Here is a 72,089-nt window from a genome sequence, read left to right as displayed (position 1 = left end):
TAATTCAGAAAATTTTCACTTTATAAATGCTAAGATATCTAGTAAACTCAGGAGAAAGTTTATTAAATAGAGGATATTCTCCATTCTAAATTTTTACTAAAATATATAAATATTTCAGCCAAAAATTTTTACAGCTACTCATTTCACTTTCTTTCAGTGGTATTCAACAATTACTTTCAATAGCCAAAACTTATCAAACGAATTGTCTCTACGTATTTTTTGAGTGTTTAATCAAATACAGATTTTGCATTATTAAAGGTTGTCTCAATTCTATTCTAAAAACAAAGAAAAATAAGGAAACATATATGTACAATGTGAGTTAGGTTTTGGCGTTCAATATATCAGCTTTATTACAAAAATGTTGTAGCATGGTTATCCAAATTTTGTAACATGGACAACTACAGCTTTAGGTTTTAGAACACTACAACTTCCCCAGACACAATTATACATTACATCTGCATGAAATTCAATCGTTAAGTACATTTGTTCTTAAAATATTTCTTAATTTGTATACATTTTATTATTATCAAACCGAAATACTTTCTGATTATTGAACTTTAAACAGAATTTAATGTGTATTGTCAACTCAAAACTAATTTAACCAACTGTTAACTTTTTAACTAAATTACAAAAGCATTCAAAAAACTGTTAGATGTTTGTCTTTAACAAAACATATTTCAAAAAAATTAATTCCATGAAGAGAATTTTAAAATTGAAACTTTATTTAAACCAATTTTCTACTTAAATTACCTCAGATAGGGACATAAACTTGACATGTTTAACTGTTTGCACATTTCTGATATTAATTCAACACATTAACAAATATTACTTCATTTTCTTGTGCATTCACAAGAAAACTTGAAATGAAAAAATAAGACAAATTAAGTTAGAAGGACAGTTACTTTATCTAAATAAACTGTCATGCTTCACAGAAGGGTATGCAAATGCAATTTCTGTAGCTGTACGTGTTAAATAATTTGTGCACAGACTCCTTTAAACAACATATCGGTTATCTATTCTGCATAATAAATTACCCCCAAATTTAAGTAAAACAGCTCAGTTTTTTTCTGCATAACAGATGACCCCGGATTTAAGAAAAATTATTCCGTTTCTGAAGGTTAGAAACCCAAGAATACATTAGCAGAGTAGTTCTGGCTGAGTCTCTCACAAGGTTGCAATCAAGCTGATGGCAGGGATTAAAGTTATTTCAAGTCACGCCTAGGGAGGGCTGGAAAATTTGCTTCTAAGCTCACTTCTAGAAAGGCCTCGGTTCCTTATCTGTCTGTGGGCCAGAGGCTTTAATCTCTCTCTATGTGGGTTTCTCTCATAACAACAATTTTTTCCCTAGAGCAAGCAAAGAGAAAGAAAGAGAGACAGAGAGAGAGAGACAGAGATAGAGGGAGAGAGAGAGAGACAGAGAGAGAGAGAGAGTGCTCACGTATGTGCAGGAGCTCAAGATAGAAACCACAATACCTAATGTTGAATACCATGACTTCTGCTATTAGCCACACTGACCAACCTTTCTATGAAAGGACCATACAAGGTTGGTAATACCAGTCAGAAATTCCTGAGGGACTTCTCAGAGGTTGCCTCCTACAACTACTAACTTCTGAAGTAGATGAAAAGGTGAATGTTCTAGATTTCAAGTGGTAATGAATAATACCACAACCCTCATGGAATGTGGGAAAGGTTGACTGGCATTTGTACAAAATACAAATGCCAAAATACAAACTTTCTAGAGAAGCAGAAACTCAGTGCCTAAATTTTTCTCAGTTATTTGTGTTTTTCCAAATGCATTACTATCAGAGTTTCTTAAAAAATAAAATATGTTACCACGCAATGAAATAAATAGCAATAGATGATGCCATGTAAAAAATGACAACACACACACACCTCTGTAGCAGCAGTATTCAGACAACTTCCTATGTTCCTCAGCTGAACAGATCAGCCCATATTTCTACATGGATCTCAGGGAAACCAAACCTATAACTGTCCATATATACCACTGAACCACCAGGTGGAGACCAGGCAAACTTATGCATGCCGCAGTCTGTAACGTGGACAAGGACATAACTGGCTGGCACAAGTGACCAGCCAAGGTGAAGACGTCTCCCTTATGACACCAGAAGAGTTCACTTTTTCTAGCTGCTGGTTTCTGATAGCACTAGTTCTTTTATTCAAGTGTTAATGTAAAAACTGTAACCTAAAAGGAGTTGTTAGTACTTTGTATGGAGAAAGGACAGAAACAAGAGAGTTGCATTATTACTAATCATCTTTTCCATTTAATTATCTGTTAGTGAGAACTCGAGTACATTTGATTTTCAAATGTTATTAATGGAGACTTTGTAAGAAATTGGAAGTAATACAAAACCCATCCTTATTTATTTTAGTGTGATAATGATGACAGTAACATAGTAAAAATGATGTATTTAAAATATAGAATAATTCCAGAAAAAATTATTACACAGAAGAATATCCCTGGCTGATAGAAATCAACCAAGATGGGCCTGGCAAACTCAGCATATAATCCTACATCACCTTAAAAAGAAGCTTATATTTAGACTAAAGAGTCAATAGAAATATAGGGTAACATAAACACTGTAGGCCTAACATTTTCAAACGTTTCATGGTAGTAGTGAGAAGTCTGTCACCAGTATTTTCCTTGGTAAATGCATTGTCACAAATTCAAAGTTATGAAAAGGCTGGCAAAGACTTTGGGTTTTCCAAGTCCGATTTGTAATATCAGTTACTTCTGAAAATACAAGCTAATTATCCCTATTATACACTGTTGGTCTCAGAAATAGAAATATTTTTATACAATGAGAGGGTACTGTTTGTAAGAGTGTAAATAATGGATAAACTGGCAGATGGTAAAACGATTTGAACAAACATCAAGTAATAAATGGCTATTTTGGCAAATGTTAATGACATACCTGTATCTCACACTTTTAAAGAGTGTTCAATGAGCCTGGAGTTGTTTTGAATGGTTTCCAACAGCATCTTGGTGCTTCTCCAGAGAGGAATTAGGGTTCAGGGCATAGGATTTCTAGTGGAAGTGCTCTCCAGTCAGGAGACCTTAGACAGTTTCTTCCTCTGCTGCCACAACTTATTCAGTCAAGAGATTACTGCATTTCCTCAATGTGATGGCTCATGAATTAAAAAAAAACTCATTGTATAGGATATCATTTTAAGACCAGCAGAGGCAGCATCTGGAGCAGTGGCAGCCTGCGCCCTCTCTCGCCCGCCCTCCGCGGTCCTTCACTCGCCCCGGGGTCTCTTTCCCCCTTCTCCCTCCTCCTCTTCCACCCAGCCCTTCCTCCTCTGCCCGCTCGCGGGGATCCCCTCGCCTCGCCTTCCCGCCCGCCCCTATTGTTCCGCCTCCGGCCTCCCGCCCTTAAGAAAATTATACAAAATAAATAAATAAAATAAAACATTGTAGAAAATCTTAACCATAGAGAAAACTTAGGTACCTGCTACCCAGATTTAGCAAATAAAGAAATTTTGTTCCCTATCGCATACATTCGTCCATTGAAATTGATGGATTAGCAAGTCTTTCTAATATTACAAGATATTAAAGGGTAGCCTCTATTATAGCAGGTTGGTGCAAAAGTAATTGTGGTCTTCGCCATTCGTTTTCATGGCAAAAACAGTAATTACAATTACTTTTGCACTAACTTAATATGTTATACCAATATATTTTTACTTGCTTTTTCTGGAATATTTTATTTTTCTACGAATTTATTTAGTTTAGTTTTGTATTAGTATGAATTTCCCTGATGTTAAAAAAGTTGATATATCTTTATCCAGCTAACGGCCTGCAGGATTTTCATTTCTATGCCTTGCCTGTTTACATCCTTTACTTTTTAAATTTACGTATTCATCTTTTTTCTTCATGTGTAGGAATTTTTATATGTTTTGTGTCATAATTCTTTGAACGCTAATACATTTTAAATCTCCTTTCTATGTGAATGGTTTGTTTATAATGCTGGGTATAATATTTATTGTTGTAAATAACTTGGCAATTTAATGCAGTTCCATATGTCACCGCTTTGTTATATAGTTTATGCTTTACGTTTTTTATTTGTGAAGTCCTCCCCTCTATCTTGGGATAATCAGTATATTCTCATATATTCTCCTCTATTATTTCTAGAAAATTTGAAATTTTACTTTTCAGATTCATAGCCTTAATTATTTACTTAAATGACATAAGTAATAATTGACATTTTATCTTATGGATAAACAATTTCCTATATGCCATTCAATGATCACCTACCTTTTTCTTAGCACTTATAAGCTACCTACTCATACACCAATATTTGATATAAGCATGTTTCTATCCCTGGATTCTCTATATTGTCTCTTCTCTTTCAATTCTATGTCTATCTTAAACTAATATCATGTTTTAAGTATTACACATTATAATGCACTGGTAGAATAAATGCTGCATCCGTATCTTTCTCTATGTTCTTTGGTCGCCTTAGCTTTTTATCGTTTTACTTGGATTTTAGAATCAGCTCAAGTAAAATAACAAAGCTCCATTGAAATTGTAATTAGATTAGTATGTCAATTCAAGGAAAACTGTTATGTTTATAATAGTGATTATTTTCATTCAAAAACAATGATTTTCATTGATTTCCTTATATTAAATTATCATATTTTCAGACACATTTCTTTTGTTGAATTTATTGTCGATTTGCATATATTTTCTCATTGTGAAAAGAGCCTATCTTAAATCGTATTTTCTGATTTGTTTTTATTAAGTTTGTTTTAACATACTGATCTTGTAACCAACAACATTGCCCTACTATTTTATTAGTCATCATATTTTGTATATAGACATTCATGGATTTTCAATGTTAACGATCTTCTACTAAAAAGAGCAAGGCTGTTTCTTCCTGTTTAATCCTAACGTTGCTTACATTTTTTTTTCTTTCTTACTTCACTGCCTAGAACTTCAAGTGTAAAGTTCATTTTTTAATTGATTTTTTCTGATTCTAATGAAAATAGTTCTAATACTTTATCAGTAATATTATGTCTGCCATATTGTCTTGCTAGATACTCTATCCTGTTAAAATATTTCCTTGTATTGAAATTTTAAAAACTCTAAATGCATTTTGAATTGTATTGAATGCTTTCATAAATTGGTAGCACTGGGTTTCTAATCATCCAATGTTTTATTAACATTATTTAATTTTGTTTACTATTGATTAGCATTTTAGGATTTTCATACAGTCCTTTTGACATATTGATATCAAGATAATGCTAACCTCACAGATATTTGAGGAGTTTCTTCTCTTTCAATTATCTCGAAGAATTTTTGTAAAAGAAAAGGATTAGCTAATCCTTAAACATTTGTTCTTGCAAGTCTTAGTTGCCTTATTAGCTCTCTGATCTATTCAACTAGGTATTTTTACATAGCTGAATAAATATATTAGTTGAATCGGTAGTAATGCTTTTCTGAATTATCTAATGTACTGTTCCCTAGGAATGATAGTTGCCATTGTTACTTGCATCCTACTCTTATTCTTTGTTGAGTTTACAAATGACTTTGTGGACTTCTTTCAACAAAATTCTCTGAGTCATAAACTCAGTTTTTATATGTATGCAAATTAAGTTAATTTTACTTTTGTTCTAAAATAATATACTAGCTGAGTAATTCTAGGCGGATATGATTAAATTTTGTTATTATCACAGATGCGGGGTCAACCATTCTTCCAATAATTGTTTCTATGAAGATATTTTTAAATTTCCTTATATTTGCTTTATTGAGTATTTTTTCAGCATTTAAACAATATTATTCTATTGTCTTCTGCCTGCCATTCTTTGTAAGCATTAAGGCAGTGAATATTTGCATTACTTTTTCTTTCTAATTTGTCAATTTGCATTTCTAATTCTGAGGTAACATTTTTATTAAAGCACGCACTTTTAAAACGATGAAATTTGGGGGTCTTTGGGTTGCAGCTAAGATCTCTGTCTTCAATAGTTCAACTGTAGGCCAGTATTTCTTGAACTGCTTCCTACTCCTCTAAGACAAGTTGATTTTTCTCTTTCTCAAATTTTGAACGCTTTTGATCAGATGCTAATTTCAATCACATCTCAATTTAGTATTTTCTTTCTTTCCTTTTCTTTTTATCACATTTTATGTGTATTTTTCACATTTAGCTTATAATTTACTCCAGGGTTGAGTCCATATATATACATATATAGACTTATTTCTTTAAAGAATTCTGCACAATGCTTTCTGTGCATACATACTCCAAAACTACTGTTTTGTGTGGATATTTAATGAATACTTGCTCTAGAAATACAGCATTTTTTTTTTTCAGCATGAAAATCTGTATCTACCTCCTCTATTGTCTACTAAGGACTGATGTGCCCTATCTGTATGCAGGTGGAAGGTCTTCTGCTAGAACAAATGTTCCCAACCTTTTTGGCATTGGGAACTGGTTTTGTGGAAGAACATTTTTTCCGCAGACAGAAGTGGCAGAGCTGGAGGTGGGTGGTTTGGGAATGAAACTGTTCCACTTCAGATCATCAGGCATTAGCTAGATCCTTACTGGGAGTGCACAACCTAGATCCCTCAGGTGTACAGTTCACAACAGGGTTTGTGCTCCAATGAGAGACTAATGCCTCTGCTGATCTGACAGGAGGCAGAGCTCAAGTGGTAAATACTTGCTCCCCTGACACACACCCCCTGCTGTGTGGCTGGGTTCCTAACAGACCATGGACTGCTATCAGTCCCTGGCCTGGGGGTTGGGGACCTCTGTGCTAGAAAACATGACTCAGCAGGCTAGAAAGGAGGTGAGACCTGGGGCTTTGGAAGATGCTCTTTTTCCAAATGAAATTAAAATGTATAAACAAGGCTTTCATGTTTACTGCAATCAAATGGAGAATTTCATTTACATTTGGAAGACATTTAAATTTTTTTACTCACATATTATTAGAGGAGATAGATAAAGAAGTCTGAGAAATTTGAGGTGAAATTACTAGATTTAAACCAGAATGATATTACGCTAAGTTCACATTTTGGTAAAGCTAAAACTTGATTTGTTTCTTCTGCATTTTGTCTTTTCATTATGATTGCCAGCGTTACAAGATAGATTTGCTGCTAGATGGTTAGGACATATTTATTTGAAATCTGTCACGATTATAATAAATTTTCTGCCTCTGTCAATATGAAATCTAACTTTTTGTGACTGTTGAATTTGCTCTTTCTTTAAATACAAAGAAAGAAATGTGTGGAAACAAATATATTCATTTTCATTTCTCATCCCACCCTTTCAATATCACTGGCCTCACCAGCCTGGAAGGTAATAATCAAACAGATGCCCATAACACTGAAAAATGTAATACAGACTCTCTGTCTGTGACCCCAACCTTCACCAGCTCCCCGCCGCCCCAGTCTCCTGCTTGCCCTTTCTGCCAATGCTCATCTAATTTTGGTAAGATCAAACAACGATTCGCATGTTCTTAGAGTCATTCCATTTGCTCTCTAGGCAACGGCTCTGCTCTCTCTGGGGGCGTTCACTCTTGCTGCACTGTTTTTAGCCTTGATGATGTGAGCTGGACTTTGGGTTATCTCATTTGTCTCTCAGTCATGATTATTGGCTTGTCAATACTTTATTGCTTCCTGTATACACGTTCTTACTCTTAGTCTTCCATCATTTTATTCCTGCTCCTAGTGTGGCTGTTCTGAGGTGAGAAATAAAATTCTTACAATGCCCCTTCTACTACAAGGCTTTAGTTGGATGTATATTTTTATACCTTCACAGCTAGCCTCCCACTTTTGCCTTCTCATCCTTCCAAATTTGTCTCCAGGATGAGCTACAAAATTAATTATTTAGTTAAATGTAATTAGTGGAAGTAATAATAAAAATTTGGTTTGGAAAATAATATAAATTTGGAAGTAATAATATAAAGTACCAACTGGGCATCATCCACATTTTATTAGCAGAAAACTTCATAAAACCTGTTTTCACAAAATACCCTCAGTGACAGTGGGACAAACTCTGTTAGAGAAACTCAAGGTATGGGGACTCAAAAAGTTGTTTGAGGACACTAGAAGACAGACAATTATAGCTTCCCCAGATCACTACGGGAGAAGAAATAATTGATCTGAAAAATGAGTGTAGGAGGTAGTATCACAGTTTAGTGAGTGGTTTTATGGAGAAAAGTAGAGAGAGGGAGAAATCAAGCTGTTTATCATTCATTCAAGTTTCTAGTGTCAGTGACATGGTAGGTGGTGGATTCGCCAAGTAAGTCAAGAGAAGGAAGACCTTTAGCTTGAAAAATTATAGCTCTGTACGCTCAAAAATACTATACTTTTTGATTGCATGATCCTTATGACCTCCAGAGAGATAACCAGCAGTCATTACAATTATAAAACAGCAGTAGGAGAATTATAGGTTAGAGTTACAAATTTTGGAATCACTCTCATGTAGGTGAAAGAAAAGACTTGAAATTTACTTCAAAGCTTATATATAGAGAGAGACAAAAAGCTCAAGGATTCTTGATATTTCTCTAGAAAGAATGCTTTTATATAATATTGTTTCATTATCAAACAACTAAGTATATTATTTACTCTATTTCATACTAATTCTTTTAAGTTATTTTTTAAAAATATATATCAGATTCTATTTGTTTTCTGGGGCTATCAGAATAATTTTCTCTCTGTCAACATTAAAGAAAAGCAAGGGCAGGCCATCTAATAATTATAACAAAACAAAGCCCCACAGCTACAAATTTTTTTAAAAGCACCACATGCTTTTTAATTCTTAATTTTTTTTTGTTCTTAGTGTCATAACATGCAGCAGCAAAAACCACCAACTAGAGAAAGAGGGAGGAAAAACATGTCCACAAAATAATTTGACCCAACCATTTTATTTGACTGTTTCTAAATTAGATACTAGCAGAAGAACCTAATCTCTTGGAAATTTGTAGAACTAAGTAACAAACACCACGCTGCATTTTTAAACTACTAATTGATTACCTATATATACTACAGCCAGATTCCTTAAGAAGAAGTCAGGCTTTGACCTGCTTATGGAATAAACCCAGTGTAAGGACCTAATACTCTATCTTCACACACACCCCAGGGCCTTCTGCTGGAGAACATGGACCAGTAGGCTGGAGTAGAGTTACGGCTCAGGACAATAATCTCAGACAGTACTAGGTGCAAAGGTTGCCTGCCTTCTTACTTCCACTCTTCATTTTTTTATTTCAAGTGTTTGTGCAGTCTGACTTTATCAAAATGTTTAAAATATGTTGTCTGAATGAATGAATGAATCAATGAATTTTACTTTACCAGGAATGACTTCTTCGCCATCATTTCCGAAATCTAAAATGTCAGTTTTCTCCAATGATATGTCCTTATCACTCTGTTTTTCTTATTTTCTCGAACATCCCTTGTGGCTTATGTGACTTCTTTATAGAACTCTCTAAAAATTTCAAAAACAGGGCCTGAAACTTTTGTACACTCTAAATTAACATTTCTTAATGGATAAATAAGTGGATATATTCTACTATTCTGAATAGCACCACTAAACACCCAGTCCCTAGATACAGAAACAATTTTATTGCTATTATTTTGATACCACTACTATTACTACTATTATTACCAACTTCTGAAAGGAAGTTGATATCATCCTTTCAGAAGTTGGTAATAATAGTAACAGTAATGCTATCAAAGAAAAATCTGTTTTGATAGATTATTCCATATTCATTAAACATGTAGTTATCTTAGTTTCTCTTCTCTAAGCCAGTATTTAAAAATATTTATTAATAAGCCAAAATATAGCCATGCTATGTTATGTTTAGATAGATTCAGTTAATCCCTATAGAACTTTATGTAGTGGATATCGTAGTTGTCTTCATTTTATGTATGAGGAAACCAAATCTCAGATAAATTAAGTAAAATAGCCAGTATTACAGACAAGATTTAAATTAATATCTGAGAGTTTGTAACTGGATCTTTAATAGTGTCATATTCTGGAGGAGCCTATCGTATATGAGAGTAACATCATCAATACTCTGACTTCACAATTCCCTGAACTTCTCTATGCCTATGTCCTAGTTCAGAGCTTGGCATTATTTCTTAGAATTGCTTCGTATCTGGAATCTAATATGCATCTTTTTTTTCTTTTCTTTTATTTTTTTTGAGACGGAGTCTCGCTCTGTCGCCCAGGCTGGAGTGCAGTCGCACAATCTCGGCTCACTGCAACCTCCGCCTCCTGGGTTCACGCCATTCTCCTGCCTCAGCCTCCCGAGTAGCTGGGACTACAGGCGCCCGCCACCACGCCCAGATAAGTTTTTGTATTTTTAATAGAGTCGGGGTTTCACCGTGTTAGCCAGGATGGTCTCAATCTCCTGACCTGGTGATCCACCCGCCTTGGCCTCCCAAAGTGCTGGGATTATAGGCGTGAGCCACTGTGCCCAGCCTCTAATGTGCATCTGTTACACAGTCTCTTTTCATTCCAACATTATCACAGCTTTACCGTCACCTCACCTGCTCTTAGCTTCTGTAGACATTACTCATCCCTTTTTCTTATTATTCGTCATCCCCTTCTTGGCCTTTTATATTTTACTACATACCATAGGAAATGAGTTGTGACAGTTTTAGTTGTAAGAACAGGGCCCTAACTCAAATTATTCAAGCAAAAATTAATTTATTGTCTCCAAACCACTGTGTCCAGAAATTTTTTGACTCCAATGACCCAGTCTAGGAGCCCAACTGATTCTGAGCACAGCTCTCAATTCAAGGGCCCAAATATCTCATTAGGACACTGTCTTTTTGATCTTTCAGTACAACATCCTGCCTTTTGTAGGTATATAAATCCCTGGGTATAACAAACAAACAAAAAGAAAACATTCTAAATTTGTGGTCTCCAGACTCCATAGTCACTTCAGCATCTTTTGAATCTCCTGTTACTTGAACACATGCTACTCTTTCCTATTTCCAATACAAAGAATCACCAGTCTCCTCTAATTTTCTGCCCTTCTTGTTATTTGTTGTTAATGTTTTGGTTTGGTTTTTGAGACAGGGTCTCTCTCTGTCACCAAGGCTGGAGTGCAACGATGCAATCATAGCTCAATGCAGCCTCCACTTCCTGGGCTCAAGCAATCCTCCCACTTCAGCCTCCTGAATAGCTGGGACCACAGGAGCACATCACCACACCTGGGTACATTTTTTTTTTTTTTTTTTTTTTTTTTGGTAGAGATGGGGTTTTGCTATGTTCCCAAGGCTGGTCTTCAACTCCTGGGCACAAGCAATCCACCGGCCTCAGCTTCCAAAGTGCTAGGATTACAGGCATGAGCCACCATGTCTGGACTCCTACCTGTGTTTAATCTTCCTTATTCTCAGAGAATGTCTTCAACCAACTTAGATTAATTTAAGGTCATGTAAGTGTGTGCTCTTTTAATTTCTGACCACCCTCAGGTTTCAAGCTTTCTAAATGCAGCTTTCCTTTTCAGAGGTTGAGATGTGTTTCCAGTCATTATTCCCTTACGCTTAGTAGTTATTCATCACATCTTGTTGCTTTTTCTAAGTTTCCTGTTTTAGGCTTGCTAATGACTTCTTTCCTCTGCCTTACATATGTTCTCAAACCTGAAGAGCAGTCACAACAGATGTTGTGACTCCTGTTACTGTACTGCTGTGGCATCACCCTCCCTTACTACTCAGATGGGCTTTTAGAAGTTAAGGCTCCAGTAACATCCCTGATTCTTGGTTTCTCATATGCTCTTTAGCTCATTGCATTATTGCTTTTGCCTCTTCTCTATTGAAATTATCTTGGCAGTTATTGCCAATAATGTCCTTATTGCCAAATTCAATTCACAAATTTCAGCCATTATCTTCTTACTGGAGACATGAGTTGGTTCTCTTGCCTCTTTTTTTTTTTTTTTTAACTTGGCCATCATGAAAGCTCTCTTACTTTTCTGACTACTCTTTTCTGACTTTCTTTACAAAATTCTTAAAAGTAAGTCTTTTCCATGGCTCTGTCATGGATCCATTTTTGTTTTACTCCAAATATGCTGCTTGGGAGAGAATATCTACAAGCTAAGCACTGATCATACCCTTGAATTCTGGGTTTTCATCCATTTGTTGCTTGGCCTCCTTCACGTATGCTCCACAAATACTTCAGATTCAACATATCTAAGTGCTTCATTCATTTCTCCACCTGATCTCACCAGCGTGGATGCTCACCTTCACACCACGTAAAGATTAACTACCGTCATCATTCCTGTTATCATGGTTATCAGCATCTTCACATGATATTACTTATATTTCTGAAATCCCTTAGAATACAGGCATACCACAACAACTTTTATAACAGTACACCAGGTTAATGTATTTATTTCCATCTCTTAAGCAAACCTTATATAATCCTCTAAGGTTAGTATCATTATTCTAATCCCCTTCCAAAACGAGACTGTACATGGTTTGATGGAAGGACTATCACTAACATATTATTATATCTCCGTTTCTTTGCAGTGCCTGCATTTAGTGAGTTTACTAAATGTTACTAATTAAAACAAGTAAAGCTATAACTGCAACAAGCTTCAGATTTTAGCCTAATTGGGAAAAAAGCCTTCTGTTTTGTTTCTTATTGTTCTTATTTCCTTCTTTATCATCCCTTCCTCACTTGGTTATTTCATCCTTCCCCATGGCTGTAAATACATCTAGCACACACTACTCCCAATTTTTTTATCTCTTGGCTGGGTCAATGTCCTGAAATCCAGTTTTGGCAACCCTGCCCCGCCTTTTCTTCAGGAGAAATTTTCTCAACTCCTCTGTTTCTCTCTCCTCTTCTATTCAGTTCACTAATAAACAGTGGCCTTCCTCCAGAATGTACGCAGATTCTGACCAGCAGTTCCCATTTTTCCCTCCCCAAGCACTGTACTCCAGTCAACCAGCTGCCATCCTCTGTATTGTTGTAAATGCCTTCCATCTCCCCCTGGCTTGAACTTCTAGCTGTGTTCTACCCGTAGCCCCCAGTAGACTTTCCTTAACACAACAGCTGGAGTAATGATCCCTTTAAAAATGAGTTCAGATTACATTACTCCTTACTTCAAAGTTTCCAGTAGCTTTCCGTCTATCCCAGGGTAAAACTCAATGGTAAAATGGTTTGGAGGTCCCCAGATGATTGCCACCCCATTACCTCTTTGACTTACTCTTCTATGACTGTGTTATTTGATCCCATTCCTCTTGCCACAATACTTCTTTGTTTCTCTGCTACCACATCAGGTATGTTTCTACCTTCAGGACATTTCCCCTGTAGCTCTCTCTACCCTGGAATACCACTCTCCACGGTATCTTCACCATTTGTGTTTTCACCTTCTTCAGACCTTTACTTTTTAGTGAGGTCATCAATGATTTAAAATCACAGACAATCCTGACGTTATAGACTGAATTTTGACCCCACCTCAACTTTATACATTGAAACCTAATTCTCAATTTGATGTTACTTGGAGAGGGGATGTTTTTGAGGTAATTAGTGTCCTTATAAAAGAGACCCAAGAGAGTTTTCCTTTCTACTCCTGTAATGTGAGAACACAGCAAAAAGCCTCCTCTAAATTAGGAAGCAGACCCTCACAAGATACTGAATCTGCTGGCACCTTGATCTTGTACTTCCAGGCTCTAGAACAGTAATAAGTAAATTTATGTTGCTTATAAACCACCTGGTCTATAGTATTCTGTTACAGCAGTGCAAACAAACTAAGAAACCCTTTTTATCGAGGGTTTGATCTCGGCTCACTGCAACCTCCACCTTCCGGGTTTAAGTGATTCTGGTGCCTCAGCCTCCTGAGTAGCTGGGACTAAAGGCATGCATCACTACACCTGGCTAATTTTTGTATTTTTAGTAGAAATGGGGTTTTACCATGTTGGTCAATCTGGTCTCAAACTCCTGACCTCAAGTGATCCATCAGCCTTGGCCTCCCAAAGTGCTGGGATTACAGGTGTGAACCACCGCACTTAGCTCCTATTGTTATTATACATTTACTTTATGTTGTATTTGCCCCCATCTCATCCACACATACTCCCACTAGAATACAAGTTCTATAGAGGAAGTGATTTTTTATCTGATTTTTTTTCACTGTTATATGATCAGTACCCAAGTACCCAGTACAAGGCAGGCAACCATAAGCATTTATTGAATGATGACATCTGTATACATTTCTATTATTTACAATATTTTAACTGTCTGCAATGTGGAATGGCTTTTTGAATGATATGGCTGATAACTTGAATGAAAATTAATGAAAGAAGGAGGAAAAAAAAACAAACTTTTCTATTGAGAAATACCCGAAGAGCCATCGGTTATTGTAGCAATCCAACTTTGTTCTGCTCTTCCAGAATTTTGGTTTGTTTTTTTGTATTGTTTTGCATGTGTTTTATCTTTGTTTGCCTTTGTTCTTTATTAGAAGCAGCAGCTAGTGTTCTTTGCAATTAATAGCTCTACTTTGGGTCAGAGAAAGAAAGCACTCAAATCCTTAAACCTTCCCTAGACATGCTAGCGTTGAGAAGTAAACAAATGTGCTTATTAGCTACACCTATCACAAATAACTGGCTTTCTGAAAACAAGAAAATACAGAAAAGTTAAGAGTAAGTGAGTTAATATATTCATGTATATATTTTTTCTAATCTGGACGAAAATTTAAGGTTGAATTCATAGCCAACAGTAATAAAAATATGTTAATTCCTGAGATTTGAGTATTGTTATGGGTGATATTCTAAGACGTTATTGTTTTCTGTAGGCTATACTTTCATTTTTGCAAATGTTTATGCAGATGGATTGTTTCTGAGATCTGGTTCCAAAGCTTACGTTAAATATTTTGTAAATATTATGTGTAAATGATGATGTTAGTAACATCTGATTAAGAATAAGCCAAATACAGTGACGTTTCCTATTTTGCGGAAAGATTAAATTATGATTACTCAAAGAAAAGTGAACTTTAACTAGTTTCTCCATGGATTGTCAACTTTGAAGCCTAATTATGAGTATTTATGTGTCATCACCTATGTTTTGTGACTCAACCAGTGCAATCTAGTTTAACTAGTCTTGATATCTCCGTCATGTTTTTACTTATTGGAAGATAAGCTTGTAAGTACTAGAGCTAAAGTTTGTGAAAGAGATGAACAAGGTGAGTCCTCAGGTCATCTTTCTGTGGCAAATAGGATATATTAAAAATATAAATTCCAGTCCATGAATCCAGGTATCCAACACATTGAACAATACTTCCCGGTCTTGAGTGAGTTTGATGTTTTACTGTGAGTTCTCAATCTGCCCTGGGGCCATAAAATATAATCTCATTTTTCCCTAAAATCTCTTTGCATCCCAGGATAGTGCAAATTCTCAGTGGCCTAAAATAGCACAAAGGCACCTTCAGCCCTTGGCTATTTGTCTGCCTCAATTACCACAAAGCCTCCTGTCCCTGTGTTCCCTGGGGTCTGCTAGCTTTTCTGCTTCTGTGTCCCACATAGAGTCCAAGAATCATTGACAAGCTTAGATCTAAGTAATATTTCTCTTGATGTTATTCCCTCCCAGGGCAAAATCAGGGAAGTGGGACAGAAAGTAACAGACCTTTCTTGATTAGGAAACTCCTTACTTCTCTTAAGAATGTTTCTGCTTCTCCGGTCCTGATAGGACATTCAGCATAATCTCCTCAGTGCCTCGAGGTTTTGAAAAAAAATTAGTTGCCTTACAGAGAATTTTCTTTTTCTCTTCTTTCTTTTTTTTTTTTTTTTTTTTCGGAGACGGAGTCTTACTCTCTGTTGCTCAGGCTGGAGTTCAGTGGCATAATCTCGGCTCACTGCAACCTCCGCCTCCTGGATTCAAACAATTCTCCTGCCTTAGCCTCCCAAGTAGCTGAAACCACAGGTGCATGCCACCACGCCCAGCTCATTTTTTGTATTTTAGTAGAGACAGGGTTTCACCACTTTGCCCAGGCTGGTCTCAAACTCCTGAGCTCAGGCAGTCCGTCCCCCTCGCCCTCCCGAAGTGCTAGTATTATAGGCATGAACCACCACGCCCAGCCGAGAATTTTCTTATGGGCAATTTCTGCTTTTTTCCTTGTTACAAGCCTCCTCTTGGCAAGAAAACCCACAAAAATAGTTTCCCCTGCTTGGATGAGACATGTATAGGAAAATAAAGAGAGAAAATATATATGTAAACACCTTTAAAAAGTTACTGCACCAGATTTAATTATATTTGGGGTTTAGATTACCTTAACAATGAAAAAAGCACTACTGAATGAAGTAAATGTTTTAGATTTTTATCAAAAATAATTGAAGATACTAAAGCTAGTTATACTTATTTTATTTTAGATACAGGGTCGCCCTCTGTCACCCAGGCTGGAGTACAGTGGCACAATTACTGCTGACTGCAGCCCTGACTTCCTGGGCTCAAAAGATCCTCCAACCTCAGCTCCCTTCCCACCCCAAGTAGCTAGGACTACAAGCATGTGCCACCATTTCTGACGAATTTTTTTTTTTCTAGAGATGGGATTTTGCTATGTTGTCCAGGCTGGTCTCAAATTAGATATTATCAAGAAGAGGAAATCATTTGTATTAGGGTTCTCCAGGGAAACAGAATAGGAGACATACATAGATATAGAGATCTAGATGTTGCAAATTGGTGGATTTATTTTAAGGTATAGTGTCAAGAGGCTGAGAATCTCCAGGACCTGCAGTTGGCAAACTAAATACATAGGGAAGCTAACGGTATACTTCCAGTACAAAACCTGGCAGGCTTGAGAAGAGCCAATGTTTCATTTAGTGTGAATGCAAGAAACGACTGTCATCCCAGCTGAAAGCAGAAAGGCAGGAACAGTTCACTCTTACTCATGGGAGGGTCAACATTTTTGTTCTATTCAGGCCTTCAACTGATTGGATGTGGCCCACCCACATTAGGAGTAAAGATAGTGCATGTATTATTTTCTTCAGTCTGCCTCTCTCACTGCTACTTAATAAATGTTTATATGTTCCCCTAAACTTCTATATTTTAAGATTTAAAGTACTGTGTTCAGGTTATGGTGTCAATGAGCATTAAAATCTATGGCACATACTGTTAAGTGAGGAAGAAAGAAATTAATCATAGTGGCTTAACGTACAATAGCAATGGTGACAAAAGCTATAAGGAAAAATGTGTTGTGCTTTGAATGGAGTTGTGATAAAAGGCTAAAATACATTCTCAGACAGTTAGGTTTGGTGTCAGATGTGTCAGGCAGTTGGAATCGAAGACATAGGTAAAGTCCATGAGCTGAGGTGGGAAGCTTCCAACATTAGAACCTGAAAGTGAGTCAGTGAAGACAGAAGGCAATGGAGGGAGGAGAGAAGAGCTCAACAAAAGTAAAGAGGCTCAAACTATCTAGAGATCTGAAGAACAATAATTGTCAATCTACTCTAAGATGAATAACACAGCAATATTGTTTTATTCAGTGCCATAGCGTTGAGATTTACTCAGATTTGTAAAATGTCCATATTGGACTTCATAGGATATTTTCAGTGTGGAGATAATACTTGAAAGTGTTCCAAAGGACCATACTAATGTCAGCTGTTCTTAACAATTATAATGTTCTAAAGTATAAATCAATGCATTTTACAGTAGACTATTGCCATACTTGTATATATTTAAATAAAAACTAAATGATCATCCATTTGGAATGTCTTTTGGGTTGTTTTGCTTGGGAGAGAGTTTAAAACTCTAAGAACATTTTCAGTGTTGGACTCTCTCATTCTTCTTAGAGACATCCTGAGAAGAATCTCGCCAAAAAGAATCTGGCAGGGATGCAGAGACAAATTTAGATTATTGAGGACTGAAATTCTGGTAAAAAGGAAGAGAAATCTGAGCTGAAGATTTTGACAGAATTTTCCTGCAAGACGTTTTTCTACATTGAAATCTTCAGAGGTCAAAGTTAAAAAGCACATGAAAAATCTTTTAAAAATAAAAGTTTCACAGTATTAATATTCTGAGGAGACAATGATTAGTGTTCAGGACATGCCAGTGTCAGCAGCCTCTGTGAATAATACCATAGGTTCTCACCTACAATTCTGTAAGCAAGGAGACTTAGAGTTGAAAGAACATTGCTAAATCTACAACCCAGCCTCAATTCAGTTTAGCTCCTGATTGAATTAAAACAACTAGCTCCACTGTACTTTCCTGGTAAAAGAAAGAAGAGTAGACCACAAAACAACCAGAAAACAAATAAAAAAAATGTCAGGAGTGAGTATTTACCATCAATAATGTTATTGTATGTAAATGAACTAACCTTTCCAATCAAAAGACATAGAATAGCAGAATAGATAAAGAACAAGACCTAACAACAATGTATTGCCTACAAAAAACACATTTCATCTATTAAGACACATGTAGATTGATAATAAAGGGATGGAAAAAGATATTCTATGCAAATGGAAACTAAAAAAGATGAAAGGTGACTATACTTATTTCAGACCAAATAGAATTCAAGGCACAAATTTTAACAAGAGACAAATAAGGTAATTATATAATGATAAAGAGGTCAGTTTACCAGGAGAGTATATTAATACCAGCTTTAAATATACATGCCTCCAACATCGGAGCACTCAGATATATAAAAAATATTATTAGAGGTAAAGAGAGAGCTAGACTCCAACACAATAATAATAGGTGGAGACTTCAATACCCTGCTTTTAGCATTGGACAGATCATCCAGGCAGAAAATCAAGAAAAAAACATCGGACTTAATCTGCACTGCAGAATAAATGGACCTAATAGATATTTACAGAAAATTTTATCCGATGGCTACAGGATGTATATTCATCTCCTTAGCACATGGATCATTCTCAAGGATAGACCATATGCTAGGTCACAAAACAAGTCTTAAAAAATCCACCTCCCAAAATTAAAATTATATCAAATGTCTTCTCTGACCACAATAGAATAAAACTAGAAATCAATCAAAACAGGAATTTTGAGAACTATATAAACACATGGAAATTAAACAATTTGCTCCTTAATGACCAGTGACTCAATGAAGACATTAAGAAGGAAATTGAAAAATTTCTTAAAACAAATGAAAACAGAAACGCATTCCAAAACCCATGGGATACAATGAAAGAAGTAATGAGAGGAAAGTTTATAGCAGTAAGAAGAGTGAAAAAAATTTTTTCTATGTCAGAAAAGTGAAAAAACTTCAAATAAACAATCTAAGGACCTAGAAAAGCAAGCACAAACCAAATCCAAGATTTTTAGAAGGAAATAATAAAGGTTAGGGCAGAAATAAATGAAATTAAAATAGGAAAAGTCATATAAAAGATTAACAAAATAAAAAATTGATTTTTTGAAAAGTTAAAGAAAATTGACAAGCGTTTAGCCAGACTAAGAAACAAAGAGAGAAGACCCCGATAAATAAAATCAGAGATGAAAAAGGAGATATTACAACTGCTACCACAGGAATTGAAAAGACTATTTGAGGCTACTATGAGCAATTATATGTCAATAAATTGGAAAAACCTAGAAAAAACAACAGATAAATTTCTAGGCACGTATAACCCTTCAAGATTGAATTGTGAAGAAACCCAAAACCTGAACAGACAGATAACAAGTAGCACAATTGAAGCTGTAATAAAAGCTCTCCTAGCAAAGAAAAGTTCAGGACCTGATGGTTTCTCTGTTGAATATCAAACAGGTAAATAAATAATAGCAAACCTACTCAAACTACTCCAAAAAATGGAGAAAAAGGGAATACATCCAAAATAATTATATTAGACCACTATTACCTTGATACCAAAATCAGAAAAAAAACACATCACAAAAAAAACAAGAAAAGAAAACTACAGGTCAATATCCCTGATGAACATTAATGCAAACATTCTTAATACAATACTAGCAAACTGAATTCAGCCGCACATTAAAAAGATGATTCATTACAACCAAGTAGGATTTATCCCAGGCATGCAAGGATGGTTTAACATATGCAAATCAATTAATGTGATGCATCATATCAACATAATGAAAGATAAAAACTATATGATCATTTCAATCGATGCTGAAAAAGCATCTGATAAAATTCAACATTTCTTCATGATAAAAATCCTCAAGTAACTGAATATAGAAGGAACATAGCTCAACACAATAAAACTGATATACAACAGACCCACAGCTAGTATTATACTGAATGAGGAAAAACTGAAAGTCTTTCCTCTAGGATCTGGAAGAAGACAAGGATGTCTACTGTCACCACTGTTATTCAACATAGTACTGCAAGTCCTAGCTAGATCAATCAGGCAAGAGGAAAACAAAGGGCACCCAAAATGGAAAGAAAGAAGTTAAATTATCATTTATTTGCAGATGTTATCTTATATTTGGAAAAACCTAAAGGCTACATCAACAAAGTATTAGAATTGGTAAACCAGTAAAGTTTCAGATACAAAATCGACATACAAAAATTAGTAGCATTTCTATATGCCAGCAACAAAGAATCTTAAAAAGAAATCAAGAAAGTAATTTCATTTATAACAATTACAAATACAATTAAATATCTAGGAATTAACTAAAGAAATATCTCTACAATGAAAACTATAAAATATTAATGCAAGAAATTGAAGAGGACATAAAATGGAAAAATATTCCATCTTTGTGGATTAGAAGAATAAATGTTGTCAATATGTCTATATTACTCAAAGCAATCTATAGATTTAATATAATCCCTATTAAAACACCAATGACATTCTTCACAGAAATAGAAAAAAAGTCCTAAAATTTATGTAGAACTACAAAAGACCCAGAATAGCCAAAACTACCCTAAGCAAAAGGTATAAAATTGGAAGGATCACACTACCTGACTTCAAATTACACTACAGAGCTACAGTAACCAAAACAACATGGTACTGGCATAAAAGGAGACAACAAAACAGAATAGAAAATCTAGAAACAATCCATACATCTACAGTGAATTCATTTTTGAAAAAGTTTCCAAGAACATGCACTGGGGAAAGCATAATGTCTTCAATACACGGTGCTGGGAAAACTGGACATCCATATGCAGATGAATGAAACCGTATGCAGCAATCAAATCAAAATGGATTAAAGACTTAAATCTGAGACCTCAAACTATGAAATTCCTATGAGAAAACATTGGGACATCCTTCAGGACATTGGTCTTTGCAAATATTTCTTGAGTAATACCTTATAAGCACAGGCAACCAAAACAAATATGGACAAACAAGATCACATCAAGTTAAAAAGCTGCACAGCGAAGAAAAAATATCAGAAAAGTGAAGATACAATCCACAGAATGAAAGAATATATTTTCAAACTATCTATCTGATAAGTAATTAATAACCAGAATATATAAGGAGCTCAAACAACTTAGTAGGAAAAAAATCTAATAACGTGATTAAAAATGGGCAAAAGATCTGAATAGACATTTATCAAAGGAAGACATACAAATGGCAAACGGGTATATAAAAAAGTTCTCAATGTGATTGATCATTAGGGAAATGCAAATCAAAACTACAATGAGAAATCACCTCACCCCAGTTAAAATGACTTTTGTCCAAAGACATGCAATAAAAAATGCTGGCAAGGATGTGGAGAAAACGAACCCCTCCATCCCCATACACACTGTTGGTTGAAATGTAAATTAGTACAACCACTATGGAGAACAGTTTGTAGGTTCTTCAAAAAAATTAAAAATAGAGCTGCCATACAATCTAGCAACCCCACTTCTAGATATATACCCAAAGGAAAGGAAATTGGTATATCAAAGAGATATCTGCACTTCTTCTCATGTTTGCACCACTATTCAAATAGCTAATATTTGGAAGGAACCTAAGTATCCATAAACAGACCAATGGATAGAGAAAATGTATTACATGTACACAATGGAATGATATTATTCAACCATATAAAAGAATTAGATCCTGTCATTCATAGCAACATGATGGAACTGGTGGTCATTATGTGAAGTGACATAAGCAAGACATCAAGACAAATTACATATGTTATCACTTATTTCTGGGAGCTAAAAATTAAAACAATTGAACTCATGGAAATAGAGAGTAGAATAATGGTTACCAGAGACTGAAAAAGTAGTGGGGCGAGGGTGGTGAGGGAAATGAGAATGGTTAATGGATACAAAAGTATAGTTGAATAGAATGAATAAGATCTGGTATTTGATAGCCCAATGGGTGACTACAGTAAACAATAATTTATTGTACATTTACAAATCACTAAAGGAATATAATTGGATTGTTTGTAATACAGAGAAAGGATAAATGCTTGAGGTGATAGGTACCCCATTTACCCTGATATGATTATTATGTATTGTATGCCTATATCAAAAATGTCGTGTGCCCCATAAATATATGCATGTATTATGTACATATAACTGGTAATTTGCATCGTCTCTCTTTTTTCTTTGTCATTCGTGCTAGATGTTTGGCAATTTAATTGATGTTTTAAAGGAACTGGCTTATTGATTTGTTTATATTCTTTAGTGATTTTTAAAGTTTTGTTTTAGATTTCATTGATTCCTTCTCATGGATTTTTGTTCCTTTTCTGCTGCTTGCTTTGGTTCTGTTTTGCCCTTATTTTTCTATGTTCTTAAGAGCTTAGATTGTTAATTTACTGCTAGAAATTTTCCTCAACACTACTTTAGCTTTTTCTCATATATTTTGACACATTGCATTTATATTTTCATTAAGCTCTTTCTACTTTTTAAATTACTATTTTCTTTGAGTCTTTCTCTTTGACCCATTGATTAGTTTCCAAGTGTTTAAATATTTTCCTGTTATCTTGCTGTAATTATTTTCAGTTTGCTGTTGCTGAATTCTTCTATGTCTTTGATTTATAGTTTGAAATTGTATTTTATTATTTTAAAGATTTTACTTTTTCTTTCTGTTTTTTTAATTTCTTTTTTAAATTTTATTATTATTATACTTTAAGTTTTAGGGTACATGTGCACAATGTGCAGGTTTGTTACATATGTATCCATGTGCCATGTTGGTGTGCTGCACCCATTAACTCATCATTTAGCATTAGGTATATCTCCTAATGCTATCCCTCCCCCGTCCCCCCACCCCACAACAGTCCCCAGAGTGTGATGTTCCCCTTCCTGTGTCCATGTGTTCTCACTGTTCAATTCCCACCTATGACTGAGAACATGCGGTGTTTGGTTTTTTGTCCTTGTGATACTTTGCTGAGAATGATGGTTTCCATTTTCATCCATGTCCCTACAAAGGACATGAACTCATCATTTTTATGGCTGCATAGTATTCTGTGGTGTGTATGTGCCACATTTTCTTAATCCAGTCTATCGTGGTTGGACATTTGGGTTGGTTCATTATTTCTATTAGAAATTCAGTCATCATAATTCTAATTCCAGGAAGATGGATAAGATATAGTTTTCCCTATTTCTCCTGCAATTAACACAAAAAACCTTGACATTGTATGTAAAATAAACATAAGATTCTGAAATTTGAACAGAGGACAGCAAGATGGCTAGGCACTGAGGAACCCATGGAACAAGGAATAACAGGACGGTGAGTTTTCTGGAGTTTCATTTATCCTATATATCCTTGACTTGGATCAAAAGAATTTGACAATATGAAAATGCCAATGGGTACAGATTTTTTAAAACCTCAAAAAGCATGCTTTCCCTAGACAAGTAACAGGAAAAAAAAAAAAGATTTCTAGCAAGACAGAAAACTTATAGATAAAAGCCACCATACTACAGCCATGCACTACACAAAAATCTGTGGCTCACCTTCATTCATGCCAACAAAAGCTGAGTGGGGAGCCTAGACTTCTATCCTTGCAGTCTGTAAAAAGATTTCCAGTACCACCATTGGGGTGAGGACAAAGAAGTCAGGTGGGGAGCCAACACTTTTGCCTCTGCCCAGTGGTAATGAGGTAAAGTTTTTTTTCTGTCTTGTTACCGTATAAATGGTTGGCAGAAGGGTGTTGAAATCTCCAGCTGTGACTGTAGAGTTGTCTATTTCCCCCTTCGGTTCTATTCTACTCTGTTCTGCACGGTTTGCATCTCTGTTGTTTGGCACATGCTCATTTAGGATTGCTGTTTTCTCAGTGGATTTAACATTTTTTTTGGCATTATATAATGCTCATCTTTGTGTCTGATAACTTTTTTGTTCTGAAATTTAACTTGTTAAATATTACTGTGGTCACTCCTGCTGTATTGTATTACTGCCTATATCATTGTGTTTGAAATGAGTTTCTTATAAACAGCATATAGTTGATTCACATTTGTTAATACACCTTGCCAAGTTTCATTTTTTAGTTGCTGGCTTTGGGTCATTTAAGGAAATTACTGTTATGTTCTTAAATTTACTATTGTCTTTTTTATGTGCAGAAACCTTTATTTTTGTTGGTACACAGTACCCACATATATATAGGGCACATGTGATGCTTCAGTACAAACATACAATGAATAATAATTCACATTGTGGAAAACGGAGTAGCTATTCCCTCAAGCTAAGGATCTCATTTTAATTTGATTACTTCTATAAAGACCGTATCTCCAAATAATGTCACATTTTGAGGTACTGAGGATTATAACTCCACATACACTTTCTGGGAACACAATTCAATCTACAGTACTTCATATAGTTTTTTTAGTGGTTGCTGTAATTATTACATTATACATATGCAACTCATCATGGTCTATGGATGTCATTATTTTTACAGTTCATGTAAATTATAGATATCTCACTTTACATCCCTTTACTACCTGACTCAATTTATAGTATAATTGTTTTCACTATTTCCTCTACAAAAATGTAGAAATGTATCAGACAGTGTTAAACATTTTGTGTCAAACCTCAAGCATAATTTAGAAAAATAAAGAGGAGGAGGAAAGTCTATTTTATTTACCCATAGTTTTTTGCTTACATTTTTTTTTTCTTTCTGGATATTCCAAATTTCTTTTATTATTTCCTTTGTGTTTAGAGAACTTCCTATAGTCATTCTTTGTGAGAAAGTCTGCTGGTGACAAATTCTCTTAGCGTTTCTTCTTTTATGAATGCCATGTATTGCCCTTTATACCTGAAGGACATTCTCACAGGACATAAGATCATGGATTGACAAAGCCCTTTCGGTCCTTTAAAAAAGCTCTGCCACTACTTTCTGGCCTATAAGGCTTCTGATGAAAAATCAATGCTTTTTAAAATCACTCTTCTCTTACAAGTGAAGTGTCATTGTTCTTTTTCTGGTTTCAAAGTAATTTTTTGCCTTTAGTTTTTAGATATTTGACTATGATCTTGATAGATCTTTTGGTGGATTACCCTGTCGGTGATTTGCTTAGCTTCCTAACTCTGTAGGTTTATGTCTTTTGCCAAATCTGGGATGTTTTCAGTCATTATTTCTTTGAGTACCTTTTTACCCCCACAGTATTTGTCCTCTTCTCCTGGATATCTGATGTCTCAAATGTTAGATGTTTTGTAATAGTCTTACAGGTACCCGAGTCTCTGTTTATTCTATTTTATCAAAGTATTTTCTTCCTGTTGCTCAGATTGAGCAATTTCTATCATTTTCTCTTCAAGTTCACAGTTACAGAGCTTTTTATTTAAAAAAAATCAATTTATTTGGTTCTTTTTTGTATCTTCTACTTCTTTGCCAATAATTTCTATTTCGTCATCTGTTTAAACAATATTTATAACTGCTCATTGCGGCATGTTTATGATGGTTGCCTTAAAATCTTTGTCAGATAGTTTTAATACCTCTGTAATCGCAGTGTCCAAAAATATGAATTATCTTTTTTGCTTCCAGTCTGAGATCTTCCTTGTTCTTTATCTTAGAAGGGGTTTTTAATAAAAACACTTTTGGTATTATATTGTGTGACTTTGGATCATATTAAGCCTTAGGTTATAGCTGGATTTTTCTGATACTACACTGGCAGAGAAAGAGGGGGCACCACCTTTTTACTCCTATGTACAGATAGAAATTTAGGTTCTTCACTCAGCCTCTGTTGGCACTTGGCAGTGGTGAAACTTCTTGTATCCACTGGTTGAGAATAGAATTCATGGCTTCCCCTCGGTCCCACGGATATCTCCCTGGCTGTGGTGGTTCAGGATGCTTTGTCACTTCCTCCCACATGGTCCACTTGATACTCCAATAGAAGTGAGGAGGTGTTTGACCTCATTACCACTGGGCAGAGGCAAAAGTGTTGGCTCCCCACCTGGCTTCTTTGTCCTCACCCTAATGGTGGTATTGGAAATCTTTTTACAGACTGCAGGGATAGAAGTCTAGGCTCCCCACTCAGCTTTGGCTAGCATGAGTGAAGGTGAGCCACAGATTTTTGTGTAGTGCATGGCTGTGGTAGAGTGGTTATTTTCTATAAGTTTTCTGTCTTGCTAGAATTCTTTTTTGTTGTTACTTGTCTAGGGAAAGCATGCTTTTTGACATTTAAAAAAATCTGTACCCATTGGCATTTTCATATTGTCAAATTCTTTTGATCCAAGTCAAGGATATATAGGATAAATGAAACTCCAGAAAACTCACCATCCTGTTATTTCTTGTTTCGTGCATTCCTCGGTGCCTAGCCATCTTGCTGTCCTCTGTTCAAATTTCAGAATCTTATGTTTATTTTACATATAATGTCAAGGTTTTTTGTGTTAATTGCAGGAGAAATAAGGGAAATTATATTTTATCCATCTTCCTGGAATTAGAATTATGATGGCTGAATTTCTTTTTCTTTTTTTTTTGAGACGGAGTCTGGCTCTGTGGCCCAGGCTGGAGTGCAGTGGCGCCATCTCGGCTCACTGCAAGCTCTGCCTCCCCGGTTCACGCCATTCTCCTGCCTCAGCCTCCTGAGTAGCTGGGAACACAGGCGTCCGCCACAACGCCTGGCTAATTTTTTGTATTTTTTGGTAGAGACGGGGTTTCACCATGTTAGCCAGGATGGTCTTGATCTCCTGACCTCGTGATCCACCCTCCTCGGCCTCCCAAAGTGCTGGGATTACAGGCATGAGCCACCATGCCCGGCCCGATGGCTGAATTTCTAATAGAAATAATGAAAAACAGAAAGGAAAAGCGAAATCTTTAAAATAATAAAATACAATTTCAAGCTATAAGTCTATATTCAAAGAAAATACACTTTAAATAAACAGGTGAAATAAAACTATTTACAGATAAACAACACTATAGTATTTACCATCTATAATCCTATGATAAAATAATAATAATAATAGGAGTTCTTAAGATTTCAAGATAATAATTATAGGCAGGAAATATAAGTTGATGGCAATGTTCTGCTTCAGGGTTGCTGGTTCCATAACATATTTAATAAAAACTATTTGAAGGGACAACATATTCTTAAAGAAATAAGTAACTATAGCAAGATTGTAGGCTACAAAAGTAATTCACAAGGGTCAATCATGTATTCACATGTCTGAAATAAAAAAACTAGAATTTGACACTAAAAACACAATGCCATTAATATTAGCACCTTTCAAAATGAAATACTTATGTATAAGTCCATCAAAATATGTACAAAAACTACATAAAGACAACTACAAAGCTCTCATAAAATAAATCAAAGAACTAAACTAATTGAGAAATAATCCATGTTTATTGGTATAGAGACTAAAAATTGTCAAAGAAATGATAAATGTTGGAAGTGATGGATAGTCTAATTAACCTGATTTGCTCATTACATGTTTTATGCATATATCAAGATATCTCATGTGTCCCATAAACATGTACAATTATTATGTATCAGTTAAAATATTTATTACACATTAAATTAAAAGCAATTAAAATCTCATTAAGACAACAAACATTCCTTAAAAATTTATTGTTGTTTCAATAGTTTTGAGGGTACAGGTAGTTATAGATAACTTCTTTAGTGGTGATTTTTGATATTTTGGCAAACCCGTCATCTGAGCAGTGTACACTGTACCCAATATTTAGCCTTTTATCCCTTACTCTCCTCTCACCTTTCCCCTTTGAATCCCCAAAGTCTGTTTTATCATTCTTATGCCTTTGAATCCTCATGCCTTAACTCCCACTTATAAGTGAGAAAACACAATATTTGGTTTTTCATTCCTGTGTTACTTCACTTAGAATAATGGCCTCCAGCTTCATCTAAATTGCTGGAGAAGACATTATTTTATTTCTTTTTATGGCTTAGTACTAATCCATGTTATATATATATATACTACATTCTCTATATCCACTGGTTGGTTGATGGGTACTTAGGTTAGTTCCATATTTTTGCATTTGCAAATTGTGCTGTTATAAACATGTGAGTGCATGTGTCTTTTTCATATAATGACTTACTTTTCTTTTAGTAGATATCCAGTAGTGAGATTGTTGAATCTAATGGTAATTCTACTTTTGGTTCTTTAATGAATCTCCACACTGTTTTCCATAGTGATTATGCTAGTTTACAATCCCACCAGCAGTGTAAAAGTGTTCCCTTTTCACCACATCCACCCCAACATCTATTATTTTTTAACTTTTTAATTCTGGCCATTCTTGCAGGAGTAAGGTGGTATCTCATTGTGGTTATAATTTACATCTCTCTGATATTTAGTGATATTGAGCATTTTTACATGTTAAACAAATATATTTTAAGTGAGCAAATGATCTGGGTAGACACCTTACCAAAATATAAGTGATGATATACAGATATCAACCACGCCTATGCCCAACATCACGTGTTAGGGAATTGCAAATTCAAACAACTGTGAAAATTGCAACATATTTACTAGAATAGCTAAAATACAAAAAAAAACAATAAAAATCTAATTATAATCAATGCTGTCAAGGATGAAGAGCAACAGGTACCTCATTCATTGCTGGTGAGAATGCAAAATGGTACAACCACTTTGGAAGAGATAGTTTGGCAGTTTTTTACAAAGCTAAGCATAGTCTTACCATATGATCCAAGAATCACACCCCTAGGTATTTACCCAATTGAGTTGAAAACTATTGTCTACACACAAAAAATTTCATTTGAATGTGTATTTATTATCACCAAACACTGGAAGAAACAAAGGTGTCCTTCACTAGATAAAGGATAACAAGCTGTGGCACAATCATACTAGGGAATGCTATTCAGTGATAAAAAGAAATGAGTTATCGAGTCAGAAAAAGATAAGGAGGAAGCTTACATGCATATAGCTAAATGAGAGCTATCAATCTGAAAGGGCTACATATTGTATGATTCTAATTATAAGACATTCTAGAAATCGTAAAACTATAGACAGAAAAAAAATCAGTGGTTGCTAGGGGTCAGTGGAGGGTAGTCCAGAATTTTTAAGGATGTGAAACCCAGAATGAATAGGTGAAGCCCAGAATTTTTAGGGATGTGAAACTACTATGTATAATATTGTAATGGTGTATACATGTCACACATTTGTCAAAACTCATAAAGTATACAACAGAGTGAACCCCTAATGTAAACTGTAGATTTTAGTTAATAAAATGCATCCATATTATGTTCATTAATTATAAAAAAATGTACCATACTAATGCAAGAAGTTAGTAATAGGGAAAACACGAGGGGTGAGTATATGGAACTTTATGTACCATCTTTTCAATTATTAGTGTATATATATACTAAAAAATAAAACCTGTTGATTATTTACAAAAATTATGTCAGTTATTCCCTCCTTTTATAGACTCAACACAGTCACAATAAAAAAAGACTTCAACATATTGAGTCAGAAACATCCACTTTTCTGTGGATGTTGACAAACTGATTCTAAAGTTTAAATGGAGAGGCAAAAGACTCAGACTAGTCAACAAAATATTAAAAGATAAAAACGAAGTAAGAGAAATGACACTAACTTCAAGAGTTACTATAAAGCTATAGTAACCAAGACAGTGTTCTATTGGTAAAATAATAAAAAGATATATTAATGAAATATAATAGAGATTCTAGAAATACACCTACATATAGTCAAATAACCTTTGACAAAAGAGTAAAGGCAATATAATAGAACACAACTAGCGTCTTCAACTAATAGTTCTGTAACAACTGACATCCACATGCAAAAAAAAAAAATAAATAAATCTAGACATACATAGACTCAATACTTTTCACAAAGATAACTCAAAATGGATCAGAGACCAAAATGTAAAATGCAAAACTATAAAATTCCTAGAAGATATCAGGAGGAAATCTAGGTAATCTTGAGCATAATAATGACATTTTAGATACAACATCAAAGGTACAATTCATGAAAGAAAGAAAGAATAATCTGAACTTTATTAAAATTAAAAAGCTTCTGCTTCATGAAAAATACGGTCAAGATAATTAAAAGATAATAAGCATCAAATAACATTTAAAAGAAAGCCCCAGAATGAGACAAAATATTTGCAAAAGATACATTTGATAAGACACTGTTATTAAAATATACAAAGAACCTTTAAAAGTCAACACTGGGAAAACAAACAACTTGATTAAAATATGGACACAGATTGGAACAGACACCTCACTGAAGAAGACATGCAAATGCTAAATAAGCGTATTTTTATATGCTTATCATAATACATCATTTGGAGAATTGCAAATTAAAACAAAAATATGATACCACTACACATCATTATAATGGTCAAAATCTGAAACACTGACAAGCAAATGCTGGTGAGGATGTGGAGCAACAGAAACTCTCATTCATTGTTGATGGGAATATAAAATGATATAGTCATTTTGGAAGGTGGTTTGGCGGTTTCTTATAAAACCAAACATGCTTACCATACAATTCACACAAAAACTTACACACAGATGTTTATAGCAGCTTTATTCATAATTGCCAAAACTTGGAGTCAACTAAAATGACTTTCAATAGATGAATGGATAATTAAACTGGTAAATCCAGAGAGTGAAATATTAAATACTAAAAAGAAATGAGCTATAAACCCATGAAAAGACACAGAACTTAAATGCATGTTACTAACTGAAAGAAGCCAATTTGAAATGGCTAAATTCTCTATTATTCCAACTACATGACACTCTGGAAAAGCCAAAACTATGAAGACAATAAAAAAAATCAATGATTGCCAGGGGTTAGGAGAAGGGGACATGAGTTGGTGGAGCACAGATAATTTCTCCAGCAGTGAAACTATTCCGTATAATATTATAATAGTGGATACATGCCATCATGCATTTATCAAAACCCATAGACTGCATAACAAGGGTGAACCCCATTGTAAACTATGGACATTTTGTGATAATGATGAATCAATGTAAGTTTTTCTATTATAACAAATACACCAGTTTATTGCAAGCTATTGATAGTCGGGGACGCTATGCATGTGTGGAGGTAAGGAGTGTTTAGGAATTCTCTGTACACTCTGCTCAGTTTTGCTGTGAACATGTAACTGCTCTAAAATAATTACAATTCTTTAACTGCATATTTTATGCAATTATCTGTATGTGTAATTATCATGCTTGGTTAACAAAACATAAAAGTGGACCAAAAAATTGAACAAGGACTTCCTCAATGAACATGTTCAAAAGGACAGTAAATACATGTAAAGATAATCAAGTTTATTAGTTATGAGTCAAGAGTAAATCAAACAAGATAGAAACACTACTGTACATCCTCCAGTACAACGAAAATGATCTACAGACACTGTCAAATATTGGTGAAGTGCAGGTCAACTCCAACTTTTTTATGTTGCTGGTGAAAGTAAAATTTAGTAAACTTCTTTGGAATACCATTTGGCACCATCTACTAAAGTTGAATATGTGCATATCCTAATCCACACCAATTCCACGTGTATGTGTATATGAGTTAATTTATGTATCCATGATTACCAGATACATGTGCTCAAAGGGTCATAACAGCACTTTTATGATATTCACAAACTGGAAAGCACTCAAATGTCCATTAGCAATTGAATGGTTAAATTAATCATGGTATGGTCTTACAATGGAATACTGTAAAGCAATGAGAATGAACAAACTATGCACATAAATATGCATAAATATCATAGAATAATGTGAGCCGAAGAAGCCAGTTACAAAACTGTACACATTGTCAAGTTCAAAAAGAGTTAAAACTAATCCATTATGTCAGAAGTAAAGATAAGGGGCCTAGCAGAGACTTCCAGAGTATGGCAACGTTGTCTTTTGTGATCTGAGGGCTGCCTTCATAGGGATGTTCACTTTAAGAAAATGTTTCAAGCTGTGCACTTAAATTTGTACTTTCTTATGCAGGCATATTATGTATTCATTAGAATAAGGTAAAATAAAATTCATAAGAGAATGTACTTGTATGCCATTGGGAAATTGTGATATTATAAGAGAAAATGCCTTTTGGGGAAGAAAAATGTGGAAGTAGAGATATTTTCTTGACTAAAACTATGAAAGTTTTTTTTCCTGTTGTTTGTTTGATGTTATTGTTGTCTTAATATAATAATTTCTAGGTAAAAGTTACTAGCAAATACATTAGGAATGTATATATTTCAATACAGTGGGCAAAAAATCATGTTCTGATGACTTCTAATGATTTTCTGATAAAGAACTGGTGCATCACATTGTGGAAATTCAGTGGTCAGAAAGAGGTCAAAATGTCTGAAATACTTTAGTGATGGATTTTGATTCATTTTAAATAAAAGAGATCACTAAAATTTTTAGTCATAGAACATTAGTAGAATTCATTGGCACTTTGAAGATAGCCATAATGCTGTCATTGAAACCCCCATTAGTAGCTTCAAGGATACTGAGGTGACATGGTGATCCAGGTGACATTTGAAAGTTGCTTTTTCCTTCCCTGCAGGAAGATAAGGGACTAGTGCTCAGGGAGTATAGTATGGTTTGAATTAAGAAGTCTAAATGCTGAGAAGAGAATCCAAATCTGAAATTTCCAAATGACAGCTTAGATACTAAGTGCCAAATTTTATCCCTCTTATGCTGTGCTACTGAAAGCCAAGAAAAACTAGATCTCAACAAAGGGACTTTTCAGGCTATCTCTAGTGATTCAAATCAAGAAATCTATTCAGACTGGGGGCCATTAAACCAAATGCTGCAGGCTAGGCCATGAATTGGTTAATGCCAGAACCATTTGTACACATATCAGAACAACTGGTTGTGCCTCACCACTCTGGATTTGGAGAAATGGGCTAGAAGAAAGTGCTAGCTTGACTTGCTATATTTATGGGATCATAATATTTTCATTAACTATGTGAGTGTAATTCAGTGAATGTGTTAACACTTGGAAACATCTGAATCACATTAAGGGATAAAGTGCAGGCTCAGCATAGACTAAGATTGCCAATTGCCAACATATCCAGATTACTTTGAAAAAAAAAATCAATACCATGGCTGAATACCTCCAAACATCTGGATATTCATAAATAGATGTAGGCACAACCTGATGTTTTGACATCATATACAATTTGATGACACTGATGAATTAATCCTGATCATTATTCCTTGGGAACATTGACTAAGAAACATTATGATTTCATCATGGTAACATGGATTTTTATTGTGTTTTTTTTATTTTTCAGACTATTATCATATGCACTATTTTAAATGCTGTGTGTGAAACCTTTTTTAATTAAGCAGAGATTTGTCTGTTTGTCTTACAAGGAGGTGAAAGAATAAGGGTAATTGACTCCATTAAGATCATAGTTGGTTACGTACAGATGATAATCATTTTAATAAATATTCACGTTTATTTCCTGAAACTATAACACTTTGGAATTGAATATAATGTATAGGAGTTGTAGAATCATATATTTATTGAAACAACAAACACAATAGTACATTTGAATGTGTTCTGACTTCTAAGATATTATTACCATGATACTCTCTGAGATTACACTGTAAGGAATACTCCATCCACAAACTTAGAGAACATTTCTATAGAATTAAAATAAGGGAGTTTTTAAACAAGAAAACCCTGCTATTCATTTCTTAATTAATGATGACAGAAAAGCTCAAAAAAGCTTTGTAACCTGCTTGAAGCCACTTGATAACTTGGAACCAGTATTAGAACTAGTTTAGTAATTTGGGTTAGCCATCATTCCCAGAGAGTGCACACTGACTTCTTTGTCTAAAGACAAAAGAGAAAAGAAATCCTACATAAAAAGAATGAGATGCTTCTTAAAAAATATTAATGACTGTATTTGTGCTGACATTTTGCCAAGATTATTAGAATTTTAGTCACATTTGGCATTTTGAAAAAGTTTTGATAGTTTCTTTGCTTCTGTCCATCTGAACAGCAACCTTGCAATAATAACACTATTTTGTCTTTTCAAGCAGGAGGCAGGGCCAGAAGCACCTTAATCTAGAGGGAGCATTTGTTGTAATAATTTAGAGATAAAATTTATTTTTTCTCTATAAATCTTAACTGAATTGCTTCAGTTTCAATCATCCCTCATGATGCTAATTTTGTAAACTTTGTAACTTTTCCATTTATATAAACATCTTTACTTAAAATTCCTCCATGAGATATGAATTTTATTTTAGTGCATACACAAGTAATGTGTAAAAAAATATTTAAACCTCAGGGACAAGTTAATGTGAAGAGCGAAATTATAAGAAATGAAAAAAGTTCCTGATTGCTTGCAAAGTAAAGCAGTATCTGTACCTTGGAGTGCTTAACAAAACTCTACTTGTTATAAATCAATACTGTATTTTTCAATACATAATTACCCTGCATATATAAATATGTAATATATATATTAATCTTTGTAATCCTTTCCTACTCAGTTTAATTAGTTGCTCTGGTATTTATGGGTGAATAGTATCAATCCAATACTAGTAATTGTATAATCTATAAAATAATATGACATGTTTTTAGGCCCATAAAATTAATTGATGTAAAATGAAAATATTTGTGTGGTTTAGCATGTGTTTATTAATCAAAGTGCAGCCAATCAACTTCGGATTCTTCTTACCTCTTTTCCAAGTGTATTCATTTATTTTTCCCCATGAATATTAGCACAAGGGTATCCCCACGCTGATTCTCTCTTTATTAACACAATGAACGGGTTTTTCCTACTGATTACCCATAAGACTAGTTCAAATAAGGTGACACTTTTTACTTTCTCAAACATTCTCATTTTAATAAAATTAAACATATGTTGCTATTTTGATATTTTTAACGTATATGAAGACCTTTTTATAGCTGTTTTTGAAACGTTTAGCTTCAACTTTACTTAATTTCTTAAGTGAGTTGATTTCTCATTGGAATCACAATTGGAAAACCACAGTATCTTTTGTTGATTTTTGTCTGTGTACATATATATGCCCGTGAGTGTATATCTGCATTCATATTACTTTTTGACTTTTTTTAGTTACAGAGTCTTGCTCTGTTGCCCAGGCTGGAGTGCAGTAGTGCCATCATAACTGACTGCAACCTCAAACTCATGGGCTTAAGCAGTCCTCTCAACTCAGCCTCCTGAGTAGCTGGGACTACAGCTATAGGTGCTTACCACTAGACTTGGCTATTATTAGTTTTTTATTTTATTTTATTTTTTACTTTTAGTAGATGCAGGTCTCACTAGATTGCCCAGGCTGGTCTTGCACTCCTGGCCTCAAGTAATCCCCCTGCCTTAACCATCTGAAGCCCTGGGATTACTCTGCCTCTATTACATTAAAAAAAATACACATGAGGTGCTGCTGTTTTTGTAGAGGTACAGGTATATAAACTCTTGTGATTTTACATGCTACCAGGCTTGATAACTAGATTACTTGCCTTACTCCTGTCAGCAATTACAATTTCTGGCTATAGACTTTAATGTCTCTGAATTTCATGTGGCCTTTTTTTTCTACATTATGATCTTGACTTCATTCTCATTTTTTAAAAAACTTACATTTATTTACTAACTTTTGCCATGATTCAGAGTAAATGTATTATTATGCACATTTTAATTTTAAAAACCATGCATACACAAGTGTTTCACATTGATAATAAAAAGGGAGGGACCCAGAAAGCCTGCCCTTTCAGGCAGGACTTACTCTGTCTCAGAACATGATATAATTTGTAACATTGCATCTGATATGATTCTGACAAAATATAGATCGTAGACTTTCTAAGTGACTTTGGCTGTTCTCAATGCTTCCTTTCACAAGGAATAGTTACTAATGTCTAATTATCAGTAAATCAATAGGTGTTTGCATCTTATTAACTCCTACACAAAGCAATTATTTAGGTATGTGAATCTCTCTCGCCTGGGTCCATCTCTCTGCTAGTGAGCTTATTTTTTAGAAGAGGTAAACCTGTGCAGTATTCTTGTGGCTATCAGCTTAAACACCACTTAATTAATTTTCGTCAGAAAGTAGATTAACTGTAGGGTTAGAAAAGTGATTATTTGATTACCATGAATCAACATGTTTTGGCACTGTTACTCCTTGTCAAGAATAAGAAGTTGACTGATTTGAGACAGTTTAGATTTTGCTTCTTAGGGCCAAAATAAGCAAAAAAAAGTCAATGAAAATGTGATGGAATTATCTGGGTTCTGTAGATTTTTAAATATTAGCTACTTACAAATGTTTTGTATGCTTGTTTAATCACTTTTTTATACTCTGAATTTATAAGTAATCACTTTAGCATGTTAAAACTTGTAACGTTAAAGCTGAAAATGTCTGCTACTATTTTTTTCATGTATATGTATTTATTTACTTTGGAGATATCTGGGGATATTTACTCGTAGGATACCCACTGGCCTCCTATAAAGTGCAAAGAATCAGTAAACACTGAAACAATTACTGTGTGAGTGTTGGACCAAATATGCTAAAATATTGATTACTCTGGTGGTTTTTATAACAGAGGATTCAATATGGCCATTTTGAATATATTAAAATTTAATAAGTACAACTTATTAGTTGAAATGCTGTTGGTAATTCATTAGTGTGGATTCAGGTACACATCTGGAAAATACTTAAAGCATACAAAAACATATAAAAAATACTATACTGATATATATCCACCATAGAAATTTAATAAATTTCATCATGTTGTAATAGTTTTTTAGGTCATTTTTGTTTTAAAAGATAAATACTTAATATTCTTTCTTTGTATCCTAATTTTGTCTTTCCCTTGCAAGAGATAACAGTTATTCTCAAACAGATGAATGTGTGTCTCTCACAATTTGTGACTTTATAGGTAGCCATCTTCAACACCACAGGCGTGTGCTGCGTTTTACGTACTTGTAGTTGACTTCATTCTGTATGTAATATTTCATAATTAGCTTTTCTTCACGAGAAGTTTTGTTTTTGAGATGTATACATATGTGATACACATAGGTCTAGTTAACTTTAGAATTTTACTGTATGACTTGTGATAATGTATTTATTTAATATTTAGTATCCATATAATGCAGTATGTTTAATCTTTTCAGTTATTCACTGATGCACATATGCTATTAAAGGTGAATATTTTTCTAGGGTATTTACTTGGAAATTAAAATTTTTGGTAGTAAGGTTTGTATATCTTTGTCCTTACCAGACTCAAAGCATGGACTCTATTTTTGCTCAGATTAAGAATTAAAATACTGAAAATGTATCAGTAATTTTTGTTGGACAGAAAAATGCACTATGTCATTTGGAAAGAAACAAATCATATAAAACTAAAATCATTTCAAAAGCTTCAGTCTGATGTTCACAGTTTCTTCCATAAGGCACATACATTGAAACCAGATTCACTCTGAATCTGTTTTATTCTAAGCAATAGAAGTGTCTTTTGCTTAAGAGGGTGGGTGTTTCCACCTAAAACATTGGGAAGATCACATTATCAATCAATCAATCCTAGAGGGAATTTTCAGCAGAGACAAATCTAGAAGCAGGTCCTCACCCCATTAATGCCAGTGAAATGCCACCCTCGCTATCACACTTACGGTCTTCATCAATTTGTAAAGCTGGACCCGTGGTACCCTTCCTAGCTTTAGAAAACGCAAGTGTAACATGCTTTATATTCTGAGTCCATTTGGATCTTTCTGACTGTCTTAAAAGTCAGCATCTTTGCCAAGACAGCATAGACAACTTAGGTACCTAATATACACATCATCTAATGTTAAGCTACATAGTAAAAAAATAACTCTTAATCTTGTTGATTTTGAAAGTTTTAACTGATTGTACACATGTCCCCCAATTGTGTTTTTCTTCTTAGGTCAGGCTATTGTGCAGGCCTTTCTCGCCAGGTTTTCTATACTTTAGTGTCAGGGAGGCTCACTTGCAACTTGATGTTTCATTTCCTCAAGCACATGCAGAAAATAATATAGTCTGAAATGAAATTGCCCAAATTTTCTGTTCCAAGAGTTTTAATAGGGAAAGAGTGTGACAAGAAAAAAAATAGTGTTCACATTTGAAGACACGTCTTATGTATTAATCTTTCATGTATCACTGGCAGCATACTCTATGCAAATCTGGACTCCCATTAGAAGGGGCACTGTGTGGAATCCACTAAAGTGAATTGATTTAACAATAGATAAAGCCTCCTATCTCACTCTCCTGCATCCAGCCTCTTCTATCCCACATCTCACTTGCTGCCAGGATTCTCCCCCCAAAAAAATACCACCACAGCAAGCCCTAGCTAATCTTCCAATTCACAAATCTGGCTCTAGCCTATATCAGAACCTTTTCTCTGTCGCCCAGGCTGGAGTGCAGTGGCAGGATCTCAGCTCACTGCAAGCTCCGCCTCACAGGTTCATGCCATTCTCCTGCCTCAGCTCCCTGATTAGCTGGGACTACAGGCACCCGCCACCACGCCCTGCTAATTTTTTGTATTTTTAGTAGAGACGGGGTTACACCGTGTTAGCCAGGATGGTCTTGATCTCCTGACCTCGTGATCCATCTGCCTCGGCCTCCCAAAGTGCTGGGATTACAGGCTTGAGCCACTGCTCCCGGCCTTGATATCACTTTTTCTATGAAGGCTATCTGGTAGCTCTCTGCAGGTAGAATTAATCTCTTGACTATGACTTTTTTTTTTAACCCCAGGATTCTGAGCTTCAAAGGTGGCTTATTTAACAAAATATAATTCTAGAACATTAAGAAACAGTGATTATACCTAATTTTATCTTTGTAAATTTGAGATGCTCTCTCTATATATTATATATATGTGCTCAATTTATTAATGACGTTTCTAATGTTTATTTTTTGTTTTATGTTCATTAAACAAACATTTATGCAAAACATACCATCTGCAAGTTTGTGTTCTACTTGATGGGAATATAATTTTCAGTTGCTTCTTCTTCCCCAAAGAAATGAGAATGTTTTATCTTCCCTGTATTATTATTGCCTGTTCTTTGAGTGTCTGGGTCACAGCATAAATCTATGACTAGAGGACATGGTAAAACTAAGTGGCCTCTTTTGGAATTGAACTACTAACAGGCACATCCTTTGGGCCCTAAACAACTACAGTGACAATATTTCCATCGGTAAACTGTGAATGCATAAAATTTATGAAATAATTATCTAGTTTACCTCCTAAACTCAAGGAAAATCACTTGAATGGGTCACATTTTGAGGGTAATAGTAATCCTGGAAAATTGGATCCCAGACATTGACCTAGTGCTGCTCTAGCTACTACATTTCACCTCACCCTGAAATTTAGCCTTGCCCTTTATAGGATCTCCAAATACCACACAAACATATTTATGACAGCAGACACTGCAGCTAACTTTCTCCAAACGCTTTCTCCAAACATCCTTCCATTTGCAGGGCATAAAAATCCACACACAACAGCAAAACTTTTCAAATCATGTTGCCTTGGACAGACTACAAAGACCTCATCACAGCTCCCTTGTCATTTTTCTCCTTTTAGGAAATATAACTTTAAACTACTTTTGAATTATGTGAGAGGAGATAGTGTATATTTTCTAGTTTAAAAGCAATTTAAGGTAGAGTTCTCTGGCACAAAGGCAATTCAAAAATAACTGAAGCTTAAGAGTTGAAACTCCCCCTTGTCTGGTGTATATATTGAAGAGAGTCATTAGCAATCAGAGCTGTTTTCAAATGCTCTGTGCAAAATTGCATAAGTGTTTACTTTTATAAATATTTTTTAGGCAATGGGCATGCCAAATTGAGGGTACTATTTGTTCAGTTAGAAAATTGAGTGACGAACCATTGGGTGCCATTTTAATTGTAAAGTCCTTTCAAATAACTAGAGGGGGAAGACCCTTAAATGCAAACAAAATAATGAAATAAGGGCATCTTGTTACTTCATGTGAAGTGTCATTCTGATGGTACCTTACTTGAGAGTCATTAAAATCCAGTGCTTGGTGTGAGAAACATTTTAGCATAATATAAAGATAAATTATTTGGACCCAGAAAGACCTTGTTTCAAATCCTGTTTCCAACATTTTTTTTTTATTTACCTTGGCAAGTTCCTCAACCTACTATGCCTCAGTTTACTTATGTCTAAAATATATGTATACCCATAATTATACCTTTCAAAGGCAGGGACCCATTTTTGTTGAAATTATTCTTCCATATTCTCCCACCCCAAAATTAATTCATAGTTTTTAGAACATAAAGTGCTTTCCACATTAGAAATGAGGTTCATAAGACATATTAGAAAATATTTTGACATTTTAAAAGATTTTCTGTCTTTCATAAGGTGATAAAATAACCATCAGGTTTTGAATTTCTATAGTATATAGAGAAATAATTTACAGCAAAATATCATGCCCCAAATTCTCAACAAACTCTCAACCAAGAGACATAATAGTGTACCTTATGTGGGCATCTCTGCACATAACCTGAAGATTCAATTAGTTCTTAAAGAGCAAGACAAAATTGCTCTGTGCAAATGTCAAAGTGGCTCTCTTCTGGTTGATGGCATAAGAAGAAAACCTTAACATTTAAGGTTTCAGATCACTTTTAAGAACGGGAAGCATCAAATACGTGCTGTATCACTCTGAAAAAAGGTGAAGTCCTATGCATCAAGATAAGAAAAGATGATAATCAGTTAGAATGAAAAACACACACATACCTAGATGAAGGCAGCTAGAGAGTTATTAGGAAAATGAGTAGCTGTGTATGTAAATGAGAAGAAATAAATGAATGAGATGGATCTCCAATCAGAGATGCTGCCAGAACCTTCTGTCAGTCTGGAAAACATAGCTAAAGCATATCTTATAATGGCATACCTAAAAACAGGCTGCTTAAGAAATTATATTTAGAATCTACAATGAAATCAAACAAATTTACAAGAAAAAAACAAACAACCCCATCAAAAAGTGGGCGAAGGACATGAACAGACACTTCTCAAAAGAAGACATTTACGCAGCCAAAAAACACATGAAAAAATGCTCATCATCACTGGCCATCAGAGAAATGCAAATCAAAACCACAATGAGATACCATCTCACACCAGTTAGAATGGCCATCATTAAAAAGTCAGGAAACAACAGGTGCTGGAGAGGATGTGGAGAAATAGGAACACTTTTACACTGTTGGTGGGACTGTAAACTAGTTCAACCATTGTGGAAGTCAGTGTGGCGATTCCTCAGGGATCTAGAACTAGAAATACCATTTGACCCAGCCATCCCATTACTGGGTATATACCCAAAGGACTATAAATCATGCTGCTATAAAGACACATGCACCCGTATGTTTATTGCGGCACTATTCACAATAGCAAAGACTTGGAACCAACCCAAATGTCCAACAATGATAGACTGGATTAAGAAAATGTGGCACATATACACCATGGAATACTATGCAGCCATAAAAAATGATGAGTTCATGTCCTTTGTAGGGACATGGATGAAACTGGAAAACATCATTCTCAGTAAACTATCGCAAGGACAAAAAACCAAACACCACATGTTCTCACTCATAGGTGGGAATTGAACAATGAGAACTCATGGATACAGGAAGGGGAACATCACACTCCGGGGACTGTTGTGGGGTGGGGGGAGGGGGTTGGGACAGCATTAGGAGATATACCTTATGCTAAATGACGAGTTAATGGGTGCAGCAAAACAACATGGCACATGGATACATATGTAACAAACCTGCACATTGTGCACATGTACCCTAAAACCTAAAGTATAATAATAAAAAAAAAATACTGGTATTACTTGAAAAAATAAAAATAAAAAATATATTATCAAAAAAAACAGTAAAAGTCTCAGGATACAAAGTCAATGTGCAAAAATCACTAGCATTCCTATATATCAATAATAGACAAGGAGAGAGACAAATCATTAATTGACTCCTATTCACAATTGTTACAAAGAGAATAAAATACCTAGGAATACAGCTAACAATGGAGGTGAAGGACTTCTTCAAGGAGAACTACAAAACCCTGCTGAAGGAAATAAGAGAGGACACAAACAAATGCAAAAATATTCCGTGCTCATGAATAGGAAGAATCAATATAGTCAAAATTGCCATACTGCCTAAAGTAATTTATAGATTCAATGCTATTCTCATTAAACTACTGTTGACATTCTTCACAGAATTAAAAAAAAAACTACTTTAAAATTCATATGGAACAAAAAAAGAGACTGTATATCCAAGACAATCCTCAGCAAAAGGAACAAAGCTGGAGGCATCACACTACCCAACTTCAAATTATACTACAAGGCTACAGTAACCAAAACAGCATGATACTGGTACTGAAATAGACATATAGACCAATGGAGCAGAATAGAGACCTCATAAATAACACCACATATCTATAACCATCTGATCTTTGACTAACCTGACAAAAGCAAGAAATGGGGAAAAGATTTCCTATTTAACAAATGGTGCTGGGAAAACTGGCTAGTCATATGCAGAAAATTGATACTGGACTTCTTGCTTACATTTTATAAATAAATTAACTCAAGATGGATTAAAAGACTTAAATGTAAAACCCAGAACTATAAAAACCCTAAAAGAAAATCCAGGCAATATCATTCAGGACATAGGTACAGGCAAATATTTTATGACAAAAACATCAAAAGCAATTGCAACAAAAGCAAAATTTGACAAACAGAATCTAATTAAGCTAAAGAGCTTCTGCACAGCAAAAGAAACTGTCATCAGAGTGTACACACAACCTACAGAATGGGAGAAAATTTTTGCAATCTATTCATCTGACAAGGGTCAAATATCCAGAGTCTACAAGGAACTTGAACAAATGTACAAGAAAAAAAAACCCACTAAAAAGTAGACGAAGGACACAAACCCACACTTCTCAAAAGAAGACGTTTATGCGGCCAACAAACATATAAAACAAACCTCAACATCACTGATCATTAGAGAAATGCAAATCAAAACCACAATGAGATACCATGTCACACCAGTCAGAATGGCGATTATTAAAAGAAACAACAGATGGTGGCAAGGCTGTGGAGAAATATGAACACTTTTACCTTTGTCTGCAGCTCTGCTTGTCTCTCTGGGTCTTTGCTGTCTTCCCATGGCCTCATCTCCTATTTCCATGGCAGAACCAAAAAACCAAAGGGGCCATTTGAGACAGATCAGCTTGAGCCTCCCTGCTTGATGGAAATGTAAATTAGTTCAATCATTGTGGAAGGCAGTGTGGCAACTTCTCAAAGACCTAGAATCAGAAATACAATTTAACCCAGCAATCTCATTACTGGGTATATACCCAAAGATATATGAATCATTCTATTATAAAGATACATGCACACATATGGTCATTTAATCACTATTCACAATAGCAAAGACAGAATTATCCCAAATGCCCATCAATGATATACTGGATAAAGAAAATGTGGTACATATGTACCATGGAATACTATGCAGCCAAAAAATGGAATGACATCATGTCTTTTGCAGGGACATGGATGAAGCTGGAAGGCATTAACCTCAGCAAACTAATGCAGGAAGAGAAAACCAAACACCACATGTTCTCATTTATAAGTGGGAGCTGAACAATGAGAACACAGGGAGGGGAATAACATACACTGGGGCCTGTCAGGGGGATGGGGGGAGGGAGAGCATCAGGATAAAAACCTAATGCATGAGGGGCTTAATATCTAGGTGATGGGTTTATAGGTGCAGCAAAACACCAACGCACAAGTTTACTTATGTATCAAACCTACACATCTTGCACATGTATCTTAATATAATTTTTTTAAAAAAGTATAGTTCAGTTGTATTAAGTATATTCTTATTGTTATGCAACCATCCTCACCACTAACCATTTTCCAAACTTTTTTCATCCTGTAGAACTGAAACTCTATACCCATTAGTGAAAGGCTATTGTGTAATAGGGTTATTTTTGTTTGTTTATTTAATGGATGTAGATTTTTCATATTTTCTATTTATTCTTGTATAAATCTTGGTAAGTTGTGTCTTTTAAGAAATGTGTCTAATTCATCTACAAAGTCAATTGTGATGAAATATATTTGTTAGTATGATCTTAACATTGCAAAACCAGTAGTATCTGTAATGACTTCCTTTCTTTCATTAATGATGTTGATATTTTGTATTTCTTCTTTCTCAAATCATTTTTTAATTAATTTTATTAGCATTTTAAACAAACAATTTTGACTAGTAATTTCGTCTATTTCATTTTCTGTCCTCTTTCCTTAAAAAATAAACTAATTTCTATATGGTTTTCTTGTTTTGTATATTGCATTTGCTTTGCTCTTTTGTTCTTTCTTATTTTGGAAGATTCAATAATTAATTTTAGGTCATTTTGAATCTTTTCTAATACGAGAACTTAAGCTGTACCTTTTAATCTAAGACTTATTTCAGCTGTTTTTAATAACTTTCATTTGAAAACTTGTCTAGCTTTTCATATGATTTTTCTTTTAACCATGGTCTAATTTAGAAAGATGTGAATTAATATGTAAATATTTAGGGATTTGACATTTATTTCTACTTTAATTCCCTTGAAGTCAGGAAACATAGCCTTCTGAATCCACTGAGACTTTTTTATGAACATAAACAGTATTTGGTTTATATTTTTGAATGTTTGTATTCACTTGAACATGATGTATTCTGCCATTGTTGGGTGCAGTTTTCTGTGTATATTAATTAGTTCCAGTTGGTCAATAACATTTTTTTTCAAATACTCCAGATGCTTATCTGTTCTATTTGTAATTTGTAAATTTTCATGTCTCTCTTTAGTTCTGTCCACTATTTCGTGTATATTTTTTGAAGCACATGTTAATTAAAATAAAATTTATTCTTCATGAATCATCTTTGTGTCATAATTACATGCTGTTCTTTACCTGCAATATTTCTTGTTTCAAAATTTACATTTTCTGGGAAAAAGTGCACACACATATATATTGAAATTTTGTGTGTGTGTGTCTGTGTGTGTGTATACTGAAATTAATTTATTATTTACCTTACTTTGGATTGTGTTTGCATTGTATATATTTTTTCCATTCCTCTTGGTCTTGTCTTTTTTTGTTTTGTCTTTTTTGAGACAGAGTCTCGCTCTGTCACCCAGGCTGGAGTGCAGTGGCGCAATCTCAGCTCACTGCAAGCTCCGCCTCCCAGGTTCAAGCCATTCTCCTGCCTCGGCCTCCGGAGTAGCTTGGATTATAGATGCCCGCCACCATTCCCGGCTAATTTTTTGTATTTTTAATAGAGACGGGGTTTCACCGTGTTAGCCAGGATGGTCTCAATCTCCTGACCTCTTGATCCTCCTGCCTCATCCTCCCAAAGTGTTGAGATTACAGTTGTGAGCCACAATGCCTGGCCGTCATTTTTATATTTACTGTAAGTCTCTGGTAGAAAGTATATAGATGCATCTTGATTAATTTTACCCATTCTGGCAATCTTTCCTGTTCATTTGGAGCAGCTACTCCATTTACATTTGAATTAATTGTTAATATAGTTGAATTTAATTCTATTATTTTTCTAATTGTTTTCTATTTTCCCATTGCTTCCTTGTTCCATTTTTTCTTATATTTGTAAAATCAATTTTTTTTAACTTTTACTTTAAGTTCAGGGGTACAAGTACAGGTTTGTTACATTAGTAAACTGTGTCAGGGGGTTTGTTGTACAGGCTATTTGGTCATTCAGGTATTAAGCCTAGTACCCTTTGTCAGGCCTCTGAGCTGAAGCTCAGCCATTATAACTCCTGTCACCTGCACATATATGTCCAGATGGCCTGTAGGAGCCAAGAAGTCTGGAGCAGCCAAAAACCACAAAAGAAGTGAAACAGCCAGCTCCTGCCTTAACTGATTGACCAACCTTACGACATTCCACCACTGTGACTTGTTCCTGCCCTGCCCCAACTGATCAATCAACCTTGTGACATTCTTCTGGACAATGAGTCTTATGATCTCCCCACCATGAACCTTGTGACCCCTCCTCTGTTATAATAGACAATCACCTTTAACTGTAACTTTCCACTGCCTGCCCAAGCCGTATAAAGCTGCCCCTCTCCTATCTCCCTTCACTGACTCTCTTTTCAGATTCAGCCCACTTGCACCCAAATGAATAAACAGCCTTGTTTCTCACACAAAGCCTGTTTAGCTGGTCTTCTATATGGACACTCATGACACCCATTAGTCCTTTTACTTGATCCTTTTCCTTCTCAAACTCTCTACCCTCCAAAAGGCCCCAGCATCTGTTGTTCCCCTCTATGTGTCCATGTGTTGTCATCATTTAGCTCCCAGAAATGAAAACGTGGTATTTTGATTTCTGTTCCTGTGTTAGTATGCTAAGAATAATGGCCTTCAGCTTCATCCGTGAAGGACATGATTTTTTTTCATGGCTGCATAGCATTCCATATTGTATATGTACCACATTTTCTTTATCCAGTCTATCATTGATGGACATTTAGATTGATTCCATTTCTTTCCTTTTGTGAATAGTGCTGCAATAAACATAGGTGTGCATTTTTTATACTTTATCTGCTCAATTGGCTTTCAACTGTGTGTACCTCTTTGTGTTTCATAGGGTTTACTTAGGGATTGCAATATGCATTTTTACACATCACACTGTATTATCTTGAATTAATATTTAATCGCTATGTATAAGAACCATACAAGACTATATTTCTATTTACACCCTCTAATTTATTGTGTTAGTGTTGTCATGCATTCTATTTCTATGTATCTTATGAACCCTTCTATATTTGTTAGTAACTTTGTTCTATTTAGTCAATAGCTTTTTAACAAATTCATGAGCAGAAGAATGTTTTACATTTATTGACTTATTTGCTCTTTCCAACCCTCTTCATTGCTTCCAACAGATTCAAATTTGTATTTGGAATAGTTTTTATTTGGAAACTATCTTTAGCATAGTTTATTAGTTGAGATATTCTAGGGAAACAGAATCAGACCAGTAGAAAAAAAAATCTAATATATCTCAATGTTTATGTATGTATGAATGTATACATGAATGTATGTATGTGTGTATGTATCTAGAGATATTTAGTTTTAGAAATTGGCTCACACAATTGTGGGGTTTGGCAAGCCTGAAATTTTGAGGTAGGTCAGCACACTGGAATTCATGAAAGAGTTTATGTTTCAGTCATTAGCCCAAAATGTGCAGGGCAAGTGAGCAGGCTGGAAACTCAGTCAGGGTTTCTGTTTTGCAGTCTTGAGGCAAATTTCTTTCTTTTTTTTTTTTTTTTTCAGGCAAATTGTCTTTGCTCCTAAGGTCTTCAACTGATTAAATGAGGCCCATCACATTATGGCTAGTAATCTGCTTTACTTAAAGTCTTCTGATTTCAATGTTAATCACATCTAAAAATTACCTTAACAGCAATGTATTAGTTTGTTTTCACACTGCTAGGCCTCCTAGGCCTTTAGGCCTGTGATGGGAGGAGCTGCCACAAAGGTCTCTGACATGCCCTGGAGACCTTTTCCCCATTATGTTGCTGATTAACATTTGGCTCCTTGTTAATTATGCAAATTTCTGCAGTCAGCTTGACTTTCTCCCAGAAAATTGGTTTTTCTTTTGTACTGCATCAACAGGCTGCAAATTTTCCAAACTTTTATGCTCTGTCACTTATTGAATGCTTTGCTCTTTAGAAGTTTTTCCCACCAGATGCCTTAAATCATCTCTCTAAAGTTCAAAGTTCCACAGATCTCTAGGGCAGGGGCAAAATTCTGCTAGTCTCTTTGCTAAAGCATAGCAAAAGTCACCTTTATTCCAGTTCCCAACAAGTCCCTCATCTCCATCTGAGACCATCTCAGCCTGGACTTCATTGTCCATATCACTATGAGCATTTTGGTCAAGGCCATTCAACAAGTCTCTAGGAAGTTCTCAACTTTCCCACATCTTTCTGTCTTCTGAACCCTCCAAGTCTCTAGGAAGTTCCAAATTTTCCTGTGTTTTTTTGAGCCCTCCAAACTGTTCCAACCTCTGCCTGTTACCCAGTTCCAAAGTCACTTCCACATTTTTGGGTATCCTTATAGCAGTGCCCCACTACTTCAGTACCAATTTACGATACTAGTTTGTTTTCATGCTGCTATACAGAAATACCTGGGACTGGGTAATTTATAAAGCAAAAAGGTTTAATTGACTCAGTTTCCACATGGCTGGGGAGGCCTCAGAAAGCTTACAGTCATGGTGGAAAGGGAAGCAAATATGTCCTTCTTCACACAGCAGCAGGAGAGAGAAGTGCAAAGTAAAGGTGAGGAAAGCCCCTTATAAAACCATCAGATTTTGTCAGAACTCACTCACTATCATAAAAACAGAATGTGAGATCCACCCCCAAGATCTAATCAACTCCCACAACTTCCTTCCCCCAACACACAGAGATTAGAATACAGATAACAATTCAAAATGAGATTTACATGGGGATGAGAGCCAGACCATATCAAGCAACATGTAGACTAGTGGTTGACTAAACTACTGGTCACCAGAGTCTAGCTAAGTTGACACATAAAATTGACTATCACTCATTTTTTACAGTGAGAGTCTCAGACAAATTCTCACAGTTTTTCTGAGAAACACCTTTTTGGCTTCCTTTTATATAATCTTGCCTAATATCAGATTCAAAGTTAAAGGTTCCCTTTCTCTTTTGTGTTTTTTGTTTGTTTGTTTGGTTTCTGGCTTGCAATATTTCTGATGAGGAGTCATTTGTCATTCTTTTGTTTGTTTGTTTCTCTTTATGCTAATGGAACTTTCTTTTTTCTTTCTTTTCCAGTTTGACAATAATATGTTGAGCTATGTATCCTAATTGTATGTGCAATATTTTATTCCTAAGATTTATTGATGTCCTTGAATATGTAGTATTACATGTTTGTTGAAATTTGAAAAATTTTCTGGATTATTTCATTTTTCTACTATTTTCTTTCTTTTGTTCTATAATTCCAATAACTTATATAGAAGACCATCCAATGTTATTCCATAGATAATTGGTGCCCTGTTAATTTAAAAGTTTTTTCTATCTTTTGTTCATTTTGGCAGTTTCTATGGACCTGTCCTCATGTTTACTGATCTTTTATATTATAGTCTAGTCGCTGTTAATTCTAATTTTCTTTAAAAATTATTTTCTGTGTCTTAATTTTGTTCTTTTTGAAATTTCTATTTATTTTCTAAAATGTTCCCTCTCTTCTCATATCATAAAATCTATCTTTACCTTCCATAACATATGTAAAAAAATATTAAAGTCAATGTCTTCTAATTCTGATAGGTGAATTATCTGTGAGTCAGCTTTGTTATGGGACACATTTTTTGGCTTCTTCTCATTTTGAATTGTTTTTGTTATTGTATTCCAGCCATTGTGAATTAAAAAACAATGGCAATTAAAGTACGGCCTTTTTGCTTTGCTGTGGTTTTCCCCAGAGAGCTCAAGCCTTTCTCTCAACCTGCCAATTATGGTGAGAAGCCAATCATTCAGAATCTTCCTAAAGCTGAGTCAATCTCACGCTACAACACCACTTTTATTAAACTGATCTGAAATGTGATTAGTCCTACACCTAATCTCTATTCCGATGACCATCTTTTGGAGTTTGTTGATATATGAAATAGAGTTATATTTCACTATAGTTGCACATAGTTTGGGTTCATTTTTTTTTTTAACTCCAGCAATCTTTCTGAACCCATGTGTCGCCCTTTGTGCAAGAATGAATGTTTTCTATTTTACTGCTGAATCCCTGGCAAAATTCACAGAGACAGGAGAATTGTCTAATTGAGCAATTTATATTTGAGTTCAGGGCTTTTTCTTTTTCCAGTTTGTCATGCTAGCCCACACTGTCATCTAAGGCTTAGCCGATTTCACCTCCTGCATACATTTTTACTTTTTTTTTTTCCTGTCCATGGCAAGCCTTTCTTATATTTAGAACCAAGTGTTTTTTTTGTTTGTTTGTTTGTTTTTCAGGATGAAATCCACCACAGCTTTCTACTCACATATAAAACGTTGGTTTCTATATGGTATTCAGTTTACCACTCTTCAGTAGTGCTATGATAAAGTGTGTGTGTTTTTTAATATGTCTGGATTTTTCCTATTGTATACCACAGGATTGAAGGTCTTCTGTACCAATGTACCAATTTGAAGCAGAAGTTCCAATGTCCATCTCTATTAATGGTTTTTACATTTTATGTGCATTGGTTTGGTCTTGAAACAGGAAGCTCTGGTATTTCAGAGTCTAAGAAGAATATTAAAATACTATACCATAAGTGTCAGGCCTCTGAGCCCAAGCTAAGGCATCATATTCCCTGTGGCCTGCACATACATATCCAGATGGCCAGTTTCTGCCTTAACTGATGACATTCCACCACAAAAGAAGTGAAAATGGCCTGTTCCTGCCTTAACTGATGACATTGTCTTGTGAAATTCCTTCTCCTGGCTCATCCTGGCTCAAAAGCTCCCCTACTGAGCACCGTGTAACCCCCACTCTGCCTGCCAGAGAACAACCCCCCTTTGACTGTAATTTTCCTTTACCTACCCAAATCCTATAAAATGGCCCCACCCCTATCTCCTGTCACTGACTCTCTTTTCGGACTCAGCCTACCTGCACCCAGGTGAAATAAACAGCCATGTTGCTCACACAAAGCCTGTTTGGTGGTCTCTTCACACAGACGCGAATGAAATTTGGTGCCGTGACTCGGATCGAGGGACCTCCCTTGGGAGATCAGTCCCCTGTCCTCCTGCTCTTTGCTCCATGAGAAAGATCCACCTACGACCTCAGGTCCCCAGACCAACCAGCCCAAGAAACATCTCACCAATTTCAAATCCAGCAAGTGGCCCCTTTTTACACTCTTCTCCAACCTCCCTCACTATCCCTCAACCTCTTTCTCCTTTCAATCTTGGTGCCACACTTCAATCTCTACCTTCTTTTAATTTCAATTCCTTTCATTATCTGGTACAGACAAAGGAGACACGTTTTATCCACGGACCCAAAACTCTGACACCGGTCACGGACTAGGGAAAGCAGCCTTCCCTTGGTGTTTAATTGTTGCAGGGATGCCTCTCTGATTATTCACCCAGGTTTCAGAGGTGTCAGACCATGCAGGGACACCTGCCTTGGTCCTTCACCCTTAGCGGCAAGTCCCGCTTTTCTGGGCAAGGGCAAGTACCCCAACCCCTTCTCTCCATGTCTCTACCCCTTCTCTGCCTTTCTGGGGGGCAAGAAACCCCCAATCCCTTCTCCTTCACCCTGAGCAGCAAGTCCCACTTTTCTAGAGGAGGGGCAAGTACCCCAACCTCATATCTCTGTGCCCCAATCCCTTATTTCCATGCCCCAATCTCTTATATCTCTGTGCCCCAATCCCTTATTTCCATACCCTAACCTCTTATCTCTGCACCCCAATCCCTTATTTCCATGCCCCAACCTCTTATCTCTGTGCCCCAACCCCTTATATCTGTGTCCCCAACCCCTTTCCCACTTTTCTGGAAGGTAAGAACCCCCAAACCCCTTCCCTCCGTGTCTCTACTCTCTCTTTTCTCTGGGCTTGCTTCCTTCACTATGGGCAACCTTCCACCCTCCATTACTCCTTCTTCTCCCTTGGCCTGTGCTCTCAAAAACTTAAAACCTCTTCAACTCACACCTGACCTAAAACCTAAATGCCTTATTTTCTTCTGCAATGCCTCTTGACCCCAATACACACTCAACAGTAGTTCCAAATAGCCAGAAAATGGCACTTTCAATTTTTCCATCCTGCAAGATCTAAATAATTCTTGTTTTAAAATGGGCAAACGGTCTGAGGTGCCTGACATTCAGGCATTCTTTTACACATCGGTCCCTTCCTAGTCTCTGTTCCCAATGCGACTCGTCCCAAATCCTCCTTCTTTCCCCCCTGCCTGTCCCCTCAGTCCCAACCCCAAGCGTCCTGAGTCTTTCTAATCCTCCTTTTCTACAGACCCATCTGACCTCTCCCCTCCTCCCCAGGCTGCTCCTGGCCAGGCCGAGCTAGGTCCGAATTCTTCCTCAGCCTCCACTCCTCCACCCTATAATCTTTTTATCACCTCCCCTCCTCACACCAGGTCCGGCTTACAGTTTCGTTTCGTGACTAGCTCTCCCCCACCTGCTCAGCAATTTATGCTTAAAAAGGTGGCTGGAGCTAAAGGCATAGTCAAGGTTAATGCTCCTTTTTCTTTAACCCAAATCAGATAACGTTTAGGCTCTTTTTCATCAAATATAAAAATCCAGCCCAGTTCATGACTTGTTTGGCAGCAACCCTGAGACATTTTACAGCCCTAGACCCTAAAAGGTCAAAAGGCCGTCTTATTCTCAAAATACATTTTATTACCCAATCTGCTCCCGACATTAAACTCCAAAAATTAAATTCCGTCCCTCAAACCCCACAACAGGATTTAATTAACCTCACCTTCATGGTGTACAATAATAGAAAAAAGTTGCAATGCCTTGCCTCCACTGTGAGACAAACCCCAGTCACATCTCCAGTACACAAGAACTTCCAAACGCCTGAACTGCAGCGGCCAGGCGTTCCTCCAGAACCTCCTCCCCCAGGAGCTTGCCACAAGTACCAGAAATCTGACCACCAGGCCAAGGAATGCCTGCAGCCAAGGATTCCTCCTAAGCCGTGTCCCATTTGTGCAGGACCCCACTGGAAACTGGACTGTTCAACTCACCTGGCAGCCACTCCCAGAGCCCCTGGAACTCTGGCCCAAGGCTCTCTGACTGACTCTTTCTTGGCTTAGCAGCTGAAGACTGATGCTGCCCAATCACCTCGGAAGCCCCGTAGACCATCACGGACGCCGAGCTTCGGATAACTCTCACAGTGGAAGGTAAGTCCGTCCCCTTAGTCAATACGGAGGCTACCCACTCCACATCACCTTCTTTTCAAGGGCCTGTTTCCCTTGCCTCCATAACTGTTGTGGGTATTGACGGCCAGGCTTCTAAACCCCTGAATACTCCCCCACTCTGGTGCCAACTTGGACAACACTCTTCTATGCACTCTTTTTTAGTTATCCCCACCTGCTCAGTTCCCTTATTAGGCCGAGATATTTTAACCAAATTATCTGCTTCCCTGCCTATTCCTGGACTACAGCTGCATCTCATTGCCGCCCTTCTCCCCAACCCAAAGCCTCCTTCGCGTCTTCCTCTCATATCCCCCAACCTTAACCCACAAGTATGGGACATCTCTACTCCTTCGCTGGCAACCGATTACATGCCCGTTACCATCCCATTAAAACCTAATCACCCTTACCCCGATCAACGCCAATATCCCATCCCACAGCACGCTTTAAAAGGATTAAAGCCTGTTATCACTCGCCTGCTACAGCATGGGCTTCTAAAACCTATAACTCTACTTACAATTCCCCCATTTTACCTGTCCAAAAACTGGATAAGTCTTACAGATTAGTTCAGGATCTGCGCCTTATCAACCAAATTGTTTTGCCTATCCATCCTGTGGTGCCCAACCCATACACTCTTTTGTCCTCAAGACCTTCCTCCACAACTCACTATTCCGTTCTCCATCTTAAAGATGCTTTTTTCACTATTCCCCTGCACCCCTCGTCCCAGCCTCTCTTTGCTTTCACTTAGACTGACCCTGACACCCATTAGGCTCAGCAAATTACCTGGGCTGTACTGCCGCAAGGCTTCACAGACAGCCCCCATTACTTCAGTCAAGCCAAATTTCATCCTCATCTGTTACCTATCTCGGCATAATTCTCATAAAAACACACATGCTCTCCCTGCTGATCGTGTCTGATTAATCTCCCAAACCTCAATCCCTTACAAAACAATGACTCCTTTCCTTATTAGGTATGGTTAGTGTGGTCAGAATTCTTACACAAAAGCCAGGACCGCACCCGGTAGCCTTTCTGTCCAAACAACTTGACCTTACTGTTTTAGCCTAGCCCTCATGTCTGCGTGCAGCAGCTGCCGCTGCTTTAATACTTATAGAGGCCCTAAAAATCACAAACTATGCTCAACTCATCACTCTCTACAGCTCTCATAATTTCCAAAATCTATTTTCTTACTCACATCTGACGCATATGCTTTCTGCTCCCCGGCTCCTTCAGCTGTGCTCACTCTTTATTAAGTCTCCACAATTACCATTGTTCCTGCCCCGGACTTCAATCCGGCTTCCCACATTATTCCAGATACCACACCTGACCCTCATGACTGCATCTCTCTGATCCACCTGACGTCCACCCCGTTTCCCCACATTTTCTTCTTCCCTGTTTCTACAGGACTATGCTGAATTTCCTTAGGCACTCTCTAATTAGATGTCCTAGGTCCTCCCAATTCTTAGACCTTTAATACCTGTTTTTCCCTTTCTCTTATTCTGTTTAGTTTTTCAATTCATACAAAACAGTATCCAGGCCATCACCAATAATTCTAAATGACAAATGTTTTTTGTAACAGTCCCACAATATCACCCCTTACAACAAAATCTTCCTTCAGCTTAATCTCTCCCACTCTAGGTTCCCACACCGCCCCTAATCCCGCTCGAAGCAGCCCTGAGAAACATCGCCCATTATCTCTCCCTACCATCCCCCAAAATTTTCGCCGTCCCAACACTTTACCACTATTTCATTTTATTTTTCTTATTAATATAATAAAACAGGAATGTCAGGCCTCTGAGCCCAAGCTAAGCCATTGTATCCCTTGTGACCTGCATGTACACATCCAGATGGCCGGTTCCTGCCTTAACTGATGACATTCCACCACAAAAGAAGTGAAAATGGCCTGTTCCTGCCTTAACTGATGACATTGTCTTGTGAAATTCCTTCTCCTGGCTCATCCTGGCTCAAAAGCTCCCCTACTGAGCACCTTGTACCTTGTGACCCCCACTCCTGCCCGCCAGAGAACAACCCCCCTTTGACTGTAATTTTCCTTTACCTACCCAAATCCTATAAAATGGCCCCACCCCTATCTCCCTTCGCTGACTCTTTTCGAACTCAGCCCGCCTGCACCCAGGTGAAATAAACAGCCATGTTGCTCACACAAAGCCTGTTTGGTGGTCTCTTCACAGGGACGCACATGAAAATAAGCATTTATCAAAATTATATATTATAAATAGTGTAAGTTTGCCAGTTTAGGAGAGAAATTATAAAATAGTGATTTGTTTTCATTTCTATGAGTTTTCACATAAAGTGGGTTCCTTTCTAAATAGAAGAGCAAATTTAAGGAATAAAAAACAAACCTTTAAATATATGTGTAGTATTTTTAAATGCTCAAATTATTAGTATTACTTTAAGGAGAAATGATTAAAAGTATTAACATCCAGTTGACAGATACATTGAAAAATATAACACATACTAGATATAGATCTTGAACGGTGTCTAGATACTTTCAACTGTAACGTTTCTGGCTATATGATAGTTCATATGCCCTGTGGAAGTGACTAGGATGTCTGAGACATCAGAGAGTCACCTGGGAGCTCAAGGTAAACTATTTCAATATTTTAATAATGGGTAAACTAGCACGTTGTGGTGTACTTTTATGTTACTCAGCCTGCAACAACCAGTGGAATATTGGTAAATGGTAATCCCTTTTAATACTTATTTCTTTGGGTTTCCACATTCATTGTGGCATATCCAATGTCCTAGAAAATTCTAACAAATGTTTGTCTATGTGTCAAACTAATCTTCTACAAGATAAGGTCTTTGTGGTAAGAGAATTCTATATTGTTTGTTCATTTTGCATTTCAAAAATGAAATTAATACAAGTTTAAATGAATATGTGTCATTAAATAAAATTTGCTGGCATGGACTTAGAATTAAGAAGAAAACTTGAGCAACAAAACTCACCACAGTAAAATATTATAACAAAGTTTAATTTTGTATTTTTGACAATTTGAAAATGGTTAGTCCTAAATTGAACTCTGTAATGTCTATTGTTACAGAGAGGCTTGTGCACAATTTTACTGCAAATAAGCTTGTTTAACCTCCTTATATAACTTTTGAAACATTTTCTAAGACCCTTACTTGTTTCAAGAAACAGAGAAGAAGCAACAGTGTAATTTTTTAGTCTCATTGAATGCCATTTTTAAAAATAAGGCAATTAGAATAGAAAAAAAAATCCAGGGATAACATTTACAACAGCCAAAAATAGAAGGCAATTTCTATCCAATATGCAGCTGTGCTCAAAAGACCATGAAACAATGAGATTTGATGGTGTTGGACTACCTTGATTCCTATAAATTTTCTAAATAACTAACTGAACTCTAAACTGCTGACGGTAAATTTTCCAGTCTTCACAGGCTATATGATCTAGTTCTGCATTCTAATGCAAAATTACCAGAAAAAAATAAGTGAACAAATGGGTATGGCTATGCTTCAATTAGACTTTATTTATACAAAAGGGGGCAGGTCAGATTTAATCTACAGTCCCTAGTTTGTCCACTGCTGGTCTATACCTATCTCTAGACCACAATGTGCCAACACCATCACCTCATTCCATTATGGTTTCTTTAAGCTCCTCTTCAAATTTAATATTGAGAAACCCCTTTCAAATTTTGTTTCATGTCTCCAACTACCTCTTCTGTTGTTTTCATGAAGCAATAATAAGTGTATACTTTGGCTTTATGAGGTCTTCCCTTTATTTCCTTGTATCCATATATTGTAACTCTTTTAAACATATTATCCATAGTTTGAACAATTTAAATTCAAATTCCAACCATTTTTTGTCAATGTTCAATTTTGTTTCGTTTAAAAGTTCGGTGCATTAATTTTAGTGATTATGGGAACCTTACAAGAAGGAAAGCAGACCAATAATACATGCTCACAAGGTAGATTAAAATAGTAAACTGACATTTCAAATGAGCTAAAATGTACTAGGAAAATAATAGAAACTATTTAACTACAGCTTAAATTAAAATTAGAATACTCAGAGATAAGATTATTAGAATAAGAAATGAACATTTAAAAATTGAGTTTAAAACCTGAAAAGAATTAATATGAAATAATTATAACCATAATAAAGCAAAAGGAAAAAGAAACTCAAGTTAATAAAGAGCCAGATTATTATTTAGTGCAACATGAAATATTAAAAAATTGTTTAAATCAAAACAAAGTAAAGAACAAAATGAAAAGGCCTTGAGAAAGGATACATATACAATATAAGTAAAGAAGATACCACATTTGTATGACAAGGATCTTCAAGAAAGAAAAAAACATCAATGGATCAAAATTCATACTAAAACTTGAAATTTATTTTTGTTTAAATTGAAGATGATTTTAAATTACTTTAAATAGGGGTACACCATGTGGTTTGGGAAATTGGTCAAAAACAGCCAACTCTAAGATTAATTCTAGTGAAGTTATTATACTTTAAATAAAACCATCAGGTCTTGTGAGTCTTAGTCACTATCACAAGAACAGCACAGGAAAGACCTGCCCCCACAGGGTCCCTCCCTTAACACATGGGAATTCAAGATGAGATTTGGGTGGGGACACAGCCAAACCATATCAGTTAGTTTGTGCTAGTATAACAATACCACATACTGGGTAATTTATAAAGAACAAAAATTTATTTCTTATACTTCTAGAGGCTGGAAAGTCCAATTTCAGGCTGCCAGCAGGATGCATGTCTGGTGAATGACTTTTACTATGGCAAAAGTAAAACCTATTCCCTCAAAGCCTTTTATAAGTACCCCAATCCCATCCATGAGTGCTCTGCTCTCCTGACTTAATCACCTCTTAAAGAATCCATCTCTTAATATAATCATATTGATGATTAAGTTTCAACTTGTGAATTTGGAGGGACACATTGAAACCATAGCAATAATATATTGCTATGGTGATCGTGTATGAATATATTTTACATGTAAATTTCTAACAGGTGATAATCAGGTATGATCACAATATTGGAGTCATTCAAGAAAATGTTGGCTGGATGCAGTGGCTCACACCTGTAATCCCAACACTTTGGGAGACTGAGGTGGGTGGATCACATGGTCAGGAGTTTGAGACTAGCCTGGCATGAAACCCCGTCTCTACTGAAAAAACAAAAATTAGCCAGGTGTGGTGGTGTGCATCTGTAATCCCAGCTATTGCAGAGGCTGACGCAGGAGAATTGCTTTAAATCCGGGTGGGTAGAGGTTGCAGTGAGCTGAGATCATGCCACTGCACTCCAGCCTGGGCAACAGAGCGAGACTCTATCTCAAAAAAAAAAAAGAAAATGTTATTTTTCAGAGATGTACTTTGAAATATTTAGAAATGAAATATCTGGAGGTTACTTTAAAATAACATTTTACCAAACAAAAAAGTAAAGGATGAATCAAATATGACAAAATGTTGGTAATTATTTAATCTTAGGTTAAGGTTCAATGTACTATTCTATCTACATTTATGGAGTTAGAAAAACTCATTATAAAAAGTTTTAATATAAAATAATATTATGAGTCTTAGCAAAATTCTATCATCACTAGCATTCAGATGATTAATGTTTATTAAATGTCACTATATTTAAATTGATCTGGCAATACAATTCCTAAAATAATAATTTGTTAACTGTTAAGATTTATGAGTGTGTGTGCATGCTTAAAAGTTATAAAAAAAACATGATTTTTAGATTGCCACTTACATGGTTTGGATTCGTGTCCTCACCCACATCTCATGTTGAATTGTAATTTCCAGTGTTGGAGGAAGGGCCTGGTGGAATGAGATTGGATCATGGAGGAAGACTTCCCCCTTGCTGTTCTCATGATAGTGAATGAGTTATCATGAGATCAGGTTGTTTAAGAGTGTAGCACGTCCCCCTTTACTCTTTTACTTCATTTTCAGCCATGTAAGATATTCCTACTTCTCCTTAGCCTTCTGCCATGATTGTAAGTTTATTGAGTCCTCCCCAGCCATGCTTCCAGTACAAGAACTGAGAGTTAATTAAACCTCTTTTCTGTATAAATTACAAAGTCTTAGTTCATTCTCACATTGCTATAAAGGACTAATATAGAAAATTGGTACCACGAGTGGGGTATTGTTATAAAGATACCTGAAAATGTGGAAGTGTCTTTGGGACTGGGCAATGGGCAGAGCTTGGAAGAGTGTGAAAGGCTCAGAAGAAGACAGGGAAAGTTAGGAATTTCCTAGAGACTTGTTAAATTATTGTGACCAAAATGTTGATAGTGATATGGATAATGAAGTGCAGGCTGAGGGGGTGTTAGGTAGAGATGAGGGACTCATTGAGAACTGGAGCTAAGGTAACTTTTATTATGCATTAGCAAAGAGGTTGGAGACATTGTGCCCCTGCCCTGAAGATCTGTTGAATTTTGAATTTGAAAAGATTATTTAGGGTATCTGGCGGAAGAAATTTCTAAGCAGCAGAGTGCTCAAGAGGAAGTTTGGCTGCTTCTAACAGTGTACACAGGCTTATATGTATGAGCAAAGACATGATCTGAAACTGGAACTTACATTTAAACGTGAAGCAGAGCATAAAAGTTTAAAAAATTTGCAGCCTAACCATGTGTTAGAAAAGAAAAAAACTCATTTTCAGGGGATGAATTCAAGCTGGCTACAGAAATTTGCATAAGTAAAGAGTAACCAAATGTTAATAGCCAGGTCAATGAGGAAAATGCCTCAAAGTCATTTCAGAGACCTTCAAGGCAGCCTCTCCTTTCACAGGGCCAAAGGCTTAGGAGGGAAAAATAATTTAATGGGCTCAGCCTAGGGCCCTGCTGCACAACCTCAGGACACTGCTCCCTACGTCTAGCGATTCCAGCTCCAATTGTGGCTAAAACATCATTGGATACATCTCAGGTTGCTCCAGAGGGTGCAGGCTATATGCCTTGGTAGCACATATGTGGTATAAGCCTGTGGGTGCACAGAAGTCAAGAGTTGAGGCTTGGGCATCTTTGCCTAGGTTTCAGAGGATGTATGGTAATGCCTGGATGTCCAGGCAGAAGTCTGCTATAGGGGAGGAACCCTCATGGAGAACCTTTACCAGGGCAGTGCAGAGAGGAAATGTGGGGTTGGAGTTCTCACACAGAGTCCCTACTGGGGCACTGCCTAGTGAGCTTTAAAAGAGGGCCACCATCCTCCAGACCCCAGAATGGTAGATCTAGACAGCCTTCACTGTGAGATGGGAAAAACTGCAGGAAACTGAGGGGACTATACCCTGCAAAGCCACAGGGTGGGAAATGCCCAAGGCCTTTTTTGCCCACTCTTTGTATCAGTATGGCTTGAATATGAGACATGGAGTCAGAAGAGATTATTTTGGAGCTTTAAGATTTAATGACTGCCCTGTGGGCTTTTGGAGTTGCATGGGGCCTGTAGCCCCTTTGTTTTGCCTGATTTCTTCCTTTTGGGATGGTTGTATTTACCCAATGCCTGTCCTCCCATTTTATCTTGGAAGTAACTAACTTGTTTTTTTTTTTTTACAGGCTCATAGGCAGAAGGATCTTGTCTTGTCCCTGATGACTCTTTCGACTGTGAACTTTTGAGTTAATGCCGAAATGAGTTAAAACTTGGGGAACTGTTGAAAAGAAATCATCGTATTTCGCAATGTGAGAAGCGCATGATATTTGAGAAGGGCCAGGGGCAGAATGATATGGTTTGGATTTGTGTCCCCACACAAATCTCATGTTGAGTTGTAATTTCCAATGTTAGAGGAGGGACCTGGAGAGAGATAACTGAATCATGAGGGCAGACTTCTCCTTTGCCCTTCTTGTGATAGTGAGTGAGTTCTCATGAGATCTGGTTTTTAAAGTGTGTAGCATTTCCCCCTTCATTTTCTTCCTCCATCTCCAACCAGGACATGCCTGTTTCTTCTTCACCTTCTGCCACGATTGCAAATTTCCTGAGGCCTACCCAGCCATGCTTCCTGTACAGCCTGCAGAGCTGTGAGTCAATTAAAGCTCTTTTCTGTATAAATTACCCAGTCTTAGGTAGTTCTTTATAGCAATGTGAGAAGGGACTAATACAACCATCTAACATAATTCAGTCAAATTCCTAACAATTCTGAACTGTTAATGATTGCCTTTAACAAATAACCCAGACTAAGAAATCAATTTTACAAAATAAATAAAATAAAACTGAGTGTTGATATCTATATATTCTTATTGCATAATGGATACTTCTCTTTATTAAATGTTTGTTTTTTTCTGAATGTAAACAATGAGAATTTTTTAATCATTGTTGATGGCTTTAACAAAAATGGTAAAAAATATAATAAGGCATTCTGATTCATGCAGTCATTATGAATACACCGTAAAATAAAGTCATCTTGCTAAAATTTCTTGGAAAAGAAGGTAAAGTTATCATGAGTGCAATATCTTTGATAGCAAAAAAATCAATATAATAAATTACAAGTTTTATATCCACATATAAATGCAATAGATACAGTCTAATCATTCCCTACATTCTTGTAAATTTCCCAAATGCAGGCTGTTTATGTTCCTCTATAAACAAATATTTTCCAGATAGCTAGGTTTTTTACGTTAGCACATAGTTAACTATAATATTTTACATGCCATAAATGTACACCTAAATCATCCCTCATTTATAAAGATCTAGTCACATTTAAAGTTAATTGAAAATTTGCAGTGTCCCCTAAAGCTCAAAACATATAAAGGTCAGCGAAGAAGTAATAATAATTATTGAAAAAATAGAACATGAGGTGAAGATGTTCACAAAACACTTTATCTAGATCTCTTTTATTACAAATATATTTTTAAACCGTAAGATCAGAATAAATAAGCCTGATAATTTTTAGAAATATCTACATAAGAGTCAAAAACAGCTAGGATGCTTAGTTTGTGCTTTTAAGCTACTCAGTTTTATTAACAGTGACAGCAATTTTGTTATTCAAATGAACACAAAATTGCTTAGAGAAGGAAAGCTACGGAGATAGAAACATTGTTCTTATTTGAGATAAATAAACTTTGGTAAAGATGTCAGCTTAGTCCCTTCTTCTTTCAAATTATTATTAATATATTAGGATTTTAAATTCAAATTTTCTCCTCTGTGCTGACATTGGGAATCTATCTGTGCTCTTTGACCTATACCTAGGCATGGAATTCCCTGAGAATCCCTCACCCCTTACTTGGGGTTTGCCTGATGGTGTGAACATATAATTTATTTTCCAAATGAGAACATATTTGAGAGTGAAATAAATAATTTTGAATAATTACACTAGTACAATAAACATAAATGGAAACTGTCTTGGACAAACTGGAACATCTGTCACCCTGTGCATGACACCTCTCTTCTGAATCATAGTCCATCAACACATTATATAGCACTGTTGTTTTGTTTTCAGTGCCAGAGCATGAGTGCAGGGCACAGATCTTCACTACAAAATCATCTGGATCCCAGAAAATTTGTCAGGTGTTCACTGAAATGTGGGGTTTGAACCCAAATGGAGATATTGAACACAAAGGCAACTCAGCTCAACTTAGCACATATTCCTTAGTTATCTCCTTGTTTTTAGGTTTGTTATATTAGGCTGGTGCAAAAGTAATTGGGCAATTGGTTATATATCCCTAACCTGTTAACTTGCACTCTCAGGGATGTCCCTTCCCCTGTTTCTGCTTCTTCAATTGGAAGACTTCTACCCAAATGCAAAGAAGGAGCAAGAGCTTGGGTCTGTCACCTGAGAGCTCTAACTAGATGTCTTTCCTCCAACATGATGAGATATGTAAATGAATGAATAGTATCAGCCTTTCTTCCTCTGTTTTCTTGATAATTGCAAGAAAGTCTGCCTAAACCTGAGAAGTCCATTTGGGAAGTTATTAGCCACATACGTTCATGAGCACTTGAAATTGGCTAGTCCAAACTGAGATATACTATAAGTAAAAATACACACCAGATTTGAAAGACGTGGTATGAAAAAATAATGTAAATATCTCATTAATAATTTTTACATTAATTACATTTCGAAATGTTATACTGGATATATTTGGCTAAATAAAATATGTTAACAAAATTCACTCACCTGTTGCTTTTTTCTTTTTTTTACTTTTTAATTGGCTACTAGAAATTTATTTGCCTTCTGTTGATAACATTAATGAGTGCTTTGTTTTTTTCTTTCTTTTACTTTATATCTCATTCCTTGAGACAGTACCATAGCAGATTGTGCTTCTCAGTCAATATGTTTCCTTTTCTAGCCTATTGAAAATTTTTGCCATGCAACAATATCTCGATAATCTTGAACTCCCTATAGTATCAGCGAGACTTTTATAACAAGACCTAATGCTTCTTGTGGTCATGACTACATAGATTGTCAATAGAACAGCCTAACACTCAGCACAACCACAAGCACTACCTGTGACTGGAGTGGTATCTTGCAAGGCAGGCGGATGGTGGTCCGTGCAATAAAATTCTGGTTTTACATTAATTTATGAAATATATCTCACATAACCTTGATTGACACTAAACCACACATTGCTTTTTCTAATTGAACTTGTTAGATGTACAGTATACCCATGACCCTCATTTTATATAGATCACATCTGCCAAAAAGCAGTCACATTAATTGTAGGACTTTTTTTCTCCCTCCTTATCCTTCATTATCAATTGCAAAGGAGGCTCTCTCCCTGCCCTGAGAGAATATGACAGTTCCCTTTTTATAGACTACAAGCACTTAGAATTTTATATATCATACTTTGCATCTTTTAATAAGATATCATTCATTATATATGGTACCACGTGTGTATGTATGAAGGTGTGCCTGAGATCCAATTTAAATTATATTATCTCCGTCTACTTTCATCAGTTCATGTTGTTCACTAAAAGCTACTTACATGCCATTTCATACTTTCAGATGACCATTAGTAGATGTCAAGAAATAAATTACTATCAGAGGTAATCTGACAGTTACTAATGTAACTACATCTTTGCCAAATACATTAATATATGACTCTCACATTATCCACTCATAAAATTTAGAAAATAATAATCATCCCCTATCTTGATTTATGGATAGAAAATTCACTTCTGAATTTACTACCCACTACTAATAAATAAAGTGATTTTAAAATCCTGTTAATTCTTCACTCTGCTTACAGTAGTTTCTGATCAATTTAATCCATCCCAGAAAATATACCTGCATAAACATGACTCATAAGAAATGAACTACTGAAATTCATTCCTTCACACACACACACACACACACACACACACACACACACAAAACCCCTGAACAGTGATGGCTGATGGCTCTGAATAACTGCCCACCATTATCTCCCCCATGTACCATTTTTGGTTTCATTGTCCCTGAGAAAGCTGAAAAAAGTCATTTAGAAAATTGCTGATGGCTTGGAAAATAGAATATCTCAAAATACATTCTGAGGCCTAAAGACTGCATAAAAATGGAGAGAACAAAGAGATGCAGGTAGAAAGCATTCATCTGTAGAGCTTGTTCTCCTGCTTTTTTAAGCGATATAACTCTCTTATGTGAATTTATTTCACATATTTATTTGCTAAGAAAATGTTTATACAGCAGGACAACCTGGTGGGAACTTGGCGCAAAGATGAATTGAACGTGAGCCTTATCCCTTATGACCAAACATCCTCATGTGTGTGATTTGCCCTGTTCCAGAAATGGACTGCACAAAATAAGGCAAGTGCCACATGTGTAGTTCAACAGGGTTCAAGCAGGGAGAGTTAGAGGTAATGAATATTAAAACAGATTGGTTTTTCTTCTTCTCAGCAATATACATGAGAAGTGGGAACACTGATGAACGCAAGACGTCATCAGGCTTCTCCAAATACACTGCATGAGTATAGAATGAATATGCTCTTTTTTTTTACATTGCCAGTGAACTTTTAAAATTAGTTTTTAAGAATTTAAACAAAGATTGTTATGACTGTGAGATGTAACATATGCAGTGGCTGTAGAGGCCCCCTTTATGGTTTTTGGTTTTATTTTTAGGTCTTTGCCACTGTGAACTATGTACTAATAAGGAGGAAAATATAACTTGAGAAACATTGGTAGACGATCTGCAAATATATGTTTTTTTTAACAAGGAATATAACACACCTATATAAACAGAAACATTTACTATCTGAACATTTTTTGAAACTACAATCCATTTCCCCATCATTTCCTTCAGAAACAATCTGGGAGGATAAAAATCCATCATTTACAGAAATGCCCCTTAATTCTGCTGCAATTAGCTGTCATTTACAACTTGATAAGGCCCCAACTGATTAGGAGCATGTTTTGAGCGGGAACAGGGAAAGCATCACTTCATGTAGCATAGCAAGACAGAGAAATAACTAAATGTTCCTCTTGCCTCTCTTTTGTACCAGTTTTGGCATTATGTAGACAAAACATGGAAACCTAATGCAGCCAGGTGTCATCAGCCTTCTTTTTTGCCCTGTACTTTGCCCACTCTGTTGCACTGAATTCATTCCATTGGCAAGGGATGCTTCAAAAGTGGACATTCATAGCCTCCTTATTCACCAAAGGGACTCTTACATTGAAGACATTTGGTTAATTGCAAAACAATAGAAATGCAGACATGGTCAAATGAGGTCAATAGAAAGTCAAAATATGATAAAACTAATAATCATGCATAATATTTCCAGGCTGCAAAACCGTGGGATCTACCATTGATTGAGACTAGGCTAGGACTGAGATTTCATCATTTTGCTGGAGTTAATTCTTCTCAGCTTTTTTTTGTCACTAGACTTTTTAAATAGGCTTCATAGATAATTAATTCACGCTCTGATAAGGTGCATTCTTAGAGGAAGAAAATAAAAGTGGATTGCAAAGAAAAAAAATAAATGTGAACCGTCATCTGAGTCATCAAAGAGAAAGAAGCAGCAAAATTAGAACTTAATGCCTTAAGTGGATGTTGGTTTAGGCTTCCTCTTAATTTAGGTCACAGATATAGAAGAATAAGAATACTATATTTTGCTGTGTTCTGTCCTCTGACTAATATTATTCTCACATCTATTTAGGTAGAATGCAGCAAAACAAAGTTGGCGTAAATGATATTACTTTATGAGCCCTTCCTAGGTCCCTTGAGAAATAATTTTTATGGTCAGAGGTTAAATCTTGAAAATCAAAATAAACCCTGGACTACAGCAGGTAGTTTCCATTATATGTGTATTTTTTCATTAACTATAATGCCAAATGATTTGCAAGAAACTCATTTAAATGAAGGTTCCCCCAATCCATACATTTTAGTTTATTAAAGACAACATAAAAGTACTATATTTTTATAAAATGAGGTAAAGTTTAGTTGTGCTTTTGAAATGCTCATTCAAACTATGTTAGTCTATTGCAAAAGCACAGTTTAGAACACATTTTACACTATTTTCTTTATGAAATAACACAAGATAATATAGCCGCTTAATTCATTACTCAGAAAGATATGTCTATTTCTCAACCGAAGTGCTGTTTTACTTATGTTTAGATTTTGTTAGTCATCTCAAAACCTGATTAAGTGTAGAAATAGATAGGGTATAAATGCAAAGTAAAGTTATTACATGCTCTGTAAACTATATATCTCTAAAGAGTCAGTGTCATTGAACAGGCAGTGTGATCAGCTAAACACTTTCTGAACTAGAAGTCAGTAAATTTTTGCCTGAGTTCCAAATTTATCATTAATTAGTTAAGAGCCTATAGGCAAGTTTAATCATCTACCCAGGCTTGAACTTTGAAAATAAATAAACTGGACTATATCATTTTAACATTCTCTTTTTCCCCTGTATTCTCTGAACTACATTTCTTGTGCAATCCATTCTTTGAACAGACCTTTATAAGCTTCTGCTATGTTTTGGTCATTTGTCCTTCCAGGTGCAGGGGAAATGACCATGAATCTGTCATACAGCATCCCTGCTTTGGTAGAAAGAAACAAATAAGAGTGTATGAGGTTGGGATGTATGTTATGAAGCAAACAGTGTGGTTCTTTGGGAAAGAATGCCTGGTGGGGGTACTATTTTAGATTAATTAACCAGGAAAGATCATCAAAGGGGTAGTATTTAGACTGAGAAATGAAGGGAAGGAAAAATGACCTGGGAGAAAAGAACTCAGAGCTGAGAATCAACAAGTAAAAGAAATGAAAATTAAGAAAAAGGGGAGGGGAGGGAATGGAAGGGAAGGGAAGGGAAGGGAAGGGAAGGGGAGGGAAGGAGGAAGGGAAGGGAAGGGGAGGGAAGGAGGAAGGGAAGGAAAGGGAAGGAAAGGGAAGGGAAGGGGAGGGAAGAGGGAAGGGGAGGGAAGGAAGAAGGGAAGGGAAGGAAAGGGACGGGAAGACAAGGGAAGGGAAGGGAAAGGAAGGAGGAAGAGAAGGGCAGGTAAGGAGGAAGGAAAGGGAAGGAGGAAGGGAAGGGAAGGAGGAAGGGAAGGGAAGGGAAGGAGAAAGGGGAGGAAATTGAAGGGAAGGGAAGGGAAGGGAAGGGAAGGAGGAAGGGAAGGGAAGGGAAGGAGAAAGGGAAGGAAATGGAAGGGAAGGGAAGAAGGAAAGAGAAGGGAAGGGAAGGAGGAAGTGAGGAAGGGAGAAAGGGAGGGAGGAAGGAAGGAAAGGAAGGAAGGAAGGAAGGAAGGAAGGAAGGAAGGAAGGAAGGAAGGAAGGAAGGGAGGGAGGGAGGGAGGGAGGGACAGATCTTAGTGGGCCTGGAACCTGGTGGGCAAGAGGGAACACTGAGGTTACAGAGACCAGCAGAGGGCAGATTGCCTCATAAATCACCATAGTTTAGTGTGTGAATTTTAATCCTAGAAGTTTGATGATGGCATGAACTGATTCACAACTTTTAAACATCACACTGGCTGTTGTGCGCAGAAGTCATTAGGAGAGGGAGGGTGGAAGCAAAAAGGCCAGTCAGGAGATGATTAGGATACAAGTGAGAGCTGACTGGGGTGGCAGTGGAGATGGAGAGAGGCGGATTGATTCAATTCAGGAGATGTTTGAAATAAGGAGTTGGCAGGTATTGCTATGATATCTCGAGGTGGAGGAGAAATCTAGAATAAAGTCTCAGTTTTTAGGCTTGAGTAAGAAAGTGAATAAGGGTGTCATTTACTTTAATGAGGAAGTACTGGAGAGAGTATTTGAAGGGTGAATCTAGAGTTCTGTTTTAAGACAATTATTCCTGTAGAAATGGACTTACACATCCTAGTATAGATCGATAAGTCTGGAGCTAAGAAGTTTTGAGCTTTAGGGTTTCTCAATAAACTCTTATTTCAAGAGACTGAATAAGAACTGATCACTGGTAATAGATCTTGCAGAAGACAAAGATGGTGTGAATGGTCTATGGGGAACTTGGTCAGGATTTGATGTTTTCAGAAGAGGTCAGTCTATCTAACTTGGGGTATATACTTCAGGATAGATCCAGGGCTCAGGTTTTCATGGTCAGAAGCTTGATATGTCTACATGTTGAGAACCAATTCCTTTTTCAAGGAAACATTCACACCAACTGTGTTCCCGCAAACTGAAATATGAAACCCCAGTTCTAATTTATTAATTAGTATATGCCAGTGATATCAACCAGATACTTTTTTAAGCAAAAGTAACCTGTTATTTTCACAGTAGGAAAATAAGAAGTGAGACTAAATTTTGCTCAGAACCCTTCTTAGGCTAATCCTTTAACACCTCTGTTCTGATGCCAATCCCATTATAATTTGGCTTCAAGTATAGAATTTCCTACAGTGAAAAGAATGTCACTAATGCTAATAGAATTAGCTAGAGGTAGTCTTCCTCTTTTCAGACATGGTTTACCAATAGCACCACAAATATTTTAGAGAAGACGTTCTTTCTTGAAGAAACTTTGATTGTGCTTGAATAAATGCTACTGATATTTGCCTCTGCAAATCATGTTATAAGGCTCCCTTTACTGACCAATCTCTTTTTTATGACTAAAATATTCTTTCTCTGAATATATTAATAATCTCACTAAAGTTTTTCTCAGGATTTTTAGGTGTATTTTCATATATCACAAATTGTGTTTCAATTGAATATCTGAGCTCCCCTGTAGCAATGCTGTTTCTCTTTGGTGAGTTCCTTAGAGGAAATCTGTTGTTGCCCTATAAGATAATGATTCATTCAAGAAAGTTTTGGTAGTGCTTACTTGGCTGTATCTACTGAAATAATAACAAAGACTAAAATTATTTTCCACAATATTAATGAAAGAAAAATATAATATGTTCATGATAAATTTGAATTATCCATATATTCAATTAACCATATTATTTTTCAACCCCAATGCCAGTGCAACACAATACTTTTATGGTAATTTATTTCTTCAGTATGAGAACTCAGGTGACATTATTTAAATGTTTATTTCTTCTAATCTGAGAACTCAGAAGAAATTCAAAGTAATTTTAATTCATCTAACAATTTACAGATTTGAAGTTCAAAGCAATACTGCTGTGTGTGGGATTTCCAGGTTTATAAATGTTAAGACAGGATTTAGAAATGTCTGTCTTCTAACACTCAATCTTGTAATAATATTGATATCCCAGATTCTCTGGGTCTTTTCTGTGAGCCAGGCACTTTGCTAGATTCTTTATAGAAAATATCTCATTTAATCGGCACACAAATGTATCCCTTATATAGCAGAATAAACTGCAGGATGTAGAGAGAAATCCTTTACTGCCATTCTTAGAACTATAAGACATGGCTCAGGCTTTGCACTAAGTGAGTGTGAGTTTAGAGTTCACAGACCTGAAGCCACGGCAACTGATGATGGATCCCAAGGCTCCAAATGTTCTTCATTTTAATGGCACCTCTGAAACGTAAAAATTCGCCAAGGTTTTTTTTTTTTTTTTTAACTCATTGAGCCATTGCTCATTTCCATTTGTTATGCCAACGTCATCTATATTATCATATGAGTGGATAGTGTTACAACTCCTTTTTTTTTTTTTTTTTGAGACGGAGTCTCGCTGTGTCGCCCAGGCTGGAGTGCAGTGGCGCAATCTCGGCTCACTGCAAGCTCCGCCTCCCGGGTTCACGCCATTCTCCTGCCTCAGCCTCTCTGAGTAGCTGGGACTACAGGCGCCCGCCACCACGCCCGGCTAATTTTTTTGTATTTTTAGTAGAGACGGGGTTTCACCGTGGTCTCTATCTGCTGACCTCGTGATCCGCCCACCTCGGCCTCCCAAAGTGCTGGGATTACAAGTGTGAGCCACCGCGCCAGGCCTGTTACAATTCTTAATAAAATGACTTACAGTCATTTTACTTACAGTCAATTTTACAAATAAAGTACTATACAATCTATCCTGGAGTCATTATAAAGTTTGCATAATATTACACTGCATATACAGTATGCACAGTGTGCTGAACAACCCAAAAGGAGTTCATTTTGATTTTTGTTTATTTTTAATTTGTTCAATATCTTTATTTTGGCCTCAATCTTTGGCCACAGAGGTGTTCCAGTTGAACATTATTCCTCATGCACTCAGACCTTCTGTTTCCTTTCTTCCTATTTCTCCCCATAGTTTTTCAGTCCATTTAGCCTCTTTATTCCTCACGCCCAGAAGGCCAACCCACTGTGTCTAACATCTCTCATGTGCAATTCAACATGATTCTGTATTTCACATGTTGTCAAGTTTGGAGGGGCAGGGATGATAGAAATTCTAAGAGTAAAATATGTAGAAGAAGGGAAGAAGCCTCTGAGAATGGTCTTACCTTTGGTTGGGCCAGCTAAGAATGATGATAAAAATCAGTCACTGCAAAGACTAAGCTCCACTTAGCATATATCATGCATTGTATTATGCTAAAAGGGTCTTACATGGAATCATATAAGTTCCCTACCTATTCTAGTCCTTGCCATGCAGCCTTTTACCGTAGCCTCTAGGAGAGGGTAGGGTGGAGAAAAATATGTCTTAGCACACAAGAACCAAGAGTAAAGTTTACAACCTGAAATACATGCTCTTCAGATATCCTGTTCAGATGCTAAAGGCATGATAAGCTGACGAAGCCAGAAAAATGAGCTCTAGATTTTATTTATTATTTTTGTTTGGATCCAGGAGGGCTTCAACCTCCTTCATTTTTTGATTTCTTTATAAAAACAACACCAGGCAGACATATATCTTACAATGAGCTCACAGCATTATCTTCTTGTGTAAAAAGCAGCATGCTCATGTTGCTTGTTTTTCTCAATCACTGTCACAATAAGTGGCATCTACTTTTCTGTTATATCACATATAGTCGTCAGTATTTCATTTACAAAGGAAAATACTTTATTAATTCTTATGTTACCATTGTTCAGCCAGGATATGCCCTCAATATGATGCATAGATGGTTTCAGGTGTCTGGATAATAAATTATCTCAGATATTTTCTCTGAGAACTGTAGCAATGCTGGAGTCCCTAGCCATAAGGGTTTCTGGCTGTTGCTGTGTCTGATTACCTTGTTTTTTGATTCTGATAAGCTGCATGCAGCTTTCACTTGCTTTCCCCATCACATCTCATTCAGTAGCCTATTGTATTACACCCTTATAAGCCCATTCTGGCCTGCCTCTCTTTCTTTTCTTCCTTTCTCCCTCCCTTCCTCCCTCCCTCCTTCCCTCCCTCCCTTCTTCCCTTCCTTCCTTCCTTCCTTTCTTCCATTCCTTCTTCCTTCCTTCTTTTATCTTTCTCTTTCTTGTCTTTCTCTCCATCTTTCTTCTCTCTCTCTTTGGTTCTTTCTCTTTCTTTCTCTCTCTCTTTCTTCTTTTTCTTTCTTCTCTCTTCCTTCCTCTCTTCCTTCCTTATCTCCCTCTTTCTTCTTTCTCCTTCCTTCCTTCTTTCCCTCACTCTCTTTCTTTCTTCTCATTCTCTCTCTGTTCTCTCTCTCTCCCTCTCTCTCTCTCCTCTGCTCAACCATTCCCCTCTGCCAAGCAACTGTAAGCAAACTTCCTAAAGCAAAACTAGAATTTTCTTCTGAGACATCAATTTGTCCTTTGCAAAAACTTCCTTCTCTGCCATACACAGAGTGATTTCTTGCAATGGATACAGTCCTCTGCAGCT

This window comes from Hylobates moloch, unplaced genomic scaffold, assembly GCF_009828535.3.
Source record: "Hylobates moloch isolate HMO894 unplaced genomic scaffold, HMol_V3 SCAFFOLD_16, whole genome shotgun sequence".
Classification (NCBI taxonomy): domain Eukaryota; kingdom Metazoa; phylum Chordata; class Mammalia; order Primates; family Hylobatidae; genus Hylobates; species Hylobates moloch.
The sequence above is the reverse complement of the archived record's forward strand: the minus strand, read 5'-3'. Positions refer to the sequence as shown.